Here is a 72089-nt window from a genome sequence, read left to right on the forward strand (position 1 = left end):
TCCAACTCAAGATGAGGAAGACTCCCCGCCAGGGGCGGACTCACCCTTTGAGGATCGGGACCCGAGACCCCAATGTTTTTTAAAAATTTCTTAGAAGCGATATATTAAATTTTCATGAACACTATAAGAATTAATAGATGGACCCATACTATCTATTAATATCGACTTTGGTGTGATGGTAAATCCCTTGTTTTATAACTAAATGGTCTCAAGTTCGAGTCTTGTTTGTTCCCACGTTTTTTTAAGTTAAATGTTCCCTAGTTTATTATAGCCCTACCAATCCACTTTCACACCATTTACAACGCATTTTCACTTGCCAGCCCATAATGTTTTATATAATAAATTATTTCCAAAACCCTCAAATTTAAGTTAAATGTTCCCTACTTTATTATAGCCCTACCAATCCACTTTCACACCATTTACAGCCCATTTTCACTTGCCAGCCCATAATGTTTTAGATAAGAAATTATTTCCAAAACCCTCAAATTTAATCTATGTATCAAAACATAACAAGTATGCTAGAATCATTCATATAATTATCAACTAACAAGTGTGCTAGAATCTCTCATATAATCATCAACCATCTGATTACGCAAATCCGATTTTACATGCTTCATTGATAAGAACAGCTCTCAACACTTCCCATTGCAACTGGTAGAACAAATGTAACTTTATGACCTTTTTATTAAAATATACCCAACTATTTTTGTGTACACTTTATAAAAAAACCAAGTGACTTTGACGTCATGAATTTAAGGTTTTGGTGATGATGATTAGGAAAATCTAGACTTTAGTTTAAAACTAGGTCTTACAAAGATGGATACAACAGTCTATTGTGATAATAGCAAATGAATAGATTTAACAATGGAAGAAATGTGAGAAAATGGACCATATAAGTTGTTGCTATACATGTTGCAGACACTATTCTATTAACTGTGTTGGGCTGCACGATCATGGTACTCTAGAATAAGGAACCTTGATCCGAATTTTGGTATTTGTTATATCAAAAGAAACTTTTCCAATGTTTCGGTCGAAGATGTAATGGTTCGTTTTCAAAACATTAACCTCGTAGGGAAACAACTTTAAAGAATCTGTGTGTTTCTTTTTCCCGTTTCGCATGCATTGTATTTTGCGTTTTCTGATGAGTAATGATCGTATTTTCTTTATTATGGTATTGTTTATTATTAAGTGTCTTGGCTTGACCCGACCGCAAAGACGATTATCCCGAAAAATATGAACACTGATAAAATAGGACCCATTAGGAAAAATTCATGGGCATGCCACTGTTCCCCGCCTTCAGCGCGCGTAAGATCACCAAAACCTCATTCAAGGTCAGAGTAATAATCGCATCAGTCAAAAGGCAAGAGCCCACGGAAGCGAAAAGTCTGGAACTTAAGGCTGTCATGGCAAAGATAGTAGATGAAGATGTCATGCTCTAATAAAAAACAAGTATTTATAATGCTTAAATACTTATAACTAGTACGGGTAAGTAAGGTCTTCTACTCTGGGAATCAACAGAAAGTGCAAGTCAAACTCATTGTTTATTAATTAATTAAATAAAGTGGACAAACGATGTCAAGCGGTTTTAAAGATTTGATTGTGAAAACAAGATTACTTCAGTTGTTAAATAATATGAGAAAAGAGTTACGCACATCCGGTTCGTCTTATGCAATCAACTGAACAACTATATCTCTTATCAATTGGATAATGATTATATAGACATAATTTGTTAATTAAGACTAATAAGTAATTACTAGACATGTTAATTTGATTATGTCGATTCTCAAAACATAATCCAATTAATTGGCACAATTGAACATGGTTTACTTAATTACCAGTTTGTTAATATAAGATTTCAAGCAAATCAATTGTCAAGGTAACTGTTCAATGAAGATAAGAACTTAATCCTAAATGTTGATGAACACAACCACTTGATTGATGATAAACCCTAATCCCAGATAAACAACTGTTTAATTAATCAAAACACACATAAAGATAGATTAATAAAAAAACTAATCACACTTCAATCTAATTCTAGATGGACAACATAGATACGCTCAATTTCATAAAAAGAAAACCTACACCTAAAGTGGTCACGAGTGGTTTAGCCTTGCCTCTGTATGATGATCAGCTCCATTATGTGTAGAACGAATGAAAGCATGGAAGGATTAACGATCAGGGAGCTCTAGGATGATGCAAAATCGCCCTCTAGGTCGCCAATAGCCTTTGGAATGGAAGATTTGTCGAATGTCAGCTGAAAATTGATTATAATATCAAATACGACTTTTTTTCCCATTTTTAGGTCCTTCGCGTGTCGCGAAGTATTTTTGCCAAGTCATTAGCGTGTCGCAAAGGACAAAATAGTCGTGTGCGCTTCAGGATTCCTTAACGTGTCGCGAGAGACTGACGGTTTGAATATTTATTTTCTTTCCACTCATTTAAGCTTCGAAACTTGTGCGTATCAGCCCAGATCATACCGAGACACCATTATAAGCTTTTAACTAGTCTCAATAAGCATCTTTAATGTTCAACAGCCTTAAATACAAAAGCATGATTAAAGTACCAAGTTTACAGTAAAAACTTAATACAACCAAACATTTAACACACTAAAATACATGAATTTATGCTCGACCATCACCTGCTAAATAATCAGTGACACGTGTCAAAATATGGCCCAATTACACGGGCCATGTGTCGCCATGTGACAGCTCTCGAGATTACAAGGGTGGCGTGCTACGCGACTGACTAATATTTAACTTTCTTTAATAAAGGGTCCGCTTTACTTTATTTAAGATACTTTAACTTAGTTATAATTAAAGATACTTTAACTTAATCAAAGGATATGTATTTCTATTTAATAATGATCAAATTCCTTATTCTTAGAAAAGTGGCCCCACTTTACTTTATAAATGAATAATAATAACTAAAAAAATAAATTTTAAAATAATGACAACTTTTTACTGTGTAAAATTAACTTATAGAGTAATAGGTATCTCTAAATATGTGTAGAAAACTATAAATAAAAGAAGTATCAGAATTGAAAGAATAAGATTCTTTATTTTATGACAGGAACAGCAATAGGGCTGTTCACGAATCGAGTCGAATCGAACGTAGACTTATTCATACTTCGTTTCGTTTGAAAGTGAGCCGAATCGAGCGGATTAAATTTAAAAAATGAGCGATATTTTGATGTTTGAACTTGGTTTGGTTTGAAACCGAGCAGCTTGGTTCGGCTTGGTTTTGCTTGCTTTCATACAAGTTTTCAATTTTAGATTTATAAAACTTCAAAATATCATTAATTCAATACTTTCAACTCTAAAATGTCTAAACTGTCAACTTTATAATGTCTAAAGCTCAAAGTTAACAACAAAGCATATACAAACCGAGCGGCTAGGGTTTAAATTTAAACTTTGAAGTCAACACAAAATAGGGAAATTTAAAAACTTAAAAAAAATAATTTACATTTATATATATACATAAAATTTATATATAAAACTAATAAATAAAAAATAATTCGAGCAAAATGAACCGAACCAAACCGAGTGAGGCTTTGCTTGTGCTTGACTTGGTTTTAAACCGAACCGAGCCGAACGGCTCACTTCCAAACCGAGCCAAAATCGAACAAGCAATTTTCGAACGAGCGACGAATGAGGGGCGACCAGTTTGGACAACCCTAAGTCCAGCCAATTTTATTTGTAAAGGTCAACTTGTTTAGGACATATTACTAATGGGCTGGACATGTTAAGAATGGGCTGGATTTGGGTTTAACAACTAATTAACAAATCTAATCCATATACATATCTAAATGTAAGTTGATCTGGCCCAATACTTAATGGATCGTGATCTGCCACCAAAAAAGGTTGATTAGTTAGGCCTCTTATTACACCCATGGGTATTTTTCTACTACGTTGGGTCAAGTAAATGCATGAAAATGAAGCATATCCAATCAAAACCTGACCCATTGACAAGCATAAACCCTAATTCATACTAAGATTATCAACAACCCAATCCAACCCAATTATTTAATAAAAAACTAATTTCTCTCTCTTCCATATACACAACCATACCAAACCCAATTTTTCACTTTTATTCACAACCCAACTAAACCCAATTATTTTAATACATAATACATATATATTATTTATGTTTTAATTTATTATATAAAATCTATTAAAATTAAAAAAATCTATCAAAACTAATACTCCATGTATTAGTCGCATGACTAATACTCCATATATTAGTCATAGGTTCATGAATATATGTTAGAATGAGCAGATAATATCATATTATTTTTATCTTACACATACATAAAACACATAAATTGAAAAATCAAATATCTTACACATATATAATTTGATAATTAAACATCTTACACGCTAATTAAAAATAAACTAAAAATAAAACATACAATAGATGATATTGCAAATACATAATTTACATATAATAATATTAAAAAAATACATGTTTTTAAAAATGCTCCATTTTTAATAATTTTTATATCGAAATGCTCATAAAAATAAACTAAACAAAACTGTATTTTTAAAATTTTAAAATAAGTTAAATAATACAAATTATTAAAAGAAAATCAAATTGTATATAAAAGAAATTGTGTAAAAGAAAAGAAGAAAAAAAAAGGAATATTTAAATGGATGGGAGTCATGACCTAGGTTGTGAGCATGGCCGGGTTGTGAAATTAATTTGATTTAATCTATTTTTTTAATTGTCAAATAGTGTAACAACCTCTTGTGAGGTTGTTGATAAAGGTAAATAGAAAACGCACCTAGAAGTAGATCGTTTTGGATTTCAGTTTGCATTGTTTGTACATGAAATTTATATTACAAAACAGAAACCAACACTTACACATAGACTAAATATCATTCCTAAGGTATTGGGCGTCGATCCCGGGTAGGCATGAGGATTCACCGGGTTGATCGGCAACACCGCCACCAGACCCTCGGGTAGGCCCTTCGGCTTGCAAGACCAGGTATGCAAACTCAATCGTGCATGCATAACGATCATATGACTTGTTATTTCAAAATAATAATAATCATAATTACTGTTATATAAATAAAGACAACCCCCCCCCCCCCCCTTAAGTTTTTTATACCAAAAAAAGCTACTTCATGCTCCATAATTTTATACCCTTCCGAACCCAAAAACCTACTCTAGGCCTAGCCTGTAAATAAACCAAACGAACACGAACAAGGGCATTTTCTTGTGTTCGTTCAATTAACTTTAAATGAACATGAATATGAACACGAACACTTAATCTAACACATGTTTTGTGTTTGTGTTCATTTATTTAAAAAATGAACATGTTCATTTGTTTAAGTTCTAAACGAACAGTTCATGAACGTAAATGAACATAACTGAACCAAGTTAAATAAACAAAAATGAAAATATATATATAAACAAATGTAAATGAATACAAACAAACATAAATGAACACACTTAAATTAACAAATACGAAACCTTTTAACTAATGACTTTTCAAGATAATATTTAATTGTCGTCTATTAATATGTAAATGAACATAAACGAATGCAAATAAACGGACATAAATAAGCATTCATTAACATAAATGAATTGTATTCATGTTCGTTCGATTAATTATGAACAATTTTTTTTTCAATGTTCATTCGTTTATTAAATAAACAAACATAAACGAACTTCCCGTCGAATGGTTTACAAAAAGTTCATCGAACATTCGATTTGTTTACGGACGTAACATACTCCTACACAATGGATATTCCTATGTTTAATATCACATCCCAACCGACGGAAAAATAAGTCGGGACGTAACATACGCGATTTGTTTACAGACGTAACATACTCCTAAAGTTTCATATTATTAAAGTAATTTTTTTCACACAAAAAACAAAAGGTATTAAAATAATCACAAGCAAATAGAAACGTTTACTTTGTTTAAACTAGGTCCATACTCCCTAAGTGTTGTAACTCTTGAAAATCATACTGTGTTACCTGAAACTTGTAAAAAACATGGGTCAACTACAAAGTTGATGAGTTCATATAGGTTTGGACTCAACTTATAATAAAGGTACAAATGTTGTGACAATTCATAAGTATAGCAATATATCTAATTGTTACAATGTAAATCACTTCAATAGGAACAATAAAAAAATGGGGTGTACAACCAAATCCTTGTGGACAATCTAAACTGCATTTCTAGCACCTTTGTCCCCCTAACTGGGTTGACGAAAGCCAATGGGTCAAACCTATAGCGCTATACTATAAGACTGTCCTTTGTGGACTCGCTAGAGGCGCCGTGAGGGGCTGGCGCTAGCCACGTCGGTGGCACGATGGGGCTTCTGCGAGCCGGGGCGAGCCTAGTCGCGGCCGATGAAGGGAGAAGAAGGAAAGTGATTGGTGGTTTCTTTCTTTTTTCTTTTTTTTAATACCTACAAATTAGAGAAAGTGGGTGTTTGGTAAAAGTAAATGTGTTTGTTTATATTTATATTATTAAAAATCTAGTATTATATTAAGTTTTATAGATTATACTAATATATTAAAACTAATGTTATTATAAAAATTATCTTTTAATATATATCCGTGTTTTAAATTAAAAAAAAACATAAAATTTGTTGAAGTCACCGTTCGCCTGAACCACAACAGACTGAGGCGGCTTCAGCGATTATCCAGTCAGCACCGCATGTCATAATATTATTGAATGAATTCAAAGCCCGGCTTCAACGATAACATATAGTCTAACCGTGGTGGCATGATCAATGTTAATGACTGTACCAATGAAAATGTGTAGGTCAACCTAGAGCACTAGGGACCTATGTGTATATGTTAAAAATGTAGTTCACCAAAGCAAGTAATAAACAAGTGTACAAGAAACTCATGTATAACATGTATATGAATTGAATAATAAATGTTTAATTATAACTAGTAATCGTACCCACGCGTTTTTGAGGGCGGAGTTGTTGACATGTTTAGTGTGTGTTATACCAAGTACCCTGGCCATTGCTACTACTAATCAATGATAACTCCATTTGACTATACATAAATAATCAAAAATGTATGAAAAAAATTTGAAACTAATTATAACCATGAATTCAAAACAAACTAATGGAGAAGTGAGATTTGTTAACCTTAGCAACCATACTGCATCCATTATGTCATTATGGGAAAGTGGCCGTTGACTCAAGTTTTAATCATTCGTGACAATACTTTCACTGCTACCTGAACAGATGGTGAAGAGAAACCTACTGCAGAAAATATGATTCCTCAAGTTAAGATTTTGAACTCGGATTATCATTGTATGTAGCAATATGAACTAACACATAGTAAATTAAAAAGTTACCATAGGTGGATATAGGTTAGTTCGGTGAAACGGTTTGTCATGCATGGTATCAAATTGCAACACAAAGACTGGACCAATAAAGTGCCTTTTTTTCATCACCTACAATGATTAATAAAACAACTTATTGCCATTATGTTTATTTATATAATAAGTTCATTATTAGAAAATACACCAACTTTGCACCTCAAAATCATGCTCAACTTCAAAAATAGGAACATATGGTTGAATAATGTGTCAAAACACGAAGGTCATCCAAACCTAAAAGGTATACCAACCAACTTCAGTCAGAAATCATTAATATCATGTAAAAGTAAAACTAACAAAAAAAAAAGTTTAATAATAAGACCTTGAGTTGCATCAACATGAGAATGAGTTATCACAACTGCATCTATAGTTCTTATCCTAAAAAAAATTAAATTCAAGAGGCCAAAAAGAATTCAGTAGTGTTGTAACAAATATATAATTCACATTTAAATGGTTCAAATAGTATGAACCAAACGTCAATTAATATGGGCTTACAATTTCAAATTCAAGACTTTCAATTTGAATACAATTGAGTAAACATACAATTAATCCAAAACTGAAACACGCATTTAAGACAAACAAATTAAACCTAAGAGCCCTAAATCCAAGGTTGCAAAAGTCACTAGGCAGACGCTAGACGGCCGACTGGGGAGTTGGGTGTACTCGGAGTACTCGGGGAGTACTCGGACATGGTAAATATGTAGAAAAATAATATTTGGATATTATATATATACCAAATATCATAAGTTTACTAATATTTATAACAAAATAGGTGAATATCAATATAAATAAAAGAAATACATTTTTAAATATAAAATATTCTAAAAATTACTAATCATTAATTAAGAAAGTGATATTTGTTCTTTAATATTATTGAAATAGCAATAATGTTTTATTTTTTTGAATCAAAATCGGCCAAAGTTCACTGTTAAGATGTGATTCTGGCTGAGGTTGACCACATTTGACCGATTCTTAGTAAATAGGCGGATTTACATAAACTCGCCTCGGCGACATACCTTGTAGCGAGTACACGGAGAGTACTCGTCCTTGTAATCCTACTTTTACAACATTGCCAAAATCACACAAATTTAATTATGGGATGTACCTTGTCAATGGCGCCAAAATCATGAATTTCGTAGCCCTAAAGATAAAGTATTATCACAAACCCTTAATCGCATGGAGTGATATCTGATTCCGGTGAATAAGAACAAAGGAACAATATAGAATTAAGCGGAGAAGAGATTAAATATCTGGTTCCTGCGATCAAACAACACATAACAAAAACCCCTTGCATAAGTCGTGTAGTGGGTGGTTCGCCGACAATAACTGTTGCCGCTGAATTTGTAACCAACTAAGCTCGAATCTCTGCCGCCACCATCAAATTTGCAGCATTCAATCCACCCTTTGTCGCCAACGCCGTCAAAACTCAAACGAAGACTTTTCCGCAAAACAGAAAGCACGGAGGTAGCTGGTGGCTAGGCGGACGAGAGATTGGGGATGAGAGAGTTTTGTAATCCCTAAATAAAAGTCATTAGACTTGTTTCAGTAGAAAATGTGAGATGATCACTTAATGCATTTTAATATATAATATAATATAATATATCGTTAACATGTTTCACTTCAAAAATATGAAAAAGAAAAAGTGGGGCTTTTTTTTAAACTCACCTTCATTGGTGAGTGAAAGAATTAATTCTTGGTTAAGTGTGAAAGTTCTAACGTGTAGTCCCTAAATAAAAGTCATTAGACTTGTTTAGTATGATTTTGATGAATAAATAAATGTAAATAATATTATAAAAAACTTTCCGTTTTTTTATAAGTTTACTAACTAAACAATATACTATTAACTTTTTTTAATTATCATGAAATTATTGTCAAGACTCTAGCATCATTAACACAAGTATAACAATAAATTCATTAGATAATTCTTTTTTCAATTTTATACATTAATCTTGACATTTATGCCTAATGAAAAATTAGTCAAATTTAAAAGATGGAAAATTTTAATTTTCTATTTAGTTTATTAGTTTATATTTTAATTTCATCAGAATAATTTAGACGAATCGGTAATTCTTGACATTTATGCCTAATTAAAAATTGGTCAATCATAAAAGATGTAAACTTTATTGAGATTGGAGAATATTAAAACTATTTATGCCTAATGAAAAATTAATCAAATTTAAAAGATGGAAAGTTTTCATTTTCTATTTAGTTTATTAGTTTATATTTTAATTTCACCAGAATAATTTAAACGAATCGGTAATTCTTGACATTTATGCCTAATTAAAAATTGGTCAATCATAAAAGATGTAAACTTTATTGAGATTGGAGAATATTAAAACTAAAAAATAGTGGTCAGATTCGGTTCTTAAAAATAGAAATAAATTAATGTATAAATGATTAGAATGTATCATTAAATTAAAGATGATGAATATTTTTAAAATAAATAAGCATTTATAGTAAATATCTAAGATTTTCTAAATATACATTTGAAATAAGTAATACACCACATATTAAATTGGTCAAATAAATTTATGTGTTTTTAATCCAAAACTTTAACTTTCAAGTATTATCAAAAGTAAATTATTTAAAATTTTCGGTATATATTAAATATGTCGTTTATGCTAATTAAAATTTGGTAAAATATAAAAGATGGAAAGTTTGTTAAGATTGGATACTACTAAAAACTAAAAAAGATTGTTGCAATAATGGACAATTTTGAATTTTGAAAACAAAAATAAATAATTGTAAATATTATTATAAAAAACGTTCGATTTTTTGAAAGTTCAATAAATAATTGTTAAAACTTTCAAGATAAGATTCAAAAACTTTAACACGGAGAAAATAATATTGTTATTCATATAATAATGAAATAATTTACATGAATTGTCTAAGCTACATAAAATAAAAAATGATAGAAAATTAATAACTAAAATACATTAGTAATGACCAAAACAAACATAATCAAACTACTCTCCATCAAATACTTTTTCTATGCAATTAGCCAATCTACCAATTTAGGCCGCCATAAACTGAATTTTTTAAAATAAATTAATGTTAGATATACTGAACTATTAAAAAACAAATTAGTAAGAATTATTGATGGATGAAACAAAGCTTGTGTGGGCAGTCGATATATTTGTAAGTAGACATATTTGCACCGAGTGAGGCCTTCCGAACAATCAAATATTTATTCTCGGCAAGCCAAACACCATACTTAGGAATGTAAGGTTTTCTTACATAGGCTTGCATTCTGTTTCCCTGTAAATTATTATAAAGATTAGTAAAAAGTTGTATGAATAATATAGTAAATTAATGAATGTGTTAACAATACCATTTCGTCTTGAACAATCATTTCGATGGACCAATCTTGCCCGGGCTTTGAGTTGTCCTTCTGCCGCCAAAGTCTCAAAATACGCACCTTTAGGATACACTCACTGTTTTGAACATCAAGTTGGTTCAACATGGTGATATTGGTTGGCTCCATAATGCTAGTGGTGAAAAATTAAAAAAAAAACAAACATATCATTTACGAACAATAAAAAATTTTGCCAATAAAATTAATAAGAAAATGGAAGATATAAAAACAACAAAAAGTAAAAACCTTCGCACAAAGGTAATCGTTTTTAATAAAGAGGTTTTGATGGTGTAAGGATTAGGCTACCAAATGTACGTATTTATACCAAATGAATTAGGGTAGACAAAATTATAGAAGGAATGTAGTAAGGTAATTGATTGCAAACATAAATTTAGTAAATTTGAATATTTTGAAAATAAATTATGGTAAGAATGATTACAAAGGATTCCGTAATGAATGTATTTTCAAATTTTGAAATTTCTATTATTCAACAATTCCACTAAAGTCTTAATTTATCTTTTCGTATAATTAGATTAGTATAAATATAAATATTAGATTAGTATAAATGTCATATTATTTAATTTAAATGTTAACTATAATCTCATGTAAAAATATAAGTTACTAATTATATTATTTATAATAATATAATTAATCATCAATTATAACACCAAATATTATTTAATGTAATTCATATAAGGTTTGAAAATAAAAGTTACTAATTTTGTTATATATATGTAAGTAAATTGTGAATTATATTATTGTAATTATAAGTAATCGTAACTATAAGTCATGGGTCAATGGGTCAAGAATGAATCTGTAACTCAAGTGTTATTCTTAAACAATAATAAGAGAATGAACTTTGGTTATAATTGTTAAAACTTAATGACATAAATTAAGTAAATGGGTCAATGGGTGAACATCCATAATCATAGTAACATTAAATCATTGTTAATTAATTCAAATTTACATTCAAATTGACACCATAAGTTATACAATCATTAATTCAAATTTACAAATTAATTACATTCAAAGAATATACAAAAATTTATTTAAATTTACAATTTCCGTAATTAAACCATTCCTTAATCAAATCGGTCATCATTTCCTAAATTTAACATAAATGATACAAACATTTACAACTTTATGAATTTGATAAATTTAAATTAAAATAAATATAATATTTTAAAAAAATTCAAAATTTAATATCGGTAATCTCTATATACTATATATATTTACTCTATACGTAATCTCTATATTAAATCTGTAATCCTTTCTATTGATGAAATATCAAATAATAATCTAGATTATATATTATATACTATCTAAAAAAATAATAAAGGTGGTGAATAAAATCAACCAAAAACAATAAAATATTCAAAATGATATTTTGAATATTTGGTTTTGGAAACTATAACTACGATTTTGAATATTCAAAATGAAATGTACCTATAAATATCACTTAATAGATATATCTAGAAATGTTCCTATATAAATGACAATTTTAAATATTCAAAATGAAAATGAAAGATAAGACTTTAATAGCATTGATGAATCTAATTTTAATATATTTTTGGTTAATTTAATTAAGATGAAAATTAGAGAAGGCCTAGATATAAATGGAAAGTATGAAAATCTACCAATAGGAAGAGGGGATTTTGACATAAAGCTTATTGCTTTAATAGTATAGTTAGATGATGTCGCCCAATGTGTGACCTACAAAGTAAAACAGTTAATAAACCACTCGCTTTTGTAACAAAAATTGAACTTAACAGATGAAAAGTGGAAAAGGATAAAAGATTATGACCCATGATGTTAGTGTTTACATGACCTAATCGATCATCCCTTAAATGCCATTGATACCCTTGGCCTTTTTACATTCGTCATGTTACGGACTGAAACCATTGTAATGTATGAGACTTGCCCCACATCAGTTGTATGAGCAATTGATTTGGGGTTTATAAACCAAATTATTTCTTCACCCATTAGACTAGTCTTTTGGGTTGAGTTCTTCTCTTGCTCTACACTTTTTCAGTTTATCATTTGATATCATCCGAAAGTACCTAACAATGGAAACTTGCCTACGATAGATCACCTGTGTTAGACCTTTTGCCAAAGTTGACCAAAAAGTCAATGGGAGTCAACGATGGGATTTTGGTACACGCAAGATGAGGTCTACTGATTGTTATATTGGGTTGGGCCATTTGGGCTTGGTATAATGTTCTATGTTACATAATGGGCTGCTCCCTAGTAAAAATAAAAGGTACATTTGGGCGGCTCCAATATTGAGCTATGGCTAGGATAAGTTATTGTTAGACTGATCATAAGAGGAAGATGTTTTGGTATAAGATTAATTCTAGGTGGGACCGGGTCATGACAGTGTATGACTAATCATCATCACCGCACTCGGTAAATCTCACTAATAGTAAAATTATGGTAAGGTTTGAGGTGGGTAAGACAAGCGACCTTACATCTACCCTGTAGTAATAGAGAATTTGCTTCTTGTGAGACCCCCGACTCATAAATTATATCGGGCCAATGTCATATGCACTATTCATGTTTCATGGTAGTCGCCCGTTGGGTAATTGATAAGCCCATGATGGTAAAATGTGTTGTATTTAATAACAGTTGGGCCAGATTATATTATAGTACATTTCTAAACTTTTGTAGACATTAAAGCTTAAAATGAAGTAAACGAGGAGCACCATTAAGGCCCTTAGAGAAGGAGTACCGCATGTAGTCATGAGCGGTCGTCTCCCTGTACCTCGCTGGGTTCTCATCAGAAACCAACTCCTTGATCGGTCTGTACACCTTTGTTGACACCGCTAGGGAGGTGTTGAAAAAACATGCCACAGATACCCTCGGACCTTTCTCATTTGCCATCACTCTATGCTCCACACTTTCAACTTGTCATTCGTTATCATATGAAACCTAACAAAGTTAGACTTTAGTTTTGAAATTCAAAAATCAAAATCAAAATCAAATGATTATGAAATGTTTATATTGTACTTTTTTTTGAATAAATTAATCAATTCAGGATTTTACACAAGGTCTCTATGAGAATTGTCAAATATTTTTTGGCCGAAGGCAAAATTTTTTTCAGGTTTTATATGAGTTGAGTAATTGGGTTTAAACATTAAGAATATTTTTTTTGTCAAAAACAATATGTATATTTAATATTAAAAAAATGGGGCCTATCAGCGTATCGGGCAGGAGTCCATCGACCACCCTGCCCTACCTCATAGCTGGCTTGATTTTACATCTTACAGAAACTTGCCTGTAAGAGATCACCGATATTGACCACCAGCGCGCCAGGAACTGGTGGAACATCAATCCATTGATTTTGATGAAGTATTTTCGACCCTCCAATTTGGTCTTGTAGAAGGACCGTGAGAAAACCGGCGTCGGTGTGTTTGGTTGTACCCATGGTTAAATCCGGTTGGGGACAAGCAGGGTAACAATGGCCTAGAAACGCCAGCCCCTTGTCACAACCCATATCTCCTAAGTGATCCCGCTTCAGACCTAAGGCCTCCGAGATCAATCCAAATAACAATCCACCTAGTTTCAACACATAATTCGAATACTCGATTTGAATGTCTCTGCAAACCTCTGGCAATTCTTCTGGAGGCGGAGGTGAGGGCACCATGAACGAAAGAAATGTGTCTCTCCAGTTGGCAGCAGGGGACGTATACAGGTCGAAATTACTATTATACATCACTGTTTTGGTATTATCTCTCATGTAAAACCGTTTCTTTATCTCCACATCTTGTTCGTGAAATCTACGAACACCTTGAAGCGTGTCTGTCATCAAAGTCAATGGGATTCCATGATTCTCTATTTGAAAAAAACCCGAGGTTTTCTGAGGCCGCACGGATGTTATCCACCGTTGATGCTCTATCGATGGATGCAAGGTCTATGACTGGAAGGTCGAAAGGAGTGGAAGATTTGGGAATGGTATCGGGTTGATTGATGAAGATGCGAGGGACTTGTTGGATACCAGCATGGATGAGGCCTTGGACGCCCGATTTTGTTTCGTCGAAAGCTTTGAGTTCGACTGCTCGATCATGGGGTGTGGTTTGTCACCATGTTTGTGAACTGTGATGATGTTACTATGCAAAGGTTCTTTCTATAAATTGAAATACGCAGTCAACTATGGATAGAATTTTATCGCCACAGATTTATTATTTTTGCAACTTTTGACTTCAGTCATTAAGGACCAAAAATATCAAACCATGCCCCAAAAATATCAAGCTGTGTTTTCTAGATATTATTTCAAAATATCTATGATTAGTCATAACACAAAGTTTGTCTTCAAAAAAATTATCCAAAATTTTTCTTCAGAGTAGTGGCAAAACCTGGACGAAAACATCTTGATAGGGGCTCAATACTTATAGATGAAATCGGCTAAATTTACACTACGTGTAAACATTTACACAACAAAAAGAGGGGGGGGGATGCTTTCAAAGATAATGACAGTCTCTTTATTTGTTTTGTACTTGCTCATTGATTATTCGTTTAGACTATTTACATTCGATTATCAAGTAATATCATCACACAAACATGTTTATAGCAGCAATATACTATATTCCTCTTGACAATCATATAGTCAAATCCCAATGTGTATTTGTTTTGTTTTTGTACGATATTAAATATTTTAAACCTTCTTGTTAATTTTAGTGTTATTGTGTAACCTTGACGCTCTAACAAACATTGTTAGTTATTAACGAGTTAGGAGATGCGGGAGTACGTATACTCGTTTAATTAATGTTTTATGTTTTGTAAGCTGGGCTTGTTTAATAATCTTGATTATCTGAGTTTCTAATTAATAAACTCTTGGGCCTTTATTTAATAAACCCATGTTTTGATCAAACGTGTTAATGGGCGTTGGACTCAGAATTTAATTCATTATATCAATGAATGAACCCAGTTCATGACCCAGGTCTGAAACGGAATTTGAAACCACCGGTGCAAACCAAAATGGTATTAGGTCATCATGAGCTCACCAATTACGATTTAAGTGCGTTTTCTATTTATAAATTAGGGTTTATGCTTGTCAATGGGTCGGGATTTGATCTGAAATGCATTAGATAATTAGTTCATTAGTTGTATCAAAACAAACCTGGCCATTAATAATATGTCCTGAGCAAGTTGATGGTGAAATGACTAGTGGGAAACAAACAAGGTCCACATGGATTATCAATTATTAAACTGTGATTGATAGCCAATCTACTTGAGCAAGTAATTAAGTTGTAACGTTTGGAACCACCCAATAAAGTGACTTTTCTTGAGACGGGACGCCGACCGTCCATGCTGATTTTGACGCTTTAGTTGACTCCAGGAGTACTATTAAGGAGGAAACTCATCACTGTGGAAAAACCCATATGAGTTAGGGTTCAAACCTTTGACCCTAGGATCTCAAGTCTTAACCATCACTCCCAAGCCATTATGCCAGCTGAAGGCCAATTGCTGTATTATGAATTTATTATTGTTAATAAAATAATTCCTAAGTTTGTTACTTCTATTTTCTTATGAATCCTGATAATACTAATACTGGTTGTTTATTGGGTTTTAATAAGTTTTATAAAATGAGAAGCTTACAAAAGTGACATGGTCTTTTTAAGCGTGAAGCACAAAAGCGCAAGCCTTTCGTATGCGTGGCGCAATGTGCTTACATATATATTTTCTATACATTCTATAGGTTTATAGCACATCTCCTATTCAAAATTCAGTTTAAAATAAGCTTTATATAAAACTGGCCATAACCAGAATTGAAGGTGCATTTCTCAAGCTTAATTTCTATGAAAAAATGCTCCCATGTGCAACAATATGTCCTTTTTCAATAATGCAACTTCCACTTGTTTTTTGTTTTGTTTTGTTTTTTCTACACATCCTTCAAATCCGGTGGCTCCAGGGGCTGGCCGCTCATTCATTAGGATCCTTAGATATTTAATATAATGTTACAATTTCTTTTATTAATACCTGTAACTAAATTTTTAAAAATCATTTGTAAATCAGGTAAATCAGCTTCATTTGAAATTTATAAAAGTAATACTTATTTTAGTGTGTTGCATCCTATGTTTAGCTATATGGTATCTAAAAACTAATACACTTATTTTAGTGTATTCTAGTTATGAAATTTTATTATATTTTAAATGATTTGAAATCTAAAATATGATAGTATTTTTATCATGCTTTAAAAATTTATAATAATGTAATGTTTGAATACAACTTATTATATTTATTATTAAATTAAAAAAGAGTTATTATAAAATATTAGTGTAAAAATAGAAATCAATTAAAATATATAAGGGCAAGTTCATGGATGGTACCATATCTTTGGCTGAAGGAACTATAAACAGCAGCCTCCGAAGCCCTATCTTTCCTTCCATACACTTATAATTCCATTAACATATATCTTTATTATACAGAGTTTTCTTCAACACCAATCACCACAGATTAAACTAATAATGGCTGAAATCATTGCTTCTGAAATCTTGAAATCTGTTTTTGAGAAGTTGGCCTCTGAAGCCATAAAGACATATGTTCGGTCCCAGGGAATTCATTCAGAGCTCAATAATTTAGAGAGAACATTGACCAAAATCCAGTCTCTGCTTAATGATGCTTCTCAGAAGCATATAACCAATGAAGCTGTACAACAGTGGCTCAATGATCTCCAACATTTGGCTTACGAAGTAGATGACGTGCTTGATGGTCCGGAAACCGAAGCTATGCATCGTGAATTTGCCCAGCAATCCCGAGCCATCACCAGCAAGGTAAGAAGGCTTGTCCCAACTTGTTGCACAAATTTATCACTAAGTCAGAGGATTCATCATAAGTTAGATAGTATTACCACCAAATTTGAAGATCTAGAAAAGGTTAGTCTAGGCTTGACTATAATAAATGAAAAGTCTAAAAGAAGTTATCAGACCTCTTTGGTAGATACATCTGGTATTGTTGGGCGGCAAAAGGAAAAGAAGGAATTGCTCATGAAGCTATTAGGTGATGAGCCATGCAATCAGAACTTTAGCGTTGTGCCCATAGTTGGTATGGGCGGTTTAGGCAAAACCACTCTAGCTAGACTTTTGTATGACGATGAGGAAGTTAGGAGGCACTTTGAACTCAAGGCATGGGTTTGTGTGTCTGATCAGTTTGATATCTTTAATATAAGCAAACTCATCTTACAGTCTGTGAAAGGTGAAAACAAGGAATTCACTGATTTAAATCTACTTCAAGTAGATCTTAAAAATCAACTCAAGGAGAAGCGATTTTTAATAGTGTTAGATGATGTTTGGACTGAATGTTATGAGGACTGGGAGACACTAGTGAGCCCATTTCATGAGTGTACTCCCGGAAGTAAAATCATAATGACAACTCGAAAGGAGCAACTGCTCAAAAAGATGGGTTACAATAATCTAGACCATCTGCAGACTCTATCACATGATGATGCAATGTCTTTATTTGCTCAACATGCATTGGGTGCATATAACTTTGATTCACACCCAATCCTCAGACCACATGGTGAAGACATCGTGAAAAAATGTGATGGGTTGCCTTTGGCTTTAAGAGTACTTGGAAGGTTATTGAGGATAAAGACTGAAGAAGAAGACGCATGGAAGGAACTGCTAAATAGTGAGATTTGGAGGTTAGGAAAAAAAGATGAGATAATACCAGCTCTTAGACTAAGCTACCATGACCTTTCTGCATGTTTGAAACAGTTGTTTGCATACTCCTCCATTTTCCCCAAGGACTATATGTTTGACAAAGACGATTTGATTTTACTTTGGATGGCAGAAGGTTTTCTGAACCAGTCATCATCAAACAAGTCGATGGAACGTTTAGGTCTTGAATATTTTGAAGATTTATTGTCAAGGTCATTGTTTCAACATGCACCCAATGACAAATCGTTGTTCATGACGCATGACTTGCTGAATGACTTGGCCATATCTATTTCCGGGGAATTCTTTTTAAGGTTAGAGGATAAGATGATGAAGAATGTTAGGAACGCAGATTTTGAAAGGTTCCGCCATATGTCATTTGTTCGTGAGGAGTATGTCGATTACTCAAAGTTCAAGGCATTGGAAAGAGCTAAAAGTTTGAGAACATTTTTATCAGTGTCAGTTGAACCGGAAGATGGTTGGGAAGATTTCTACTTATCTAGTAAGATTCTGGTTGATTTGCTTCCCAAATTAGTATTGTTAAGGGTTCTATCTTTGAGTGATTATAAAATAAGCGAGGTACCAGAGACCATAGGAAGTTTGAAACACTTGCGGTATCTTAACTTATCTCGAACCTTAATAATGCATTTACCACAAAATGTATGCAATCTCTACAATTTACAAACGTTAATCCTTTTTGGATGTGACAAATTAAGTAAATTGCCCAACTTCTTAATGCTTAAAAACTTGCAGCATTTAGACATTAGGGATACTCCGCTTTTGAATAAGATGCCCTTAGGTATTGAGTTGAAAACCATGCAAACTCTCTCAAAGATCATTGTCGGAGGAGATGATGGTCTTGCATTAACCGAGCTTAAAGACCTTGCAAATATTCATGGAAAAACTCGAATCCAGGGGCTGGACAAAGTGGAAGTGGCAATGCATGCACGGGAGGCAAACTTCTTGCAAAAGAGGTTTAGTGAGTTATATCTAGAATGGAGTGATGTGTTTGATGAATCTCGAAAGGAATCTCTAGAAACAGAGGTCCTAAGTGTGTTGAAGCCTCATAATTACAGTTTGATAAAGCTTGGAATAGCGTCATTTGGTGGTCTAGAGTTTCCTAATTGGGTTGGGGATCCGTCGTTTCTTCATTTGATTAGTGTGTCTATACGTGGCTGTAAAAAGTGTGCGTCTTTACCACCACTTGGGCAGTTACCATCACTTAAGAAGTTGTTTATTGAAGACATGGATGAGGTGAAAGTCATGGGTTCAGAGTTGATTGGGACTAGTCTTGCATTCACTTCACTTGAAATTCTTGAATTACGAAATATGAAGAGGTTGGAAGTATGGTTAACTGATGTTGGGGTTGTGTCATTTCCATGTCTTAAAACACTTGTTATAAGAAACTGTCCTAATTTGGTTCAAGTGACGCTTGAAGCATTACCTTCACTAACCGTTCTAGAAATATTTAAATGTGATAGTGGTGTGTTGAGAAGGCTGGTTCAAGTAGCTCCAGGAGTTACCTGGATGGAAATAGAAAGTATTTCAGGGCTTAATAATATGGTATGGAGAGGTGTTATTGAGTGTCTTGGTTCAGTTGAAGTTTTAACCATAAAAAATTGTAACGAAATAAGATACTTGTGGGAATCAATGTTAAGTAAGGCTCTTATAAAGTTATGGAGCTTGGAAGTACTGGAATGTCAAAGTTTGGTTAGATTAGGAGAGAAAGACAAGGAGGGAGATAATGGTGGGGGAAACCTCCTAAAAGCTCTTAGGAGGTTAAAGATAGAAAAACGTGAGAGTGTCGAGCATTGTCGGTGTTCAAATAACATTGAGATCTTGCACATCTCAGATTGTACTTCCATTACTTCTGTTTCATTCCCGACAACAGGACGTCAGAAACTCAAGTTTCTTTGCATTAACGGTTGTGACAAGCTGTTAGAAAAGGAGCAAATACTCGGAGGAGATAACGCTAGGGTGATTGTCAACAACACAAGCACGCCGATGCTTGAAAGTCTGCAATTATTCAACTGGCCAAATCTGACAACGACGATCGTTAATTTGAGTCAGTTGATTCACCTCACCTACCTGGGAATAGAAGGTTGTCCAAATATGGAGTCATTTCCCGACCACGTGTTGCCAAATCTCACCTCGCTAACAAATCTGGTAATACACAATTGCCCAAGTACAGATGCTTCCTTCCCTCGCGGGTTTTGGCCTCCCAAATTGCAAACCCTTTACATAGGTCAGTTGAAGAAGCCCGTCTTAGAGTGGGGGCCACAAAGTTTCCCAACCTCACTCGTCAGCCTGTTGTTAGACGATGAACGGTCAGAAGAAAATTATGTGAGCAGTAGTAATCAGCTGTCTGATCTTCTTCCTTCATCTCTAATTATGCTTGGGTTACTTGGGTTTAAGAAACTGAAATCACTATCAGCGGGACTCCAACACCTCACCTCCCTCCAACATCTCATTTTATGGCGTTGCCCAAAGATGAAATATCTACCAGAAATTCTGCTGCCTTCACTTTTGATGTTAAACATCAATGAATGCCCAAATCTAGAAGGAAGGTGCAGTAGAAAAGGCTCATATTGGTCCGGTATCTCTCATATTCCCTGCATCAATATAAACACAGGAAGTTTGTAAGTTTTTAAACAACATGAGTGTACATATCTAATTAATAAATTATCTCAATATCTGCTTTTTTTTAAATACATAAAGGGCTATAATGGAATACAAAATAAATCACAATAGTTGACTGTTGAACAAGTCAAGTTTCCTTCAATTCAATTAATGTTTCAGAAATCTGATCACCTTTAACTTTTTTTTATGTATCACTTAAGCTGGTTAACTTTTATGCAATTAGTCCGTTTGTTTAGTAGAGTGCAAAAGAATAGTATGAGTGATTATGCCCATATAAAAACTACACAAATTGAGTTAATTTTTGTTTGAATCACACAGCTGGATTCTGAATATCAGTTTGTTAATCCAAATAGACCAGAAAATATCAAATAAACGAATCAGCATGGTCCTGGAGACGTCATTAGTGACATATAAGTTGTGGGCATGTATAATCAATCATCAAAAATGTATATCTCAGACAATAAAGGACACTTCTCTTGTAGTGATACCATTATCTTGTAGTTTCAAATCCTCTTAAACCAACTTAATTTGAGATTATAAAATGGCCCATATATGTCAAGAAATATATAGTATTGCTACCGAGCAGATTTGCTTTTTATATACTGCAACTATTTTTTGTATTCTTATCTGTTGGTACTGCATCTAATTAGGTCCCGTTCAGTAGATTATGGATCGATACATATCACTAGTTATCCATATCAGATGGGAGTTGAGACGTACAACCCGTTTGTGTTGTCTCCATTCCAGTCAATACACATATATATTACATTTGAGAAACAAATTTGTGGGGATGAAATGGAGAATGAAGTATAACATAGGTTGAATGGTGAGGTTCAAGGGTGGAGGAAAAGCTAAGGTAACGCTAATGTGGCGAATGGTCCAGAATAATGATAGTGGAGTATAACGCAAAACGTGTTTATAGCAATACTAATTCCTGTTGACACTCGTATAGTCATAAGTCATATCCCAATGCGTATCATGTTTTGTTTTGTTGTTAGATAATAAACTTCAACTAATGGAAGTTAATAGACGCTAATTCATGATTGAATAACCAAGAAGGGGAAAAAATGATAAAAGATCATATGTGTAATGCGATCCTTAGTCTACGAGTGAGTTTTACCCTCTTTTCTTTGTGTTGCATATGGTATTACAAATTACCATTTACCACAAGCCATATTTTACATTATAAGTTTTCATACTTTACAACAAAGTACTAGTATAGTAGTACACTAGTACATCTCATATTGTGTAATGATGCCACACAATGTGTGACAGAGAAAGTGAAACGGTTAATAAACTATTCACTTTTGTTACAAAAGTCGAATTTAAACATATGTAAAGTGAAAAACGGAGCAGAAAACAACCATGTAGCATACTCTCGATTAAGGTGCATTTTCTATATGAGAACTAGGGTTTACATGACCTAATACAAATATCCATGGATGTAATAAGAGGCCGACCCGACCATGTTACCCGAGACCCTACTCTCTAAACAATAAACTGGCCATGTATGAATAAGGGTTTAAAGGGTCCAACCTAATTGGGTATAGTTTAAGAGCAATAATATACCATATGACTAAAAAAGGGTCGTCTCTTGGTTAAGCCAAACAAGGCGAAGGTTTTGGGCCTTTAGTTCCATAGGGCCTCAATCTAAAATATAGGTTTGTATTATGGGTTTTCGAAAGTCGTTTTTTTAGAATTAACAGCTCATTTAGCCACAAGTTTAGGAGGAACGTCACGTACGTACCCATTATCATTGCATATCATCCATATTTTATAATTCATGGATACTCTTTATAGCTATACACAAAGAAAAGGCCTCAACATTTTAGTTAATTTTAAGCATCCGAACACGTTGAGCCGGCCCTGACTAAAAACATCTCCGTTTCAGCATCTACTAATTGTATCTATATTATATTATAATACATATAAACAACCTTTTACCTCTCACTTTCTCTCTCATGAGACGCTTGTATATTTAATGTTGTATTGAATGCTACCTTTAATTTCATTCATTACTTTCTCATTATCACATTCGTTGCTTGAGTCATTGAATCTTTAATTTGAATGCAACAGATGAATACATTACCCTTTCCATCTACCCGCTATTGAATCCCAGATCCGTTTCAATTGAACCCTACTTTAAGACCTCATCTTCAATTCCCAAATCACATCTACCGATTCTAGGGTTTGCCTCTATTAGTTCAGTTTCTTATATAAAATGTTTTCCTTCGATGTATAAACGCATCGACCGAATTTCTATTGTATCCCGCCGCAACACGCGGGCTCTCCGACTAGTATCTTATATTTGACTTTAATACATGAATACTAGAACAACTATACTTTTATTTAATTACATGGTCTAGTCTAACTTCAAAAGTTTGTCAACCATATGTGAATTGATACAAGTAATATTCACATTCACAAATTACATGTAGAGAAAAATTCATTGGTTCCTTTATGTCTGTTTCTAATCAATTATACCCTTTATTATTTTTTTTCTCAATAGTTCGGTAATTTCGAATGAATCATATATGAGATATAAATCTCTCCTAAATTTTAAAGGAACCGTGAACCTATGTAGAAATTAGTAAATGGGTCAAGGGTTGGAATAAGGGTCGGACACTTTAAACTGGTTACCCTTTAAAGTGAAATTTTGAAGACCCTTAACCCAACCCATATTATATCAACGATTATAATTAAGGGTTTTACGAGTCGACTAACCGTCTTTCAAGGGTCAAACCCTACTCTTGCTCACCCCTACGCTTAATTGATCAACCTATTTTGGGCAGATCAACATGGACCTAAGATCCAACTATTTACATCAGTTAGGTTGTGATCCTATGGCCTAGAGGTAGTAAGGCTTGGGTTGTTTAGTGGAGACCGAAATTTGATTTCCATTTGTGTCACTTTGGGTGAATGTTTGCAATGAAGGATTTGAGCTAGGCCTTGCGAGGTTGTCAGTTCAGATCCAGAGCCCGCCCAGGTTTTCGTCCCACCGTGTGTTACGACAGTGAATTCTGCTCTTGTGGCGACACAACGACCATCAAGTGGCAGCATGGGTATGGTTTCCCAGATGAACGCCCAAGCCAAACTCTGAAGCCATAGTGGGCCCGATTAATACAACATAGTCTACCCACAGAGTAACGCAACGAGACTATCCAAATTAAAGTATACGATGCAGTAAAAAAACCCAAAAGAAATTGTCGTTTAAACGGAAAAAAAACATTAGTTAGATTGTGGGTTAGATCACGATCAGTATTGGGCCTGATCAGATTAAATTTATGGATTAGATAAGTTTACTAAGACGATCGCCAATAGAATATGTTTTTGTGAGTGTTTTTGGATGCCCATATGGCACTTGGGCTCACAAAAACACCACATTTCTCCTCATTTATCTTTCCTCTGTCATCCATCTCTCTCACAAACACAATATTCTTCATCAATTCTTCATCAAGAATCTTCATCCACCTTCTCTCCTTCACATCACACTATCTCTTTTTCACGTCACCATTTTTTTCTCAAAAACACCTCAAAAATCTTCTATTATGGATGCTCTAATTGTTCACAAACCATATCCATTGATGGCACGTGAACAACCAGCAAGTAAAATAAATAAAAAAAATTTAAACACACATTAACTTATAGTCACATATACACATCATACATGTCTTTTTTATATTCTAACTTTTCAATGTTTATTCAAATATTATATAGGTATATTTTAAAGAGAAATTTAGCATTTGACTCCATGGAAAATATCGTCACGAGATGGATTAAACACTGAAAAAGAATTTGCGCATGCTGTACCGTTTGTTAAATTTGGGCGGGTCAATCTATGCCCTTCCATTAGATTTTTTCGTTTACCTTTGTTAAGTGGGAGGGTGTTTTGAACTTTTTACAATACAAAATTAGGTGATATATCTGAGCCATTATGTTTATTATCTTTTTCATGAGCTTGGAAAACCGGCTTGCTAGGAAAAATGGCAGTCCGATCACCACCGGGTATTCTTCCACATTCTTCCTCCACACTCTTTCACCACCCTTCCTTCCACCTTTCCTTCCACCTTCCCATTACTTAATCTAATAACCATCACTCTAATATATATATATATATATATATATATATATCACCATCTTCCTTCCTTCCACCTTCACACTTCACCAGCGGCCACCACCTCACCACCGTCACACTTCCCGACTCATGTTGGCTCCCCGTCGCACGTCACCCGGCTCCCCCATCGCACCCGTCACACCCGTAAACTACAAATACAACTACAACTACAATGGTTTTGATCTTGAATGTCAACTACAATCGGGATCTCCTTGGAGTCCTGATTGATTCAATCTTCGAGTCCGGATCTCGATTCATAGAACTACAGTTCAGTTTTTTGGTTACTTTCGCAGGCGAAGCCCGAATCGCCTACCGTTGGAGATGGACTCTTGGCCCGCGGCTCCTACCATAGTGTTCGGGTTCGGCTCGTTATATGTAAAATCCTGAAGTTTATAATTCGGGTGTTTTGTTATATGTATGTATGTGTGTATTGTGTTCGTGTGTTATATATATATATATATATATATATATATAACAAATGTTTGTCTTCATTGTGTTCGGGTTCGAGTATGGGTTTGTTTGGTTGTTTTCGGGTTGGGTTCGGGTGAAAATTTTGTAAAAAAATGAAATACATCGGTTCGTTTGGTTGTTTTCGGGTTGAGTTCGGGTGAAAAGTTTGTAAAAAAAATGAAATATATCTGTTCGTTTGGTTGTTTTCGGGTTGGGTTCGGGTGAAAAGTTTGTAAAAAAAAAAGAAACATATCGGTTCGTTTGGTTGTTTTCGGGTGAAAAGTTTATAAAAAAATGAAATGTATCGGTTCGTTTGGTTGTTTTCGGGTGAAAAGTTTGTAAAAAATAAAAGATATATATCGGTTCGTTAGGTTGTTTTCGGGTTGGGTTCGGGTGAAAAGTTTGTAAAAAATGAAATATATCGGTTCGTTTGGTTGTTTTCGGGTTGGGTTTGGATGAAAAGTTTGTAAAAAAATGAAATATATCGGTTCGTTTGGTTGTTTTCGGGTTGGGTTCGGGTGAAAAGTTTGTAAAAAAAAAGAAATATATCAGTTCGTTTGGTTGTTTTCAGGTTCGGTTCGGGTGAAAAGTTTGTAAAAAAGGAAATATATCGGTTTGCTTGGTAATTATCGGGTTCGGTTCGGGTGAAGAGTTTGTAAAAAAAAGAAATATATCAGTTCGTTTGGTTGTTTTCGGGTTCGGTTCGGGTGAAGAGTTTGTAAAAAACAGAAATATATCGGTTTGTTTGGTTGTTTTTGAATTCGGTTCGGGTGAAAAGTTTGTAAAAAAACGGGTATTTTAAATTTAGGAGGGAATTAAGTTTCATGTGTACCCTAGTAAATTATATGAAACGCAGATCTTTTAATTGCGCAGCTGAAAAGGGCATTTTAGTCATTACACAGGTCAGCTGGATGGTCAACTGACGGAAGGGCACAGGCTGAGCCCGCCTAAATTTAACAACGGTACAACATGCGCAAATTCTTTTTCAGTGATTAATCCATCTCGCGGCGATATTTTCCAGAGAGTCAAATGCTAATTTTCTCTGTTTTAAATAGAGGTTAGGTTATGATAAAAAGTATTGTTTTGTAAGAAAGATAAAAAATAATTTTGTCTATTGATTTTAGGCTTGAATTGTTGAGATTAGTTTCGGAGAAATCAAGTAGGAAATAAGGGCAAGGGCATAAAGGGAATAACACATTTGTTGACTTTCTCTCATGACATACATGACACGTGTCAATTCATCCCATCATTTTAAAACGTCCATAAATTGTTTATAAGACATTTTAGATATATATTTATATATATATAAAAACATTTTTTATATTTAATATGAGTATATATTGCTACACAAAAATAAAAAAAATTAATGGGTTTTTTTATACATTGTGTTATAGTTATGATCATTATGTTTTAATAAATTGTGTCTTACACCAGTGTGTTTAACCAAATTTTATTTTATCAAAGTCATTTTTTTTCATGAAATAAAAACACATCTCCCCTGATACCTGACTGAATTCTACATTTAAGAGTTAAGACACAATCATGTTTAGAAAAAAAATACCATTGTGTTTTTAAGAGCATTCTCAACCTATTCCCCATCCCCATCTCTATAATTACACTAAAAAACACTACGTTTCTCTCTTCTGCTCAATTAAATAATACATTTTATATATTTATCATTACAGTTTTCTCTCTCTTTTACTCACAAATAATAACATATATTAACAAATAAATAGGGGCAAACGTTGTTTCTCCAAATTTACAAAAAATAACTACATTTTCTCTTTTAACCCTGTTAATTTACACTCACAACCACTCAAAACTCCACCTTGTAATTTATAAATTTCCCTCACATGCTTTCGGGGGGATAAAATGAGAATGCTCTAAAACACAATCACAACAATCACTTCTACTCTTTTATATCATAAAACAATAAAAATAATAATTTGAATCTACATTCCTTGTCAAATCCAAGTATAATCATGCCAAGATCCCAACTTCCTACATATTTGTGTTTTTCATTTTGTTTCTCATTGTGTTTTACCCCACAACCACCACCGTCACATCACGTTATTCACCAATCGGAAACTATAAACGGAACTCCGGATAACCTAAATTGATGTATATTCTTTTCAATTGTTGAATCAATCGTGTCTGGAAGGAGGACGCGAAGGTGGCATCGTCAATGGAGTTATATTGGAAGGTAGCAGCGGCGACGAAGACAGATTGGAAGGTGGCGGCGGTGACGGAAACGGATCGCATGGTAGAGGCAGCAACAAAAACGAATCAGAATGGAGCTTGGTGGTGGATGACCTAGAAGCTCTACAGAGAAGATCGACAACAAGAGCAATCAAAAGACGTCTTCTCCGGCGACGACACCACTACCGTAGTCGTAATCTCCGACAAACATTGAAGCAAGATGGCGGTGGTGGTTGTGATGTCGTGTTGTGAGATTTTAGATGGAGGGCTTTTGTCTATTTAGTAAATAGAGGACATATGAGGTTGAAGATGGGTTTGTATGAACATGACTAAAATACTTATCCTTCCTAAAAAAGCAATACTTTTTATTTGAACATAATTCTTATAAATATTGCATTATAAAAAACATAAAATAAAATATGACGTTCAAAATAAATATATGTCTGGACATTTTAACATCTAGGTATATTTTACATTTTTAATGGTCAATAAACTTTAGCTTAAATAGCATTAAAGTGGAAGTAAATATTTGGATTGACATTACATGTAAAGGTGCACAAAAAGTTATATATCTGAAAACCAGGGTTGTCTTTAAATTTCCAAGTGTTCAAAACAAGTAAACAAAATGATCCCTATACAAAGTATGAAAATCAGGTCTTATATCAATATTTTCCACTATCAATAATAATTCCATTATTTTATTTATATAATACATAAAAGGCATTTAGAATTTATGTTTTAATTTAAACTAGTGTGTTCCCTTTGCGCATTGTACGCGGAACTTGGTAACGGGATTGAGTTTTTAAATGCAAATATACAAACATATCATAACGACTATCACTTCGATAAAAAAAATATTTATATAAGTATAAAAAAATTAGTTTATATTAGTTGGCTTATTACAGTATCAATGTGGTAATACACTCACTATATAGCTTGCAATAAAAAAAATATATTCTATTGCGAACACAATTTCGTTTTCAACGAAACCTATATACTTTATTGTGAAAACATCTTAGCTTTAACGGCGTGACATATATGTAAAATAAACATGTTGTAATGACATACTAAAAAATCTAAAAAAAACGTATATGATGGTCATTAAAAAGACCACTAACTTAAATATACACATATAATCACAAATTAGGGAACATGTTAAATCTATGAATAAATCCATGAATACTTTATGAGGCAAAATTAACAAAGTTTAGCAACATATAATGTTTGAAATCAAATTAAAACAGTTTAGAACCTTAAGGGGACTAATTTAATATAAAGGAATATTGGATTTTAATAATCCATATTAAACGGTATTGGCCGATTATAATCCATACTCGTTTTATCGCCACTGGCGGTCCCAAATTCAAAAAAGTTGGTCCTCAATAGACCCCCGTTAAAAATGACTTAACGGCTTTATTGAATTTCAAACCAATTTTTTAGGGATTTTGATCGTTAGGAGGATACAAGTCGATTGGTGTAAAATTTAGTTTGAAATAGTGCTTCAAAATGACGAACCAATGCTTCAATTCGGGTGTTTGAACTCACAGTTAACCAAAATCAAGTCGTTTGAATTATTGTTTCGAGCTAAGTTTTACATCAGTCGACTCGTATCATCCTAACGATCAAAAGCCCTAAAACATTGGTTATAAATTCTGAAAAACCTATAACGCCATTAAGTCGTTTTTAACGAGGCGGCAACTTTTTTGAATTTGGTACCGCCAGTGGCGATAAAATAAATATGGATTATTATTGGCCAATATGATTTAATAGGGATTATTAAAATCCAATATTCATAATATAAATTAAAAGTTGAGGGAATAAAAATGCAAAATTTTATAGTTTACCTTTAAACAGTTTAGGTTTCTTTTAATATATACTATATATTATTATTATTTTAAAGTCAACAATATTATTAAATTGATAAGGGGAAGTAGAAAAAAAATGTATACGTCAATTTGCTTTGACTAAACCTTTGTAATTAAATTTTATTTTTTAAAAATTTAATATAGAATTTTAAATGGTCACCACCCACTCTCTTATCATCTTCCTCATTTATTTTTAGTGTTCTCCGTTTTATCTTACTGAAAACCTTAAACACCACCGTTTGTAGCTAGCATTTTGCTTAGAATTTTTTTCTCGTAGCATCTCATTCTAAGTGCCCTCGGCCGAGCCTTTATGGGGTCAAGGTCGGGTCTGCTGAAACCGTACCCAATTTATACCCATAAATACCCAAAACTGATCATACCCCGATTAAACCCTATACCAATTTTTTTAATACCCGAAAAAATACATAAGTTTTTATAATATTTTTATGTTTACTATATAATGTTTATATTTAAGTTCTTTTAAAATACATATTATAAATTAAATAATTTGTACTTAAGTGAATTTATGGTTTTTGTAACATTTTTTAATTATTTTGATAAATTACAAAACAAGTTTAATTTGTAGACGAATTTAAATATGCATAAAAAATATTACAAGTTTAAAACCATGTATTAATACCCGGTCATACTCGGTTCCAATACCCAAACCTGATCATACCTTACCCGGGTACATAGGGTAGAGTTTTTCTCCTCAATACCGTACTCGAACTCTATCTGATTTTTCTCAATACCAAACCGGGTTACATATTCGAAACTGGATTTAAAAAAAAACTGATTTATTTATGTAAGTATAACTTTAGGTTTAGGACTTTAGGAGTGTATATTTATTTAAAATATCTACACACGTTACTAATAGGTTAACAGGTCTTTAACATGTTAAGACACAAATTTCAACATGTCTTAAATAGATTAACCAGTTTTAGACACGAAACCTGTTAAGCCCAAACCCAAATCTGAATCTGGTTAAACCCGTGATATCGTGTCGTGTTAACAAATCTGTGTCATAAATTAACACCCCTAATTTGGGCCGAAGATTATACACCCCTAAATTCGAATCCAAACACAACCAAATTTTTTTATTATAATGGGCCTTGTTGGTCTTTCCTAAAACATGATACGTGGGGCTTACGCTACTAGTAGCGTTAGGGTATTATTAAATGGATTCGTCAAAATTACGTGTCCGTCACTTCCAACGGACGCCTCCATGACTCACCACTCTCCCATCTCCTCACCGGAAACCACCGACGACGACGACGACCACAACCCACTTCTGACCTTCACCGAGAACTCATCCGCCACCTACCGCACCTCCCAAAACCCCTGCCTCGACTTCTTCTTCCATGTCGTCCCCGACACCTCACCCGGCACCATAACCCACCACCTCACTCTGGCCTGGGCCCACAACCCACTCACCACGCTCAAGCTCATCTGCAACCTCAGAGGCGTACGAGGAACCGGCAAGTCCGATAGACAGAGCTTTTACACGTCAGCCATCTGGGTCCATGAGCATCATCCGAAGACGCTGGCGTGTAATATTCCGGTGTTGGTTGAGTTTGGGTACTTTAAGGACTTGGTGGAGATTCTGTATAGGTTGATCGAAGGTGCTGAAGTGCGATCGGTTGCGAAAGAGGAGTGGGTTGAGAAGAAATGGAGGAAAGGGAAAGGTATGGGTTAAAAGTGATCGGGTTTGAAAGTGTAGGGGTTGTTGATTTAAATAGGATTACTTGTTGGTTAAGTTTCTTAGATTTTATACAAGGGTTAATGACCAAAATGTCCGTTTGACCGGTTAGTGGCAATGAGAGTAACTTGATGTCCATTTGATCAATTAATTCCCAAAATTAGGGTACCGATCACTTTTAAATCATTACTCTACGGTATTTTTAACCAAGTATTTTCTCCCACGTGTCAAGAAAACCCGTTGGTTTGCTAGTTTCTTTTATTATTATTATTATTTTAGGCGTGCTCCTACGGGAATATTTTGGATTCTAATGAAAGTTATTTTTGGCGTCGGGCGAGATTTTTTTTGGTGTCCAATGAGATTTGTTTTAGTTTCCGACAAGATTGTTTTGGCTTTTGACGATTTATTTTTACTTCCGATGAGATTATTTTGGCTTCCACAAGATTATTTTGCCTTTTTTACTTCTGACGGTATTTTTTTTTTGGCTTCCGAGGAGTTTTTTTGGCTTTCAGCAAGATTTTTTGGGTAAGGGGCATAATCTAGTTGGTTAAAAATCCAGTCGAGTAATGATTAATAAGTGATCGGGTCCACGGGTTTTAGGATAGACATTTTGGGAATTGGCTGGTCAAATATAGACATTTTGTCGACATTCACAGTCAAATGGACATTTTGGTCATTTTCCTTTTATATAAAGACATTTATTATTACAAATTAGTAATAATCAATGTTTTAAGTTAATTTTCTTTTCTTGTTTGTTAAGTTTTAGTGTCAATTATCGTTCAGGTATAGAGCGGAAGAGGTATTTCCTTTTGAAGAAGAAGATCAACAATGCCGACAAGGAGACGAAAGCTGCATTAAGAGCAGCAGTACCTCGAGAGAAACGGATTGAAGCAAACAGGGCCCAAATGATGGCAGAGAAAGCGAGAGCCAAAGCTTCAAGGAAACAAAAGGAATCCGCCATGGCTGATAAGGCACGTGACCGATACAATTCAGATCCAGATTACAGGTTTCTCCACGATCAGGTATCGTTGTTCTTTGCAGAACGTTTAAAATCTGATATCGAGTCGTTAAATTCCGGTGATTATACGAAGATTAGTTTAGCTGCAAAGTGGTGTCCTAGTGTTGACTCGTCATACGATAAGGCCATGCTGATTTGTGAGTCGATTGCTAGATTAGTTTACCCGAGGAATTTGGATCCTGAACTTGATGAACTTGATGATGCTAATTATGCATTTAGAGTAAAAAACCTGTTAAGGAAACAAGTTCTTGTTCCTCTTCACAATGCCTTGAAATTACCAGAAGTTTGCATGAGTGCAAAGCAATGGAGCTCGATTTCGTATGATAGAGTTGCATCTGTAGCCATGAAAAACTACACGGATATATTCTTGCATCGGGACAATGAACGATTTCGTGGCTATCTAGAAAACGTGAAGACCGGTGATGCAAAGATCGCTGCAGGTATAGTGTATTGTGTATTATTTGATCAACTATATATATAGATTATAATGTGGATAGTTACAAAGGAAACCTAATCAAATCATATCTTCTAACTATGGTTTGTGTACTAAGCGACGGACATGGACAATTAAACGAACGAGGTTTTCTTGTTCATGTTCGTTTATGTCCATTCATTAACAGTATAAAACCACGGTTCACGAACATAAACGAATGAACATAATTGAACATAGATAAACGATCATAAATGTGCTGAAACTAGTTAAAAGTAATGTGAGGCACAATGTATTAAGTCTAAAAGGTTACCAACCAATACTAAGCTGTAACGGGCCAAAAAAATTAAAATAAATATATATTAACGAACTTAAACAAACGTAAATTAACGGACGTAAACAAATTTAAATGAACGGACGAGACATATTTTCATGTTTGTTTGTTCAACTAGATGAACTTAAATTTGTGTTCATGTCCATCCGTTTAATAAATAAACAACCTCCTGCTGAACGGTTCATGAACTGTTCGTTGAATGTTCAATTCGTTTACAGGCCTAACAATAAATTCTAATAATATATTCTCAATTACAGGAGCATTACTGCCTCACGAAATCATCGGTGGTTTGAAACGGGGGAGCGGGGCATCCATTGTAGCTGAGCTTCAATGGAAAAGAATGGTGGATGATTTACTAAAGAAGGGTAAACTAACAAACTGCATTGCAGTGTGTGACGCATCCGGTAGCATGTCGGGTACACCAATGGAGGTGTCGGTTGCACTCGGTTTATTGGTATCAGAACTCAGTGCCGAGCCATGGAAAGGCCACGTCATCACATTCAGCGAGTCACCCGAAATCCACTTAATCAAAGGGCGTGACCTCCAATCAAAAACAGAGTTCATTCGCAACATGGATTGGGGGATGAACACAAATTTCCAAAAGGTGTTCGATAAAATGCTTGAAGTTGCTGTGAACTCGAAGTTGAGAGAAGATGACATGGTGAAACGGGTGTTCGTGTTTAGCGATATGGAGTTTGATGAAGCTTCTTCGGACCCGTGGGAGACTGATTATGAGGCGATAGTGAGGAAATTTAAGGCGAGCGGGTACGAGAGGGTGCCGGAGATTGTGTTTCGGAATCTGAGAGATTCGGGTTCGACTCCGGTGACTGGTGATCAGAAAGGGGTGGCTTTGCTTAGTGGGTTTTCAAAGAATTTGTTGACTTTGTTTCTTGAAGAAGGTGGGGTGGTCAAACAGGAGGATATGGAGAGTAATAATAATAATAATAAGAGTGGTGGTGGTAATGGTGATTCAAATCCTGAAGATACTATGGAGGCTGCTATATCCGGAGAGCTGTATCAGAAACTAGTTGTGGTTGATTGATGAATCTTTAGTTCTAAGATTGCCGTTTAAAACATAGGTTTATTGTGACATGAGTTGCATCTAGTGCAAGTATTTTGGTCTGGATATGTTTTTATTTTATTGTTTAAAGGTATAAAGTTTTCCTACCGAAATTTATATCTTAAATGTGAGAAAAGGTGAAACTATAAAAATTAGTCTAAGGTATGTTTTTATATATTGAATTTACGTGAATTTACCTTTGTTCTTCATATTCCCCGGAGAATAAAAAAAGTTTGATCTTTACATAGGTCCACCCTTTATCATCAACACATCCTTAATATTCATTTTCCAAAGATATTATTTCTTTGCTAATTGTATAGACAATTAGTTTTTTTTCCCAACGTACAACGAGTAAAACCCAAAAGTCGGATTATGATTCGATTCTTGTGACATTAACAAACAATTTAATGCTTTCAACAGTTGGAATTTGTTGAAACACTTCAATTGATAGATGGTTGATAACTTAAATTCGTTTATATAAATAAACAAACTAATCTTAAACCCTTCTCTTCACACCCACATAATCTATCTGATCTTCGTTTAACTCACAACATGTCTGTCTCTTTCAAAATGAAGCCACTTGCAAGCAATCACATAATACTGGAGGTAACAACAAACCCTCTAGCTTTCTACGAATTGAGTACAAAAATTCATTACAAGGATAATACATGTGTTCAAGATCACTCTATTACACCTAATATGATAGGCAAGTACCAAAGCCATAAAAAATCTGTTCAAAATTTTAATATTGGAAAGACTAGCGTCCGTATTGCAAACAATTACGGTGATGTTTTCAAATTTTGTATAAAAAGCTCGGCGGCTAATATCGATGATCTGAAACTGGTTTTATCAGACAATCATCGTAGCTTGGAGCTGCTGATTTGGGTTAGTTCCGAACCGGAGGGAAGCTCGGGCTCTTCTTCCGAAACTAGTGACGATGATTTTGCTATTGATATGCTTTGTAATTGCTCTTGTGTTTTGTATTTTGAACTTTGCTTCTACACTTCTACTAGTGTAACAAGTAATGATTAGATTTTGTTTAATACTCTTTTGTTGCAACAAAATACAAGAAATATATAGTTGCATCAACCGTAACATATAAAAACTCGCACATTGCGGCAGTGACGGCCCAAGGTTTTTAGAGGCCTCAATTTAACACTCAAGTTGGGGGCTTTTTTTTGAACTTTTTTAATATAAAACTTCCTCCTTTTTCCGGGCTTGGGACCGGCAATAATAAACCAAAACGTTTATAGTTGGCGGAGTTAAATTTCTTTTCTTTAAATTAAATTGTGTCAGTGGAAAATAATGATTGCATGAAATTTATTTTTTTAGCTTTCTTCGATGCAAGTTGTTTAATGAAATAATCATAATCAATTTTTGCCAAAAAGTATTTCTTAATCGACAAAAGAGCTAAACCACAGTAATCATTAAAAAACAAACAAAATAGACAACAAATGCAGCTCAAAAAACAGCAGACAATTGGCCAAGTAAATAAAAAAAAAAGCAATATGCTTTTGCTATGAACATACTTTGACTCCAAATAATACCAAACCACAGAGACCTCATGTATGACTCATAAATAAATAAATTTTACAACTATTTATTTGCATGTGTGAGTCATATTGAAAAATACTTCAGTAGCCAACAAAACTTAAACAACCAATTACGTCTATGAGTTATGTAAAATAAACATATACCATAAGTGTATACTATTTGACTATTGTATCTTTAAATAATAACAAATGAATATAATCACAATCATAGTTCATCAAATCAATAATCCAGAAACTAATCGAAGATTCTAATCATTTTAATTTGATACTAACATTGTCCAAACTGCCATCGAAGAAGACATCGGCTTTAGACTGTAGACAGACTATAGAGAGAAAGAGATCATCGGAGAGCAAGAGACAACCACAGCCATATATATAGCTTCGCGGACATGGCCGTTGTTAGGCTCTTTAAACATCAAGGTGAGAAATTAGGGTTCATGGAGTCAAATAGAAAAATCCGTGTCGTTGTATATACTGGAATGAAGCTCTCTCTTTCTAGCACCTTCTCTCTCTATCTATGGTCTGAAGAAACAAACAAATGTGGTGGACACGTGACCACACACAACAATATCATGCTTCTCAATGTTGTACCAACTCTTTAGATACTTGTACGTTTTTGCTACAGTGAAACCTATGACCGAATGCATTTTAATTATATATAATCATAACAATAGTCGATACATATCATATGTTTAATGATTTTTTACTCATTTTTGTTAGAAAATTTAGTGAATGCAAGTTTTATTAAATTTTGAACACAACCAATCATATGAATTATCTGTTACGTAGTTGGTTTACAATCTCATCTATAAGAATTTTACAACGAGCAACGAAGCGTCAAAATAAAAATTAAGATGAATAAGATATTTATTTCAAAATAACATGTTTAAGAAAATGTCATAAATGATTGTTTCTCACTTTCTCATAAGTCATAAAGGTTAAAAATGCATGTTTAAAAAGAAATGTCATAAATTGACTGGAAGGTTGTTTCTCAAAAATGGATGAGCAACCGGGATCAAGGTTAAGGTTATAAACCGATTTAGAAGGAAGAATGTGTGAACCTATCAACCCTATTCGATCTGGATTATAAACCAGTTAAGGGGAAAAAATACTGCTTTGAGGCTTAGAAGTTTGTTCTTTATTCCGAAATTCGATTGATTGAACGAGAACGTTTTATAATCGGTTTAGGGAAAAAGAAAGCTAGTTTCGAAATGGGAATGTTTCTTTAACTGCTGCTATACAAACGGGTCGGGCCAATTTGAAAACCAGTTTTGGGTTGTTATTGTTATAACTCATAGGGCTGCTGGCTAAAAACCCTCCGTTTATAATTTTACATTGCAGATATTAAAAGAAATTCAAAATGAACGAGTTTTTTTCTTTTTTTCATTTCTGTTCTTATACATTAGATAAACAAAGTACCTTAATCTAGAGAACCATCACATATCTAAATATTTACATCATTCTGGTCCACATTAGACAAGCAACCCCCTACACAAAAAAACCTAATGCAACTCTAAAAACACCAAAATAATTTACAAAAATATTTACCAAGGCAACAAAAAAATCAGCCACTGAAACACATCAAACCACCACCCCCAACCACATCCTCCACATCACCAACACCATCGGCCACCATATCGCCACTACCGTCACAATTACAACAAACAAAATTCACAGTCTCCAAACTAGTGTCCGGAATACCAACACACCGAGTGTGTTGCCATACACCACACATGTCACACGCCAACATCCTCTCGCCATCATCATCTTTGGCTCCGCAACAACAATCCAAAGTCCATGTTTCCTCCCCTCGTTCCATCCTAAACCGACTCAACCCCCCACCTTTCCCCAAACACTTCCCGACAACATTGACCACCGTCTCATTCTTTGACCCGATCAGAAGCTTGATTTGGGTGGACTCGTCTACACCTCTGTATCCAACAAGTTCTTCCGCTTGAAACCGTCTAAAAATCAAATAAACTTCTTGAAACGCTTTCGATGCTTCAGCTTTAAGGTCACCAACAGTGGCGTTAACGGGAAGAATTATGTGTTCGGGAGGCGGGTTTATATTAGGTTCTTCGATGAGTTCGGGTTTACACGAGAGTATTAGGGAATCAGGGTTTGATTTTGTGAACGAGTTTTCAGGGTGGTAATTTTTTACAAAATGTTTGCAATCGAGGATTTTGATGGCTGAATCTACGGCTGCGTCCCTCTTTGTGAAAGGTATATGGTTTACCATAAACTGTGGATGGAGTAACGCTTCGTATAAGTATTTTAGATCTCGGATTAAATTATTTTCAGATAGGCTGCTTGCAATTGAGCAGTTGTTGGTGTGGCCACCCGGTTCAATCCTGCAATAGTGAGAAAATTGTTCTGTTTTAGAAAGACCACATATGACAAACAGCGAGTGACATTTACCAAAACATGAGGGTTGTAAACGAGCCAAGCAGAGCCCACCTCCAGTTCTTTTATTTAAACAAGCTGAAATGTTAAGCTCAAGATCGACTCATGGGTTTTGTTTTTTTGTTTTTAATTTCAATGTATTTATGTGTTACACATACTGATCTATTGTAGAAACTAAAAATTAAATTTGTAGCATACACATAATGCAAAATATATGAACTACTTAATTTATAACTTAATATAATATATTAAAATTTGAGTTATAATTGTTTAAAACTAAAACAAACCAGCAAACAAGCGTGCCATGAGCCTAATCAACCTTGGCTCAGGCTCAACTCGTTTAACAAGTCGATTTCGAGCAAGACATGAGTTTTTTGAACAACATTAGTACACTACCCATAAACACTTGAGTTAATGAACTAAACGGAATCATGAAAATTGAATTATTTATTAAAATCAATTAAAAAAAATAACTGAAGCATTACCTGTATTCAAGAGCACCAGAATCCGGATTAGACCTGGCATTAACCACCATACCAACAGCTGCTTGTTTCCCTTTAAGCTCCTTAAGACAATAATCCAAAAGCTCAGGCTGACCCACCCTGCAAACTGCCCCACGCAAAGACCGCCAGCTCACCCACGAAGACCCACTAACCGCCTTCAAAACTTTAAGCATCGCTTCCTCAACACGAACAACATCACTCATATTCCAAGCACACAACACCCTTGAATCACCTGACTTAACCTTTCTAACAGTCCCATAATCCCCCAATGTCCCGCTTTTATCACCATCATGCAATAAATTAGTTATAAATTGAAACAAATCCCTAACAGTTACAAGCTCTTGATCCGACATAGACCGGTAAAAGTCAAGCAAATCATGAAGATGCGTTCTGGGTTTACGCCCTTGCGAAGACAAAAAGGATAAAGGCGTGTTTGCTAGATTTTCAATTGCATTATTATAGGCTTCATGAGTAATACCATAACTTCCACCACCAAATTCATATCCCCAATCAGCATACCACGGATGACCCTTAACAACCGAGTGAAGTAACCGAAACTCCAAACCGTGTTTCTTTGATACATCCATAACGCTGACTTGTCTGCTCACAAATATTAAAACAGAAATTCATTAGCCATTAGAACAAGGCACAGATGGTGAGTAACAGGTCAAACAAATCAGAGTCTTTGAACGCAGTTTCTTGCAACGAGTTGTAAAGAATTGTTTGCGTTATGGTTGACTTCCAACCCATTTGACTTATTTTTTTTAGCTATCTTTGATTATAGGGATAATGTATGATGAAGGCACACGAATGTTTCACTAAAATCAATTTTAAGCATAACATTTTGAACGAAGAAAAAACAAACCATATTTTATATTCTTTTACTTTTAAAAAAAACAACATTACACCTTCAGCCTGAACAATAATTTGTATTCTAATAAAGATCGAGTCGTGATGCAAGTAGTTTTACTTATAAGAGTGGTCTTAATAAAATAAATAGGCTTGTAAATAAACGGAAACAATTGAACACAAACTATTAAACAAACAAGATTCCGTTGCTAATGCACATAACTAAGAAAATGAACATGCTCGTAAAGGAGAAAACCTTACCTGACTCCAAGAACCTTGCAAAGGCGGTCCCAGAAGTCCATGATATGGCGACCCGAAAGGACCTGGGACCCGCCTTCTCTGCCATTGACTCTGAGAATGTGACCATAACCGTTTGTATGAACAACAGCATGTAAAAGATGACTATTATCATCCAGCTGGTTATACATCCAGTCCTCAACATCTTCAGTAGTCAACACATGGTTACATGACTTGCACCTGCAAAAGTTTAAAATCAACAATTAATGAATTAAAGATTCAAAGTAAATGCTCGGCATCAAATACATTAATCTATTTATAAAATAGATATGGATGTGAACTTATATGCAACTTAACACTAGTATTCTTTCCAAAACATATAAATTTGTATTTTTAGGTAAATTTGAGGGCAGACCTTGAGTCAGACAAATGGACAAAAGCACCACAACCAGCGCATGGCTTGTTGTAGCCACCAATGGAAGCACCATCAGCCTTTATTATGAAATGGTACCTCTTTCCACATACTGGGTTCCCGCTCCAGCCTTCATATATGAAGTATAATTAAATATTATCTTAAAAATCTTAAAAATTATTTTTTTCATCCAAAATACTCTCTTAAGGCCTAAACTAAAAATCCAAACATAACATAAACAAGACCCAAAAAAACAGATGTAGGATACCCACACACAAATTATATCACATCTGAGCCATAACGAGTTGACAAATAAACTGAAATCATTTAGAAAAACATAACCATTTCAAGAAATTGAAAAATGCATACAACAGCAGCATACAAATATAAACTACATAGTGAATAATGAGCTAAACTAAACCAGCAAGATAATATCCACAAATCTCAAAAACTTTAAATCAAAAGACTAAACTTGGTATTCAAATAACAAGTCTTTAACTCATGACAATGAACCAAAAAACAAAAAATAAATCTTATAAGTTAACTTGAAATTCATAAAAGTATTAACAATAGATAATAATAAAAAAAATTAGATATTTTTAAGTGAATCAAAAAATATCAATGTAAATCTGTTTAATAGTGACTGATATGACACGTAGCACATAAACAGGACCACGAATGTCGCTGATGCAACCTGCCATGATACAACTGGCCCCACTCCTCTTTGTTATTATTAATTATTTTATTTCTAAATTATTATTATTTATTAATTATTAATTAAATTAGATAAGATTACCTCTTAATCTGAATGATCTACCATTATATAAGTACTTCCTAGATCTACAAATCACAATTATTAATTTATCATTATTATTATTATTATATTATTATTAATTATCCACCAAACTTCCCGCCAAGCCAGCTGGCAAAGGTATGGATAATTCTAGAAACACAACCCGACGCATTAACCGACTCACTGAGTCAACTCACCAACAACTCGACACTGCTCGCAATAAACCGACCTAGATCTGACCACATCTTCCTCAACGACATCCAAACACACACTCACGTCACCACTATCTTCATCACCACCAACCCTAAACAGCATCTGCCACGTCAACAGGTACGGTATAAGCGACGACGGCGGCGGCATCAGCGCGTGCCGGAGCAAAAACTCCCTCACGGTGGCCCTGAAAGGCCCGGCCGCCGTGCGTTCGCCGGACGGGAACGTCAAAAAGTCGTTTAAATCGGCGGTTACGCGCGTTTTCATCCGTTTTAACGGACGGCCGTTGACAACCATGGTTGTATGGTGATGAATTGAACGGGTATTGGTCGATTGGAATCGGATATTGGAGATTTGAGGGTGATTGGAAAATTAGGGTTAGGGTTTGGAGATTTGGGGGTTTTGATTTGATTGGATTTAATTTAAGGGGTGTGTTTGGGTGAGAGTCGGTTTCGGGTGGAGAGAGAGAGTCAAAGGGTATGAAAAAGATATTATTTATGGGATGGTTTGAATCTATCCGGTTATTTATATTTATAGTGTTTATAATAATATATATTTATGGTAATTTGTAATTTAATTGGATTGGTAATTGGAAATTAGATTTTGAGTTTATGGCTTAATGGTTAAGTTTAATTGGATTGTTTATTTTGAATTGAATTATTTTCGGGATTAAGTTATTGGATGGTTTTTAAATTAAGTTTCCAGCTAAAAGGTCGGATGTGAATCAAATCTTTTTATTTATTTATTGATTTATTTCTATTTATATTTTAGAAATTGTTTTGGTATTTAATTTTTTTTTTATTTAGAAGAGTTAAATATGATCAACAGCTTTTGCAGAGTTGGGGGCGGTAAACACTGCGTCGGGGCGGTGTATGGTTACCGGTGGAATGCTTGGATGGTGGGGGCAGCAAGAGTGTTGTCCGGCGTGGAGGAGAGGTGAAGGCCATACCGCCCCTAGACGGTAACCACAACGACCGGTCTAATGGATTGTTGTAAATTTTAAGATTGTTGAAAGGGAAATTCACCAAAATATTATTTGATCAAAATACTTATGGTTAGATTTTAATGTTGTGAATGTTGATCAAATAAACCATTCAGATCTTGACATGTGGCACAAATAGATGTCGAACGCATAATAAGCCAATGCGTATAAAAGGGAGAAACGAACCACTAAAAATGCTTCACATATGCAACATAATGGAAATTTAAAACTAGTGGGAAAATTACGTCAACAACTCAATTCCTACCCCCGTAAACTAAATGCACGATACGTCAACTGTGTCTCATGAGTGATCACAATATGTCGAGGCTCATTCCCTCCACTAAAAGTGCACAATACGTTGAAGTGGTAACGTGATCATTCAATATAAAACATCTGGGTAATCACTATATGCGTGTTCTTAATAGTCCTTTTGTGTCGTCGACTTTTTATGTACTCGATGCCTATTGGTGCAAGGTGTCAACATCTTAATGCTTTATTTGATTAATGTTTATAAGTTATAACCAAAATGTCAATGATCATTTTATTAATTACTTAAGAATAGATTACATTTTTCATCCCTGTAAATTGTTCAAAATTATTATTTCAATCAAAAAGTTAAAATCACAATTTTTCATTTTGGTTGCAAATAGTTACAAGCCACTAACAATGTTAAAATTATCATGTTAAATGAAATGATATTTTGGTCAATTGGGCACAAGTTTATATATTAGCATGTACAACATGCACTTGATGCCTAACAAAACCTGTTGTGTGGCTGTCGTTGGACAAATTACAAACGTAACCGGCATCGAATGCGTATCTGGCATAAGACGTGTTACCAGCGTAACTGACAGAGCGCGTATACGACGTCAAAAGTGCTAGTAGTATAACCAGCGAACCAGTGATGAACTCAAAACAAGCACTTATCAGCGTAACCGTCGCCGAATAGGAAATGTTTAAAAAACCCTTTAATAAACGTAAGAGTAAAATAAGTATTGTATAACTTATTTTTAATAAAATGAATAAATATGTAATATATATGTTAATGTTTTATGAAAGGAAAATACATAATTGATTTTTTTGGCTTGAATTATATAATTGATGGTTTAGGAAAAGGAAATATGTAAATATCCCTAAAAAGGAAATAAACAAACTCTCCCTCCCCTTCATTTTCCTCTCTGTCATTGTTTTAAAAACTTGTTCAAAGTGACCTGTATTACTGCTTGAAGTAGTTACCGAAGACATCACCGGTACAATAGAGATTGGTCTTGTAAGGGTACCGGTTTAGTTTTTGAACAGTCAATAAATTTTGAGTACCCACGCATATCGATGAATAGGTTTATATCCATGTTCAATTTTGAGATTTAAACTCCTAATTATAACTAAGTGTCCCAAACTCCAAAATGGCTTTTCAATTTTCATTGTTCAATTGAAGCTCCATCATTCAAACATGTAGATCATAATGTTGATACTGATAACATGTTTGGTCAGGAAGAGCATGAACCAACTTCTCGAACACAAGTTTGCTTGTTATATATGTTACTTATCTGACGTAATTTTAGTATATTGTGATTATTAGTAACTAAAACTTCTTATTTTATATTGTAGGAAGTAAAAATAGTTATGGTCTTGTTGTTGGGATGACGATGATAATGAGTGTTGTATCTTAAGAGATCGTGAACTTGATGTATTCAAGACTCCAATGTCATAAATATACTGCGAACTTTGTTGAAAATTGATTTTTGATTAGAAAAATATGTAGTTTTGGATTTATTTTTGATCTAAAATTGTATTTTTATGGATTTATAGGGTTGACTAGTCAACTCGGTTGAACCACCCGACACAAACGACTGGACCATTTATTAACCCGAGCCGATACGATATAAAAACCGTTTTAAAACATTGTTGTTGCTGAAACACATCTCCTAACTAGTCTTACCATGCAAATGTCCATCTACACCACTCCTTTCCTATTCCCTACACCATAACCTCCGCACCCACACCAAAGGCATCGTTCAGCTCCGCCAGATCTGGGTTCCAATCGACTGATGACAATGAGGATCTTTCGCCATGAATCATCAGCCCATCATTCACCGCTATCAGAAACTCATAATTGTAGTGAAAACATGTTGCCATGAAGCATCGTCGTCACTTCATCTCCCACACTTCAGGGGCTTTTCTTCCTTTTGTCAGTAGAACTATCGTCGCCCCTTCAAAACCCAATTTGATTGTGATTAAGGACATGATTTCATCTCCTTATATCTCTCTCAATTTATCCATTTGATTTGGTGTAAGGCCCCGACACCGGTGCCTCACATTTGGGTGTTGGATTTACTCATCAACATAGTTCTAATCATCAAAGTTAATAAAAACATTCGCGGAATATAAAACTTTCACAAACATTACATATTAAATCTTAACTTGTCTTAAAACATTCCTGTTTTTCAAAACAAGAACATTTAAATATAAAACTTTATCAGTCTTCAGATGCCAGACCCTTATTCTTCTGCCATGTGTCCCCGCTCAAGCCAGCTGTCTCACTCTACTTACATGCGTGCATACTAAAAGTCAGCTACGCTGAGTGAGTTCTAGTTAATCAGGCAACATACAATTCGTTCTCATACATCTTTACACGTATCCGAAGACACGTATTAATTATGTAACTCTGTATAATTATCCATAAGAGGAACGTCACATAATATCAAATAAGGGAATCAGTACTACTACCCGTACTGTATATGTTTTCCATAGAAGGAAAAATCTGTATATATTATCCATAGAAGGAACACTCTATATATTATCCATAGACGGAACACTATACTATCCATAGAAGGAACACTATACTTTCCATAGAAGGAACACTATACTTTCCATAGAAGGAACACTATACTATCCATAGAAGGAACTCTATATATTATCCATATAAGGTACACTATCTATAAGTTATTATTTAATATCCATGTAAGGAGCTAATCACTTCCCTTGGCGATACGTGCAATATCCGAAGATCGTTCACGTACTGACAAGCATTTCATTCTCATTCAAGTCATATATAGATAACATATAAATCATACATGGCATACACTTACCATTAAAGGTAAGTGTATTAACTATCACATCGAGTATGCACACAGCCTCGAAAAACATAACAAAGAATGGGGCTAGAAACTCACCTGATTGTGGTTACGTTCACTGTTAATGGTTGTCCTTCTCTTTAGCTGTGCGCGACTAACTGTATAACAATTATACGTATCAATTAACTATCACTACTCATATCGTCCTTCTACTTTAGTTATTACCCACAACAAACGGGGGTCCGGGGGCAGCGCCCCAGGCATCGGGGTTCTAGGAGCGGCAGCCCCTAGCAGGGTCCAAGGGGCAGAGCCCCTGGCTGGGGTCGAGCTGCCGGGTCAGCTTGGAAAAATTTTATTTACATTAACTGTCTTAACAGACATTTTTTCTTTCAACAAAAAAAAATAAAAAAATTAACTGTCTTAACACATTTTCCATTAGGATTTTAATTTATTTTCAAATTCCTTAACTCATTCTTCATAACGAATTAAGTCTGGTTCGCTATCGGATTCGTTACCGAACTTAAGGTTCGGCGAACTTAAGGTTCAGCGAACTTATCAAGAGGCGAAGTTAATCATTCAGCGAACTTAATCAGTAAGCGAACATATAGGGCGAACTTGATTGGCAAAATTGCTGCGCGCGAACTTAGCTGCAACGAACTTGCTTGCAGTCGAAGTTTTCGCAGCGAGCTGCTGCTGCTGCTAGGGTCAGTTTACCGATCCAAAACATGCGTTTTGCCACCCTTAGTCCGCTCGTTTATGGCTCGGCTTTAGTCCCAGCCATTCCCTAGTCCGATTGCGGCCCAAACTTGACCCGTTTGTAACATAAAGCATGAAACTTTAAGGCTAAACGTTTAATACTAGGTCTAGGGTCATTTTAAATGAGCCGCACCTATTTGCAGGTCCATTAAGTTCGTTTTTAGCATCAAGTTCACAACTTTACGTTTCATTTATACCCGATCTATTCTCGTTCTAAGTTTCACGACTAAACGTTTATAAAAACGCAAACCTTAAGGTAAAAGACATACCTTTACGTGTTCGTTTGGTCTCGATTAGCTAGGTTATGAACTTGAATCTTGTATCTACCTTATGTATTGAAGATTTATCTCTATCGGGCTCGGTTTTGGTCACGGATCTCGCTCCTACCTCTCACGGCCGTATATAAGTAGTGGTGTGTGTGTGTTTTTGAGTGTGTAGAAGATAAGATGGAGAAATGAGGATTTAGGGTTTTAGGGTGGTTTAAGGGGTATTTATATCCCTTAAGGCCCGTTACCCTTAATCCATCTTACTTAATCCAAGTCCATGATCTTTTATTAATCACTAGCTAATATTATTTTACGCTCGTCAACTTAACGAAATGTTTCTTTATTTAATATTATAATATTTGGGATGTTACATTTGGATGCAGTCATTGTAAATATCGTGTTTCAGTGTTGAAAACAGAAATCTTTGTTTGTTAAATGAAATTCTTAATTTCTAAACCAAATTATAAATATTCTATTTTGAGATACATGTGGTGTATTAACTAGTTAAATAAATGTTGGTTAGTGTTTACATTGAAATAGAAGACAAACAGATAACAAGTTACATTGCCAACCTTTTTGAATAGCAAACTGAGTCTTTTGAAAATTACATTTAGAGATATTGTGGTTATAATATTACTATTCATGACTCGTTAGACTCGACTAAGTAGCTCCATAGACAAAGGTGCGAAGAAACGTAAATTATCAAATGCCCATGGTATAAACACATATTGGTTGTTAATGCACGATTTCTTATGCCTGGTCATTTTATATAAAACAGTTTTAACATAGATTAACCCACTATGAAAATACTACTCTCCAAACCCACATACAAATATTATAGTCATTTAACTCTCACCTAAGAGAAAAATTTAATCTCTATCCATGTCAACTTGTCAAGGACCAATTGTTTTACCTTTATGCAAAAGTTTGAACTTGTGGTATAGTTTCCTAAAATTAAAGGTAAAAAATGAAATATAGACAAAACTCATGGACCAATCCACGTAGTATCGTCTTCTTATAAACAATATAACCCTGAGTTGGAATCATAATACAGACAAACAAAAAAAAACGAATTGATATGTCCCTTTCTCGGACAAAGTTTTGGGCTTTGTTGAAAAGGACCTTATATGAAATTTCAATTTCATTTATGTCACTAGTTCAATAATTTAAACCATACACAAAATTAGTGAAGGGGCTACAAAATGAGATGTTTTACATCATGTGACGCCCAGTCAGTAAAATATGAGTTTTTCTTTTATGCATGTAATGGTGTTGTAGCCCTTATATATGTGTACATGTGTGTGTATAAGACACATATGAATATAATAATAATAAAGAAAAAGGAAGAACATGCGACGTCTACTTCTCCCCCACCCCACCCCCAACAAAACGCCCATTTGTAGCCTAGGGCAGTGACGAAACTTGGGCTTAGTCACGGGGTGACCGAAGTCACGGACTCAAAAATTTTTCGGGTCGACGATTCGGTTCGTACCGGTGATTCGGGTCGGGTCGGGTCGGGTCAAACAATATAACATCTATGTATCTATTTTTTCTTCATTTATTCAATCAATTGTTCTTACAAAAAAAAACAAAACAATTTTTAACCAACAAAGAATTAAAATATTCATGATAATGCGTGAGGAACAGTGAGTAGGGATAAGCAAATTTAGTATTGCAATTGGTACAGAAATCGGTACAGATTTGGTATCGTTTGTACTGAATAGATACCAAAGTTTTGAGTTTCGGCACCGGTATATCTCAAATTTTACATTCAATACCGGTATCGAACCGAATATTTTGGTATCGGTACCGGTATGGTACCGATTTCATCCCTGTGGGTGAATACCCAGAAGAAGAATTACAAAGACCTAAAATATTTATAAAAACATATCTTTTACTATTTGACTATTATTTTGTAACTTTTGTTTATAAATACTGCGAAATTTTAGAAAAAAAGAGCCAAATGATGGGGTATTATATTCATAAAAAAAATATCAGTCACCACTGGCAGCATTTTGGAAAACTATATCAGGGGTGACCGCGCTTAATACTTATAAAAATTTTCAAGAAAAATTGTGAAATTTACCCTACCAACGGAGAAAACGACAGTGGTTGGGCCACCCCCGGTCCCCATTGAACTTCGCCCCTGGCTAGGGGGCGGTGTTGTAGCCCCTTTATCGCCCAAAACCATCACATTTGTCGCCCACTACATTCGATCGTAATAAAGTGAAATAAATAAAAAATAAATAAAAATCCGTAATTTATACCAGTTCATGTGCACGATTTATATAATTTAATGGTTATATTGAAATGCCTTTTTAATGAGCATTTCAATGGCATAAATCAATAGCAAGACGCCCTACGCACAACAAAAGAAAGCAATACAATAACAGTAATTTTTGCTTATAAGAAGCCTATGTTTGTAGGCGTGCAGACATAAGCTCTTAAAGACTGTTTGTTTTTTTTTTAAATCTGAAAACTGCTTTTATGGTCTTACAAAATAAGCTTTTTTCACCATCTTCACACGTCTTAACATCATACCATGTACCACACCCAATGTCCAACACCACCACCACCCACCGTCCGCCACCACCACCACCATCCATCGTTTGCCGCCGCCACCACCACCATCCACCGTTTGCCGCCACCACCACCGTCCACCACCACCCACCGTCTGCCGCCACCACCACCACTGTCAACCACTCACCACCACCACCACCGTTAACCACCCACCACCATCCATCACCACCACCACCCTCGTCGGCAACAACCACCGTCCACTACCACCACCACCCACCGTCCGTCGCCACCACCACCACCCGCCACCACCACCACCACCACCCACCGTCTGCCGCCGCCACCACCACCACCCGCCACAACCATCCACCACCACCATAGTCCATCACCCACCACCACCGTCCATCACCACCACCACCACCCATTGTCGGCCACCATCATCGTCCATCACCCACCACCACAACCGTCCATCACCACCACTCATCGTTCACCGCCTGCCACAATCGTCTACCATCACACACTTCTAATTATTTTAGCAGTATACAAACGTTAAATGAATTTTATCTACTGTAATATATATGATAAGTAACTAATTTTCAGCTTAAGTAGATGATTTACAATTTATATAACAAACAGTATTATATTTTCAGATTACAGACCTTCAGACCACATCTTCAGTTGCATGCATTAAATAATATGAAATCAGATTATAGGCAATTTTTGTCTTAAAAAACAAACAACACCTAAAAGATATCTTGTGAATATCAAATACATATGGTTCTAATAAAGCGAAGATATTTTACATCTACTTGACAACCATACAAAGGAAAATATTAGTGAATACAGATACACAATATTACTCATCGGCGTTTTTTTTAAGTTGAAGAGTTAAAATTGATTGTAACGGATCAGGTGTAAGACATGTTTTGTAAATATCTTTCTATACCTAATTATACAACCATGTATCCCACTCCTTGAACTAGGAGCCTTGAACTAATGTAAACGAGCAACCAAAAATGATATTAGTCAAGTCATATGAAGAAACACTAATCGACCCCGGGCAGATTACGGATAATATGGGGGTTAAATAGATGTTTCCCACGAGGGGTTAGACCCGGCAAAGATGGTTCTTCTGATAACCTGCAAAACAGACACCGTGAGCTCGTCACTGAGAAGGGGGGGGGGTACCTCCTTGTGACCACCCTCCGGCGTGAGAATCAGACTAGATTGCTCTTGAATATAAGTGTATATTAAGAGATTGCTAGAGCAGATATCAGGTATAAGATGTAAGATACAAGATAAGATGAGATGATCATACCATTTGGGGTATTTATAGCCGAAGGTAGGTTTCCAAGAGGGTATAGCCGGTTGAATAGTATTCCTGTTCTACCAACTGTGGCCTACGCACGTGCCATGCTGGTAGTTGGTGGGTAGGCAGCGGCTGACAGTGACCAGGCCTGCTGTGTACTATTCCTTTTCCACCAACTGCAGGCTATGCACGTGGTATGACAGGAGTTGGTGAGTAGGTAGCGGCTAATAGTGACATACAGTACAAAAGCATGCTGCTCGCCATACTGTTTTCAATGGGCTGTCGTATCTCTGGTCAGATCTTTTGCCCATACCTCGTCAGGTACAGTACAAAAGATCTTCCAGTATCGTATGGACTGGCTCATTTGGGCGGGAGTATTCCCCCTCCCGCCTTTGTGCGGGATTGTTCCCGGCTTTGCTCATTCCTTCAGGTGACTACTGAATTATTGAGAGCTAAGTGCCTTGTGCGTGTAGCCTTGCTGCGCGGGTGGCCTTCCCTGATGGCTTGTATCAGCAGCTGCGGGAACAGGCGGAGTACTTCACCATTGGGAGGCATTTCCTGCGGGAACAGCTTGCGTACTGCGCGTAAGGACGTCACGTCTCTGAGCATGGTGGGTCCTGCGGATCCAGTTGGTTTCTGCGCAGACGTCTCTCTTCAAGGTGAGTTCTGTGGGTCCAACTGGGCTCTGCTGGGACCTACCTCTTCAAGTCCCCCCAGTCCAATGTTCTTGTCATGAGTGTTTAATAAGTGAGGTGAACTTTTGGACTTAAGCAAAGGGTTTTTGAAAAGGGTTTAGTTTTAAGGTTTTCCATGGGGATTCTTCCCGCGGAAGTCCTTATGTCACTTGCAGAAATTCCCGACTTTCCTGCTTGATCTTTGGGTATGATGCGGGTAGGTCTGTAACCTCCTCGCAAGTCAGGAGCGTTGAGTCCCACTTGTGTGGATTCTCCATGAGGTTTTGGTAGTTTTGAACATAGTGATCAATTATGTTAAAACCACCAATTCCATCTTGGAGCTTCAAACAATGTAGCTCGATGGCACATACTGCATACTGCGTACTGCGTAAACACGAATAAAATTGCAGCTTCAATGCCGGAGACTACATACTGCGTAAACAACGAGATCCCGAACCAGGTGCATATCGGCTCGATGGCACTCCCATCACAACAACATGGAAGGGAGCTCAATTACACAGTTTGCATGTAGATCAATTCCAAATTTGTAAAGAAAAGGCCCAGAGCCACTTCTAATGGAAATGATTCTCCTTAGAACATCGACGCTGATGATTTTACATTTATACTTATGAACTTTCCACACGGATATGCCGGTCTTCACCGCATACATAAGTGTGAAAGAAGTCGTGCGTGGGGAAGGCGGCAAAACCCGCATAAACCCAAAAAAACGGCAAACCTTCACGCAGGTCAGTCATAGGTAAAGTTCAGTCATCCCACTAAATGAAAGTGCCGGTCCTAACCGCACGAATCATGATAGAGGAAACTGAACACTAACCTATTAACAACCGCGCGTCGAACGGTTATTTTACTCAACACTGATATGCCGGTTTTCACCGCATAATTACGTGGAAAGTCGTTGCGTGGGGAAGGCGGCAAAACCCGCATAAACCCAAAAACGGCAAACCTTCACGCAGGTCAGTCATAGGTAAACTTTGGTCATCCAACTAAATGAAAGTGCCGGTCCTAACCGCACAAATCATGAGAGGAAACCAAACCTATTGACAACCGCGCGTCGAAAGGTTAACTTATTCTAAACACTTAGAAAATTTCTAAAAAGATGAGGAAAACCTCCACGCAGGTCAGATATAGGTAAAGTTTAGCCATCCTACTAAGTGCAAGTGACGGTCCTACCCGCACAATCACGAAGGAGGAAGCAAAACTTCAACCTATTATCTACCACGTTCAAAGGTTAACTTATTCTAAACACTTGGAAAATTGCTAATTTAAACTAAAGTATGCATGAGCAAGTCATATAACGTTTATAAAGCAAGTCATCCAGTGAAAGTAGCGGTCTTACCCGCACAAAGATTTATATTTCATAATATTCATTACAAGGGCCGGGTAACTACCCGCCTACAAGAATATAAATCTATACAAGCTAAACCTATCCTAACAGTGGGAAGGGATCTTCAGGATCAAGCTTCAGGACCACTTCCACTTGGACCAGCACCATCAGTAGAGCGTGGCGGTTCAAGGAAAGCTTTAAGGATAGCTAGCCCATCATCAGCTGCAGCAACTTCGTTCACCTTCTCCACCACCGGATGCGGGAAGGCGGCATACTGATTCACCGCTTGGTCATAAACAGCTTCAGTATCCACATCATACAAAGGGAAGTTGGAAGGCGGGATGCCTTTCTCAACGAACCCTAGACCAAGCAGGAAGCCGGCCTTTTCCCCATCCTCATGAGAAGCGTTGAGGGCTGCGCTCATGGCATCGTCGTATGATGTGTCCGTGAAGACTCGATGCACAACCTACAAAAAAAATATACAAGTATCAAAACCTTTTCTATTTACAAAGAAAAGCGTGAAGACATTATGAAGCTAAGCTTACCTGAGACAACGCTTCTCGAAGAAGCCATTCCTTGGTAACCAGAGCTTCCTGGAGGGCAGCTTGAGCTTGGTTACGGGCGCGTTCGGCTTCACTTTTGTTAAGGTTGGCAAGCAACACTTCTTTAGCCGCAGCCTCTTCAACGCCCTTTAGCTTCCGCTCAGTATGGTCAAGCACCCCCCTCTGATCCAAGATCTCTTGGAGCTTCTTGGCGTCTTCCATCGCCAAGGCATCATGAGCCTGTTGGAGCGCCTCTAGTTTGGCTTTAAGTTCCTCATTCTCGAGGCGTAAAGGCTCAGCAACAGCTTCAGCCTTGGTGGCCCTCTCGGTTGCGTTCCGTGCAGTTTCCTTAGCCAGCCGAAGCTGTTCGTTAACAGCTTGGGCAGCCTTGGAACGGGCCTCGAGCCGGGCCTGAACTTCAACCTCGAGGGCCTTGAAGGCCTTCTCCTTTTCCGCAGCCACTGCGGTAAGCCTCCTATTCTCCTCCCGGACAGCCCGCGCCTGAGCTACTTCTTGGATGCGAGCTGCTTTTAAATTGTCGTTTTCACGACAAAGCAGCTCGACGCGCGGCTGCATCCGGGCCAGGAGAACCCGAAGCTCATTGGTTAGCCTACCCTCCTGGTAGCTAGCCATGGCTTCCCCCAACGCACCACTGGGAGCTGCGTGACGAGCCCACTCCACGCACTCCACAGGCGTGCGAAGGGTTGTTCCTCGGCGGATGTTCCATCGTGGAACATACACATCATTGGAATCCGACACTGCAAAAAACAAAAAGCAGTTAGGAAAAGATGATAAAAAAAAGAAGGCCAAAAGAACCCTACGCACCTGTAGGGTCGACAACAGGCCGATAGCCGCCAAACCCATCACCTGAACCCAAGGGAAATCCATCCAAGAGGTCAGGCAGATGGGAAGGAGGCAGAGGTTGGCGAGAAGCCCCAAGCATACCTGGAGGATCGGCCGTAGCTGCCGAAGTCGGAGGAGGCATGGAGGCCGCCGCGGTAGAAACCAACGGAGGTGAACTCACCGGAGGTGAACTCACAACCGTGGTCGCCGCTGCGGAAGTACCCGCAGGAATAGTCACCGCCGGCTCAGTAACAGATTCAGTAAATATGGCACTGACAGCCGGCGGAGATGTCATCGCAGTTGGAACAGTTGGCTCAACTGGGTGAGCAACTGAACCAACTGAAGCAGGCGCAGCCGCCTGGGTCATCGCCTCAGGTAGGTTGACCAAACCTACCGTCATGGGTCCGGAGGTGCTCCTCCCCGCTCCACCCTGGAATGCGATAGCCTCCACGCATGCACAAAGAAGATATAAGTATAATGGCGGAAAGATATGAAGTTAAAAAGAAGTTTGTACTTACGGGTTTTCTTGAGCCTAAAAGTGCGAACAGGCGGGGACGAACCCGATGGAGCCGGCCTCTTCACGCCGCTCACCGTCGTTGTCCTGGGCTGCTCGGAGGGGACGGTCGTCTCAGCCTCCGGAGCAGTGCTCTTATCACCACCAGGGTTCCCCGCCACCTCCTCGCTGTCAGTCTCTGAATCAGACCGAGGCACCGGATCGGCAGTGGAGGCAACCTTCGCCTTCCCCTTCCCGCCGGCAGCCTTCTTCCGCACCAACGGAGGACTATCTGCGGATTCCTCATCAGAACACAAGATTAGAGGAATTCCAGCAGAGGTTTCAGCATTGAGGGGTTGAGGGTTGAATAACTCCTTACCTGGCCGCCTGGCGCTCTGGATCTCGTGGCCTGGCGGGTAGACCTCCACGAACCGATCCGCCGTCTGCTCAAGGATGGGCAACTCGTTCTCATCTAGAGCACGAGTACCCATCCGAGCGGGACTATCAGCCTCCCGCGGATGCAGGAGCGACTGCAAGTCATTCCCCTCTGAAACAAAAGAAAAACAGTTAGAAGACAAACCTATATAAACAAAGAAGACAGAGCATACCGTAAGGGACAGAGTTCAAACCGTATTCGAGGACGATGGGAACCTGTGACGCCTCCTTCCACACCCGGCTCATCCCAAGCATCACCATCCCAGACTCCGCAAAGCGGTATACCGGAGTCTGGACACGGGAGATCTTGGCGAACCACTCCGCCTCCTGGTAGTTGAGGGCGTGAAGGGCGGGGAGTGCTCTCCCATTCTTAAAGGTCATCGCAAAGGGGATGACGCGAGCGGAGATATAAAAAAACTCACGCTTCCACGACCGAAGACTGCGCTCGGTAGCGCAGATCTTCAACCCCTTGATCCGATTGACCAAGGTGTACCACCCCTGGACGCACCTCCAAGAATAGAAGGTCATCAACCGGTCAGCATGGGGCTCCACGCCCAGAATTAGGCACACCCACTCAAAGTGGCGGATCTTGGCGATCGCCATCGGGTGTACCTCCGTCAGATGCACGCTGTGCCTCTCCAAGACACGGTATACAAACTTCGTCAATGGGAACCTGAGATTCCCATAAACGAAGAATGCAGCGTACACCCCTATCTTGCCCTGGGGGCATCGTAAACCGTCTGGTGTGGCTCCGAAAACTCAGGCTCGAACGGCTCGAGCATGAACTTCCGGACGATGTACTGAAAAAGCTCGGCAGGAAGAGCGCACTGGCACTCGCCAGCAGTGCTCTTGTCGTCCTTATCAGAAGTGGACGACGGATTCTCGACGAACACGTCAGACTCCTCGGCAAAAGAAGACATGTTTGGATGTACAGAAAAACGATTTCAGAAGAATGCTCGACGGAATAGTGAGTATTCGCCGGAAATCGTTTAGAAGATGAAGAGAAGTGAAAGTGTGGATTGCAAAGGACCCTCTCCCCCTTTATATACTCATCGCAATTAATGCGATGAATTTAATGCGGAAGAGAGAGAAATCGCAGGTGCAATGAAACTATGACACGTGGCAAAGTGCAAGCTGGCAACAGCTGTTGAAAGGACGCGTGCCATTAATTTCGCGGCCACGCGCCCGAAAAATCGCGCCCACGCGTCTGAAAAGGCGTCTGGAATGACCATGTACTGTCACGTCACCATAACTTCCTGCACGTCCTGACACAGTCAGAAGAAACCGTCTGACGACATTTCAACAGTTTGGACTGTTCTTATCCTTTCACCAACTCTTCGAATTTCAAAATTTCAAAAAGATTCAAAAGTAAGCGGGAAAATACCCCTTACCTTGGCAACCAAGTAACTGTAAGACAGGTGCGAGTACAGTGTTAAGGCAAAACCCTTCACATACTTAGCACCTGCAGGGAATTGAAGCCAAGAATACCTCGGCGACCAAGTAACTATAAGACGGGTGCGGGTACAGTGTAAAGGCAAAACCCTTCACATACTTAGCACCCGCAGGGAATTGACGCCAGGAATACCTTGGAAGTAAAGTAACCGTAAGACGAGTGCGGGTACAGTGTCAAGGCAAAACCCTTCACATACCTAGCGCTCCGCAGGGAATTGAAACCAAGAAGGATCTTCTGGGCAATACTTGCGGAAACGGGAATAACATCCCCGCATAGCGGGAACGTCGAGAACTACATTGTTTGAAGCTCCAAGATGGAATTGGTGGGTTTAACATAATTGATCACTATGTTCAAAACTACCAAAACCTCATGGAGAATCCACACAAGTGGGACTCAACGCTCCTGACTTGCGAGGAGGTTACAGACCTACCCGCATCATACCCAAAGATCAAGCAGGAAAGTCGGGAATTTCTGCAAGTGACATAAGAACTTTCGCGGGAAGAATCCCCATGGAAAACCTTAAAACTAAACCCTTTTCAAAAACCCTTTGCTTAAGTCCAAAAGTTCACCTCACTTATTAAACACTCATGAGAAGAACATTGGACTGGGGGGACTTGAAGAGGTAGGTCCCGGCAGAGCCCAGTTGGACCCACAGAACTCACCTTGAAGAGAGACGTCTGCGCAGAAACCAACTGGATCCGCAGGACCCACCATGATCAGAGACGTGACGTCCTTACGCGAAGTACGCAAGCTGTTCCCGCAGGAAATGCCTCCTAATGGTGTACTCCGCCTGTTCCCGCAGCTGCGGATACAAGCCATCAGGGAAGGCCACCCGCGCAGCAAGGCTACACGCACAAGGCACTTAGCTCTCAATAATTCAGTAGTCACCTGAAGGAATGAGCAAATCCGGGAACAATCCCGCACAAAGGCGGGAGGGGGAATACTCCCGCCCAAATGAGCCAGTCCGTACGATACTGGAAGATCTTTTGTACTGTACCTGATGAGGTATGGGCAAAAGATCTGACCAGAGATACGACAGCCCATTGACAACAGTATGGCGAGCAGCATGCTCTTGTACTGTATGTCACTATTAGCCGCTACCTACTCACCAACTCCTGTCATACCACGTGCATAGCCTGCAGTTGGTGGAAAAGGAATAGTACACAGCAGGCCTGGTCACTGTCAGCCGCTGCCTACCCACCAACTACCAGCATGGCACGTGCGTAGGCCACAGTTGGTAGAACAGGAATACTATTCAACCGGCTATACCCTCTTGGAAACCTACCTTCGGCTATAAATACCCCAAATGGTATGATCATCTCATCTCATCTTGTATCTTACATCTTATACCTGATATCTGCTCTAGCAATCTCTTAATATACACTTATATTCAAGAGCAATCTAGTCTGATTCTCACGCCGGAGGGTGGTCACAAGGAGGTACCCCCCCCCTTCTCAGTGACGAGCTCACGGTGTCTGTTTTGCAGGTTATCAGAATAACCATCTTTGCCGAGTCTAACCCCTCGTGGGAAACATCTATTTAACCCCCAGATTATCCGTAATCTGCCCGGGGGTCGATTAGTGTTTCTTCATCATATAAATTACCCCTTCCTAAATTTACATGCAAGTTTTCCTTCATCCGATGTAAGTCCATAAATTTCATATATACCATATATCAATAGGAATATAAATGTTTCATATTTTTGAGTCCATATGATATTACTATGTATTTGAAGGACTTAAGAGTAGTATACCAATACTTAAGAAATCATCTAAAAGAAAATATTTTTCTGGTGTTGAGTATGATGATGATTTTTCTATGGGGTCCAACTATGATGATTTTTGGGAACAATCAACCATGGTCAATATGTTGTCTTAATCGGACCTACTTGACGTCGAGGTTGGCGACCGTTCAAGGAAATACACCACAAAGAACGGCCCACAATTAGGCTCAAGGGGGATACATCAATCAAGGGTAGCAGATATATTTGGGTTGAAATCTGAAACATGAAAACATCCCAAAAAAGTTTAATCTCGGTCGGCTGATTTATTACATAGGGTAGTTATATAAGCCGGCTGTTAATAAATGACTTAGGACGGTGAAAAGCAGTTAGGCCCTCGTGTTTAAAATATCCAAGGAGGTGTAGCCATGTCCCATTCTCGGTGTGATATTCTTCCTCTCCCTCCTTAGTGTGTTATTCTTGCTCCTTCTCACAAACAAATTTGTACGAAAAGAAAATAACATAACAATGAGTATATATTATTGTGAATGACAAATTTGTACAAAAAGAACATAACAACGACTAAATATTTATTAAGCGTATTAGCTTCACATAATGTAATACTTCTTGCATCAAGTTTAAAAGTTAGTCTAGCTTCTTGTTGACATCTTATACTATAATCCCCCTTAAATGAACCGTATGCCTTAATTGTCTATCACGCTGCCTATCAATATAATCCACACTCGAAACCCGCCAAGCCAAGTCCTTCTCTAGATTGTTACACTTTAGTAAAAATGGCCTAAACTTTTGCTAAAGTAGATAAAGGACATAACAATGAGAACCGGCTATGAATAGTAGTGAAGTCGACTATTATCGTTTATTTAATTTAGAAAATGTTTAGGCCAATTTCATTAAAGCCTAACGATCTAGAGAAGGACTTGGATTGGCGGGTTTCGAGTGTGGATTGTATTGATAGGCAACGTGAAAGACAAGGCATTCGGTTCACTCAAGGGCGATTACAGTAAAAGATGACATCAAGGAGCTAGACACACTTTTAAACTTGTTGCAAGAAGTATTGCATGAGGTTAAGCTAATACGCTTAATAAATATTTGCTCACTATCACGTTGTTCTTTTTGTACCAATTTGTCATTAAGAAGAAGTAAAGTTCTCTAGAGAAGCAAAGAAGAAGGCTTGAGAAAGAGGAAGGGTATCACGCTAAGAAGGGGATATGCTACATCTTGGATATTTAAAACATGAGGGCCTTACTGTTTTTTACGTCCCGAGCCCGACTAAGGGGGGTTAGTTGTGATGATCACTAGTATCAACCAAACACAGCAGAAAACATTAAAATTATTGCAATACCAAGTGTCTTTATCCCAAATACAACATACGAAAAAGGAAATACAAAGTTTACAACAAAATAAATTGTTCATGAATCTAGTCTATTTATTCTTCTAGCTTCATTTTTAGTTGTAACTTCGTGATCATGCCTAAGTATATCACCCCTAAGTTATACCTGAAAACACATACTCAAAATACGTCAACAATATGTTGGTGGGATCATAAGTTTAAGACACATGACAAAATAAATATGGTGCATATTAAACAAGTTCACAATCAAACATGTGTCAACGACAATCTATTTAGGCCCAAAACAAAATCTACTTGGGCAGACATAAGTGTCCCCTAACAATCAAACATGTGTCCACGACCCGGTGAACATCTAAAATAAATACCCCTTACCCATACCCCTTATTGTTATAGGTTAAACTACACTTATTTATGCCCAACATAAGTTACAAACAGTGCAAATACATGTCATATGATATACATTTTCTCATTCATCCGGTGGTCGTCCCATGATGTAGGCCCACTATGTGCGGGGGTCTTCCATGTATAGTACTACCCATATATCCCGTGGCTCCTTTCAAAAGTTCATGATCGTGCTACAAAATCGAAGATTGTTTAAGGCAGCTAAAACGGTCTTGGTTAATAATACACCAAAATAATTTATAAAAAATTTAGGAGTATATATTCCAAGTAGGGATGAGCATGGGATGGTACCGGTACCGACCGGTACCGAAATATTCGGTTCGGTACCGGTACCGGGACGGTATCGGTACCGAGGGTAAAAAATCGGGAAATACCGGTACCGTACCGTACCATACCGGTACCGGTACCTTACCGATCCCGAAACTTAAAACCATGGTACCGATTCGGTACCAACGGTACCGAATCGGTACCGATTTCGGGATCGGTACCGGTACCGATTTTGCTCATCCCTAATTCAAAGTCCCCAAAATGTTTTAAGTAAATAATTGAAAAAGGAATCCGAGCGACGCCCGAGTTTTCTATTAAGGTGTATTGAGCAGAGGGTCTCCCCCTTTGTTGTTGGTACAACATCTGTCAAATGGCAGGTGGCCTGAAATTTTCTCGGGGAACGCCAAGCCAAACTTGGATGCCAAGCGTGGACCCGGTTAAGACAACATAGTCTTGGCCTGAGTGGGGTGTCGGTTCCTCCAATTTGGAGGTTGTGACAATCCTAGATCATCAAAAAGAAAGTCACCGTTCAAAAAAATAATAATGGAAAAATGAGATCACATAAACTTGTAAGCTTGATAAATTAAGGTCCTACATTACGCTCCTAATGAATGCCCTCGTGTCCTCAGTTAGGTTGTGTTGAATGTGATCCTTTGATGGAAACCCATTAGTGCAATCAATTAATTGTTATTCAGTCAATTAAAAGAATTGAATGGTAATGCCATGAATTGAGCAGTTAAAAATAGTGCAATCAATCAATCAATCAATCGCTGGAAACACATTAATTGAATAGTCGAATGGAAGGGTCGGAACTCAGGAGCAACCGTTACCACCCATCTGCTATAAGTATGATCTAGCTAGCGATGTTTGGTGTGTAATTCAATTTGTTTTGGTTGTGCCATTTGTTATATGGTTCTTGTTTGAGTAGGTGTGTGGTTTTGAAGGTGCATCAAATGGGAAAACAAGAAGGTTGTAGTTAATACCAAAAAAATTCTTTTGCATCCGTTAGCACAGGGGATGAAAAACCAATTGATTTCTTACGAACTGTATTCAGTTTTTCTTTAATATCACTTCTGATGTTTTGTTTCATGAGTCATTTTATGATAGTGCAGAGGGTATCATAGCAGGCCTGCAGGAGGACAGCCGGAGTTGTTGAAACAGCTTTATATCTGAAGAAACACTAATCGACCCCGGGCAGATTACGGATAATCTGGGGGTTAAATAGATGTTTCCCACGAGGGGTTAGATCCGGCAAAGATGGTTCTTCTGATAACCTGCAAAACAGACACCGTGAGCTCGTCACTGAGAAGGGGGGGGGGGTACCTCCTTGTGACCACCCTCCGGCGTGAGAATCAGACTAGATTGCTCTTGAATATAAGTGTATATTAAGAGATTGCTAGAGCAGATATCAGGTATAAGATGTAAGATACAAGATAAGATGAGATGATCATACCATTTGGGGTATTTATAGCCGAAGGTAGGTTTCCAAGAGGGTATAGCCGGTTGAATAGTATTCCTGTTCTACCAACTGTGGCCTACGCACGTGCCATGCTGGTAGTTGGTGGGTAGGCAGCGGCTGACAGTGACCAGGCCTGCTGTGTACTATTCCTTTTCCACCAACTGCAGGCTATGCATGTGGTATGACAGGAGTTGGTCTGCAGTTGGTGAGTAGGTAGCGGCTAATAGTGACATACAGTACAAGAGTATGCTGCTCGCCATACTGTTGTCAATGGGCTGTCGTATCTCTGGTCAGATCTTTTGCCCATACCTCGTCAGGTACAGTACAAAAGATCTTCCAGTATCGTACGGACTGGCTCATTTGGGCGGGAGTATTCCCCCTCCCGCCTTTGTGCGGGATTGTTCCCGGCTTTGCTCATTCCTTCAGGTGACTACTGAATTATTGAGAGCTAAGTGCCTTGTGCGTGTAGCCTTGCTGCGCGGGTGGCCATCCCTGATGGCTTGTATCCGCAGCTGCGGGAACAGGCGGAGTACACCATTGGGAGGCATTTCCTGCGGGAACAGCTTGCGTACTGCGCGTAAGGACGTCACGTCTCTGAGCATGGTGGGTCCTGCGGATCCAGTTGGTTTCTGCGCAGACGTCTCTCTTCAAGGTGAGTCCTGCGGGTCCAACTGGGCTCTGCTGGGACCTACCTCTTCAAGTCCCCCCAGTCCAATGTTCTTCTCACGAGTGTTTAATAAGTGAGGTGAACTTTTGGACTTAAGCAAAGGGTTTTTGAAAAGGGTTTAGTTTTAAGGTTTTCCATGGGGATTCTTCCCGCGGAAGTCCTTATGTCACTTGCAGAAATTCCCGACTTTCCTGCTTGATCTTTGGGTATGATGCGGGTAGGTCTGTAACCTCCTCGCAAGTCAGGAGCGTTGAGTCCCACTTGTGTGGATTCTCCATGAGGTTTTGGTAGTTTTGAACATAGTGATCAATTATGTTAAAACCACCAATTCCATCTTGGAGCTTCAAACAATGTAGCTCTCAACGTTCCCGCTATGCGGGGATGTTATTCCCGTTTCCGCAAGCATTGCCCAGAAGATCCTTCTTGGTTTCAATTCCCTGCGGAGCGCTAGGTATGTGAAGGGTTTTGCCTTGACACTGTACCCGCACTCGTCTTACGGTTACTTTACTTCCAAGGTATTCCTGGCGTCAATTCCCTGCGGGTGCTAAGTATGTGAAGGGTTTTGCCTTAACACTGTACCCGCACCCGTCTTATAGTTACTTGGTTGCCGAGGTATTCTTGGCTTCAATTCCCTGCAGGTGCTAAGTATGTGAAGGGTTTTGCCTTAACACTGTACTCGCACCTGTCTTACAGTTACTTGGTTGCCAAGGTAAGGGGTATTTTCCCGCTTACTTTTGAATCTTTTTGAATTTTTGAAATTCGAAGAGTTGGTGAAAGGATAAGAACAGTCCAAACTGTTGAAACGTCGTCCGACGGTTTCTTCTGACTGTGTCAGGACGTGCAGGAAGTTATGGTGACGTGACAGTACATGGTCATTCCAGACGCTTTTTCAGGCGCGTGGGCGCGTTTTTTTCGGGCGCGTGGCCGCGAAATTAATCGCACGCGTCCTTTCAACAGCTGTTGCCAGCTTGCTTTTTGCCACGTGTCATAGTTTCATTGCACCTGCGATTTCTCTCTCTTCCGCATTAAATTCATCGCATTGATTGCGATTAGTATATAAAGGGGGAGAGGGTCCTTTGTAATCCACACTTTCACTTTTCTCTTCATCTTCAAAACGATTTCCGGCGAATACTCACCTTTTCAGTCGAGCATTCTCTCGAAATCGTTCTCTTCTTTCATACCTGCAAGATGTCTTCTGCTCACGATCTTGAGGCTACAGCCCAGGAGGCTGGGGTGTATGCCGAGAACCCGTCATCCACGTCCGACAAGGATGACAAGAGTACTGCTGGCGAGTGCCAGTGTGCTCTGCCTGTCGATCTATATCAGTACATCGTCAGGAAGTTCATGCTCGAGTCTTTCGAGCCTGAGTTTCCTGAACCTCATCAGACGGTGTATGACGCCCCAGAGGCAAGATCGGGGTATATTCCGCATTCTTTGTCTATGGGAATCTTAGGTTCCCCTTGACGAAGTTTGTGTACCGTGTTCTGGAGAGGCACGGTGTACACCTGACCGAGGTACACCCGATGGCGATCGCAAAGATTCGCCACTTCGAGTGGGTGTGCCGGATTCTGGGTGTTGAGCCCTTCGTCGACCGCCTGATGACCTTCTACTCTTGGAGGTGCATCCAGGGGTGGTATACTCTGATAACCCGGATCAAGGGTTTGAAGATTTGCGCAACCGAGTGCAGTCTTCGTTCATGGAAGCGGGAGTTCTTTTATATCTCCGCTCGCGCCATCCCCCTTGCCATGAAGTTTAAGAATGGGCAAGCACTCCCCAGCCTTCACGCCTCCAACTACCAGGAGGCGGAATGGTTCTCAAAGATTTCCCGAGTCCAATTTCCTGTTTACCGCTTTGCGGAGTCCGGGATGGTGATGCTCGGGATGAGCCGGGTGTGGAAGGATGCGGAGGCGCAAAAGATCCCGATCGTCCTTGAATACGGTTTGAACTCTGTCCCTTACGGTATGCTCTGTCTTCTTTGTTTATATAGGTTTGTCTTTTAACTGTTTTTCTTTTATTTCAGAGGGGAACGACTTGCAGTCGCTCCTGCATCCGCGGGAGGCTGATAGTCCCGCTCGGATGGGTACTCGTGCTCTAGATGAGAACGAGTTGCCCATCCTTGAACAGACGGCGGATCGGTTCGTGGAGGTCTACCCGCCAGGCCACGAGATCCTGAGCGCCAGGCGGCCAGGTAAGGCGTTATTCAACCCTCGACCCCTCAATGCTGAAACCTCTGCTGGAATTCCTCTAATCTTGTGTTCTGATGAGGAATCCGCAGATGGTCCTCCGTTGGTGCGGAAGAAGGCTGCCGGCGGGAAGGGGAAGGCGAAGGTGGCCTCCACTGCCGATCCGGTGCCTCGGTCTGATTCAGAGACCGAGAGCGAGGAGGTGGCGGGGAACCCTGGTGGTGATAAGACCACTGCTCCGGAGGCTGCGACCACTGTCACCTCCGGAGAGCCCAGGATGACGACGGTGAGCGGCGTAAAGAGGCCGGCTCCATCGGGTTCGTCCCCGCCTGTCCGCACTTTTAGGCTCAAGAAAACCCGTAAGTACAAACTTCCTTTATTTTTGACTTCATAGCTTTCCATCATTAATACTTATCTTCCTTGTGCAGGCGTGGATGCTACCGCATTCCAGGGTGGAGCGGGGAGGAGTACCTCCGGACCCATGACGGTAGGCTTGGTCAGCCTACCTGAGGCAACGACCCAGGCGGCTGCGCCTGCTTCAGTTGGTTCAGTTGCTCACCCAGTTGAGCCAACTGTTCCAACTGTGATGACATCACCGCCGGCTGTCAGTGCCATATTTACTGAATCTTTCACTGAGCCGGCGGTTACTTTTTCTGCGGACTCCGCAGCGGCGACCACGGTTGTGAGTTCACCTACGGTGAGTTCACCTCCGTTGGTTTCTACTACCGCGGCGGCCTTCACCATGCCTCCTCCGTCATCGGCAACGACGGCCGATCCTTCAGGTATGCTTGGGGCTTCTTGCCAACCTCTGCCTCCTCCGTCATCGGCAACGACGGCCTGTTGTCGACCCTACAGGTGCGTAGGGTTCTTTTGGCCTTTTTTTTATCATCTTTTCCTAACTGCTTTTTGTTTTTTGCAGTTTCGGATTCCAATGAAGTGTATGTTCCACGCTGGAACATCCGCCGAGGAACAACCCTTCGCACGCCTGTGGAATGCGTGGAGTGGGCTCGTCACGCAGCTCCCAGTGGTGCGTTGGGGGAAGCAATGGCTAGCTACCAGGAGGGTAGGCTAACCAATGAGCTGCGGATTCTCCTGGCCCGGATGCAGCCGCGCGTAGAGCTGCTTTGTCGTGAAAACGACAAGTTAAAAGCAGCTCGCATCCAAGAAGTAGCTCAGGCGCGGGCTGTCCGGGAGGAGAACAAGAGGCTTACCGTAGTGGCTGCGGAAAAGGAGAAGGCCCTCGAGGTTGAAGTTCAGGCCCGTCTCGAGGCCCGTTCCAAGGCTGCCCAAGCTGTTAACGAACAGCTTCGGCTGGCTAAGGAAACTGCACGGAACGCAACCGAGAGGGCCACCAAGGCTGAAGCTGTTGCTGAGCCTCTACGCCTCGAGAATGAGGAACTTAAAGCCAAACTAGAGGCGCTCCAATAGGCTCATGATGCCTTGGCGATGGAAGACGCCAAGAAGCTCCAAGAGATCTTGGACAAGAGGGGGGTGCTTGACCATACTGAGCGGAAGCTAAAGGGCGTTGAAGAGGCTGCGGCTAAAGAAGTGTTGCTTGCCAACCTCAACAAAAGTGAAGCCGAACGCGCCCGTAACCAAGCTCAAGCTGCCCTCCAGGAGGCTCTGGTTGCCAAGGAATGGCTTCTTCGAGAAGCGTTGTCTCAGGTAAGCTTAGCTTCATAATGTCTTCACGCTTTTCTTTGTAAATAGAAAAGGTTTTGATACTTGTATATTTTTTTTGTAGGTTGTGCATCGAGTCTTCACGGACACATCATACGACGATGCCATGAGCGCAGCCCTCAACGCTTCTCATGAGGATGGGGAAAAGGCCGGCTTCCTGCTTGGTCTAGGGTTCGTTGAGAAAGGAATCCCGCCTTCCAACTTCCCTTTGTATGATGTGGATACTGAAGCTGTTTATGACCAAGCAGTGAATCAGTATGCCGCCTTCCCGCATCCGGTGGTGGAGAAGGTGAACGAAGTTGCTGCTGCTGCTGATGATGGGCTAGCTATCCTTAAAGCTTTCCTTGAACCGCCACGCTCTACTGATGGTGCTGGTCCAAGTGGAAGTGGTCCTGAAGCTTGATCCTGAAGATCCCTTCCCACTGTTAGGATAGGTTTAGCTTGTATAGATTTATATTCTTGTAGGCGGCTAGTTACCCGGCCATTCTTGTAATGAATATTATGAAATATAAATCTTTATGCGGGTAAGACCGCTACTTTCACTGGATGACTTGCTTTATAAACGTTATATGACTTGCTCATGCATACTTTAGTTTAAATTAGCAATTTTCCAAGTGTTTAGAATAAGTTAACCTTTGAACGTGGTAGATAATAGGTTGAAGTTTTGCTTCCTCCTTCGTGATTGTGCGGGTAGGACCGTCACTTGCACTTAGTAGGATGGCTAAACTTTACCTATATCTGACCTGCGTGGAGGTTTTCCTCATCTTTTTAGAAATTTTCTAAGTGTTTAGAATAAGTTAACCTTTGAACGTGGTAGATAATAGGTTGAAGTTTTGCTTCCTCTTTCGTGATTGTGCGGGTAGGACCGTCTCTTGCACTTAGTAGGATGGCTAAACTTTACCTACATCTAACCTACGTGGAGGTTTTCCTCATCCTTCTGTTAGAAATTTTCTAAAGTATTTTGAATAAGTTAACCGTTCGACGCGCGGTTGTCAATAGGTTCGGTTTCCTCTCATGATTTGTGCGGTTAGGACCGGCACTTTCATTTAGTTGGATGACCAAAGTTTACCTATGACTGACCTGCGTGAAGGTTTGCCGTTTTTTGGGTTTATGCGGGTTTTGCCGCCTTCCCCACGCAACGACTTTCCACGTAATTATGCGGTGAAAACCGGCATATCAGTGTTGAGTAAATTAACCGTTCGACGCGCGTTTGTTAATAGGTTAGTGTTCAGTTTCCTCTATCATGATTCGTGCGGTTAGGACCGGCACTTTCATTTAGTGGGATGACTGAACTTTACCTATGACTGACGTGCGTGAAGGTTTGCCGTTTTTTGGGTTTATGCGGGTTTTGCCGCCTTCCCCACGCAACGACTTTCCACGTAATTATGCGGTGAAAACCGGCATCAGTGTTGAATAAATTAACCGTTCGACGCGCGGTTGTTAATAGGTTAGTGTTCAGTTTCCTCTATCATTATTCGTGCGGATAGACCGGCACTTTCATTTAGTGGGATGACTGAACTTTACCTTTAACTGACCTGCGTGAAGGTTTGCCGTTTTTTGGGTTTATGCGGGTTTTGCCGCCTTCCCCACGCAACGACTTTCACACTTATGTATGCGGTGAAGACCGGCATATCCGTGTGGAAAGTTCATAAGTATAAATGTAAAATCATCAGCGTCGATGTTCTAAGGAGAATCATTTCCATTAGAAGTGGCTCTGGGCCTTTTCTTTACAAATTTGGAATTGATCTACATGCAAACTGTGTAATTGAGCTCCCTTCCATGTTGTTGGGATGGGATTGCCATCGAGCCGATATGCACCTGGTTCGGGATCTCGTTGTTTACGCAGTATGTAGTCTCCAACATTGAAGCTGCAATTTTATTCGTGTTTTCCCCAACTGGGGTTCTACACGCATCAGCCTGCTCAGCGTTCATTGCGCCACGAGGTGCGCGAGCGTCCCATCTCTGACAAATGCTTCGACCATGTCCTTTACGTCTGTGCATTCTTCAGTGTTGTGGCCTTTTGTCCTGTGAAAGTCACAGTATTTGCTCCGATCAGCATTGTGACGATGTCGGATTATTGGAGCCTTTGGACATGGGAGCTCCTCAGTGGCGAATATCTCGGTGACGCTTTTGGTGAGTGGCGTCCATCTGGAGTTCTGGTTCGACTGTACGTTATCCCTTCCGCCTAACCGATGTTGCAAGCCGGATGAGGTGTCAAAGTTTACCCTTGACTGCCAAATGCCTAGCTTCCGCTTTTTGTTTAGTCGGGCGGTAAGGACGTTGTCTTCCCTTATTTTCTGGGTGTAGAGGTTTGTGCTCTGGGGGAGATCTCTACCCAGTTGCTTCTCCGTTTTCGCAAAGCGTTTAGCTGCTGTTATGATGGCATCCCATGTGGATGGCATGCCATCCTTACCCGTTAAGGTGCGGATGAGCTCTGGGTCGTTCGCGCCCTGGATAAAAGCAGCGCGAACAAGATCTTCGCTAATATTACCCAGACTTAGCTTCTTTGAGTTGAAGCGAGTGATGAAGTCTGGCAAAGATTCATCTTCCTCTCGAATGAATTTGAGGATTGTCCATTGCTCTTCGGTATACTTTCTTTGTTGGCTGAAGTGTTGGCTAAACTTCTGTTGGAAGTCTGCCCAGTCGTAGATGTGGTTGACCGGTAGACGATCGAACCACGCTCTAGCTGGCCCAACAAGCGTCATTTGGAACATGTAACACCACGTAGGTTCCGTCCAACTACTGACGGTTGCCCCCGCTATGAACATGTTCAAATGATCGTCTGGATCAGATATACCATCGTAAATGCCGATGTTGGACATCTGTTTGGCACTTTTCGGGACGATTGCTTCCGCAATGTCCCTTGCAAATTTGGACGTTCCCGCCTTTGCATCAGTTGGTGTAAATGTTTTGGAGAAGTCACGTGGGTTTCCACCCGCGTTTTTTGGTTTGAAGGTTTCTCCAAAATGCCTTCTCGGTTGGGGGTCCGTTTCCTTACGCTTCCCTTTCGCCCTATGACGAGGGTTTGCGTCACTATCGGATTCCTCCGAATCATCGTCAAAGTACTCTACGAATTCATCAGCCTGTTGGAGTAAACGTAAGCGTTCATCCAACTCAGCTTGGAATTCTTTTTGACGTGCTTCCGCCCACGCTTTAACTTCATCGAGTGTTTGGCGGGGGAGCCTTGTTCGTTGTCTCTCTAACTGGGTATCGGTGAATCCCAGTGAGCGATTATTTACTGCACTTGCCCCAGCTTGGGTAACTGGGGTAGTGTTCGTAAAATTTACTGCACTTTCCCCGGCTTGGGTAACCGGGGTAGTGTTCGTAAAAACTGTGTAGTCGCCGGTATTCCCCCCAGTAGCTGGGGTTGTGGTTACCGGAGTTTCTTTAACCATCTTTCCAGAAGTTTGAAAAAACAAAAGAAATGAAGTTCTAGCTTTTATGCACGGATGGCGCCAATGAAGAAACACTAATCGACCCCGGGCAGATTACGGATAATCTGGGGGTTAAATAGATGTTTCCCACGAGGGGTTAGATCCGGCAAAGATGGTTCTTCTGATAACCTGCAAAACAGACACCGTGAGCTCGTCACTGAGAAGGGGGGGGGGGGTACCTCCTTGTGACCACCCTCCGGCGTGAGAATCAGACTAGATTGCTCTTGAATATAAGTGTATATTAAGAGATTGCTAGAGCAGATATCAGGTATAAGATGTAAGATACAAGATAAGATGAGATGATCATACCATTTGGGGTATTTATAGCCGAAGGTAGGTTTCCAAGAGGGTATAGCCGGTTGAATAGTATTCCTGTTCTACCAACTGTGGCCTACGCACGTGCCATGCTGGTAGTTGGTGGGTAGGCAGCGGCTGACAGTGACCAGGCCTGCTGTGTACTATTCCTTTTCCACCAACTGCAGGCTATGCACGTGGTATGACAGGAGTTGGTGAGTAGGTAGCGGCTAATAGTGACATACAGTACAAGAGTATGCTGCTCGCCATACTGTTGTCAATGGGCTGTCGTATCTCTGGTCAGATCTTTTGCCCATACCTCGTCAGGTACAGTACAAAAGATCTTCCAGTATCGTACGGACTGGCTCATTTGGGCGGGAGTATTCCCCCTCCCGCCTTTGTGCGGGATTGTTCCCGGCTTTGCTCATTCCTTCAGGTGACTACTGAATTATTGAGAGCTAAGTGCCTTGTGCGTGTAGCCTTGCTGCGCGGGTGGCCATCCCTGATGGCTTGTATCCGCAGCTGCGGGAACAGGCGGAGTACACCATTGGGAGGCATTTCCTGCGGGAACAGCTTGCGTACTGCGCGTAAGGACGTCACGTCTCTGAGCATGGTGGGTCCTGCGGATCCAGTTGGTTTCTGCGCAGACGTCTCTCTTCAAGGTGAGTCCTGCGGGTCCAACTGGGCTCTGCTGGGACCTACCTCTTCAATATCCAATTGATACCGTAAAGACCAGACTGCATGTAGGTTTTATATTCTTTGTATTAATATATTAGTTAATTACAATTGAGATTAGATTATGTAGGTTACAATCTAATTTTATCAACATTATATATTCTACATGGCTGCACGTGGCAAGCGAAAGATTGTCCTCCAGGGGCTATATTATCGCTTTCGGTTCGGATTTTGATCAGCTTTGGTTTGGGTTAACTGGATTTGGTGAAGAAAATTGCAAACTGTAATCAAACTGTTTTCTGCATAATCGCTTTTAAACCGGTTCGGTTTCGGTTCGAGATTCGAGTCGGTTTGGTTAACTATATATTTGCCTACCTCTAACTTCATATGTATCTGCGGATCTGTTTAACATGAGACTCACTTATGATAGTTTAACGTTTATATTTTTGTACAACTCCTAACCCATGAGAGTTACTGACAGTGTATCTGAAGCTTCAACATCATCATCATCATCATCATCATATTACAAAATTCACTCTACACTATTCCTAAAACAAACCATACTCGTCGAATTTACGCTGCAACTGAATAACTTTGCTAGCCACACAACAATTGAGAATTCCGACTTGATTGTATTCTCTACTCAGCTTGTTTGATCATTAAATTATCTTTTTTTCTCACAGCCTGAGTTTTGAGAAGTCAATTTTAGGGACCTTAGGGACCGCTTACGAGTATGCCACGTAGTTGATGGGTTGGCCCGAACAACTTGGCTTTGTAAGATTCAAAAGTCAAAGTTTGACCCGATTAAGTAAACCATGTTGCCTGGATTTGTAGACAGGTGCTAACCTTGTAGTTGGGTTGGGATATCGTTTCATTGCTTCGTTGGTATTTTTCGACCCTTTTAGTAACGTCTTGATTCGTGGCTAATTTCACTTTGGTTGCCAATTGACCACGACCCAATAATGCAGACATTACCGCCAGCGGCAAATGGGTAAGCTTTAAAATTTTTTTAAAGATGAGCAGGTTGAAATTGATCTGGAGTGTATTTAAATGATTTTAAATCTATTAACAAAATAATAGATTAATATCATGATAATATAAAATTTTAATCAAATTTTATACATAAAAACTTTATAAAACTTAAGCGAAACAAAAACGAAAAGTCAACCTCAACCAATATAATTTAGGATAGTTGAGTATAGTCAAACAATCATGAAAAGTCAACATCAAGTCAAACCACTCATTACAGTTCTGGGAAACAACAAACCAGCCACTCGGGTTGGTTGACCTGAGCGGGTGGTTTCACCGGTTTGGCAGTTTAACAGTTCGGTTTGGTGGTTTGAACCATTTTTTCTTTAGTTTTTAAATTTTATCGTTGGTTAATACTAAAATAATTAAAATGACAAGGATGGTTCATGATTATGATACATATACATGGTCGTTTCCATGTTTACATGGCCGAAATATACAAATGCTAAAGGTCAAAGGTCGGTTCAGATTACACAGCCGATTCCAAGTTTCAAATTAGACCGACGTATTAAACTGCCAAACCTCGAAAAACTACACCATGAATAGAACTGTGTGCTCAAACTGACCAGCTTGTTTCGGTTCGGACTCCAAACAACCCTAGGTCTCTTGTAGAGAGCAAAATGAGTAGTTTACCTGGCTAGGACCAAACCTGAAGGCTGTGAACTTGTCTTTCATTTCTTAAACACTAGCTTTTGACCAGTTGAGTACTCTGCCCTCAGGATCATCCTCTTGATCATCCGACCAACCTAATTTCAAATAATTCACCACTACATAACAAAAAAAAGATTTTAAAACATCACGACCTGTTTAATCTGAACATTTTATTTTACTTATTATGTATTGACTATTAAGATATTACTTGGAAAAAATAACATGTCCACTTGAATCATAAGCCAAGTATAACAATATCTTTTGTTCTTCATTGCCACCACATTTCAAATAGCCGAAACCATGCTACACTAAGGATCAGCTAGTCAACATTTGACTTTCCATTTGGAAGTAAAAATGATATTAAAAGACTAAAGTTATATTTTCATATATAAATAGAATGGTGATAGCAAATAAGTGCATTAAGTACATCAAAATGGATA

The 72089-nt window shown here is 38.3% G+C and overlaps 3 protein-coding genes and 1 pseudogene across 3 annotated transcripts; 2 read left to right on the top strand and 2 right to left on the bottom strand.

Annotated features, from left to right (window-relative positions):
* Positions 1-13423: 13423 nt before the first annotated feature.
* Positions 13424-14779, bottom strand: LOC143566743 (1-aminocyclopropane-1-carboxylate oxidase homolog 1 pseudogene; annotated as a pseudogene).
* A 2249-nt stretch (positions 14780-17028) lies between these two features.
* LOC143566744 (putative disease resistance RPP13-like protein 1) lies at positions 17029-28013 on the top strand. The gene is made up of 3 exons (XM_077053359.1): positions 17029-20198; positions 20271-20993; positions 27724-28013. The coding sequence occupies exons 1-3, from the start codon at positions 17171-17173 to the stop codon at positions 28011-28013; spliced, it is 4041 nt and encodes a 1346-aa protein (XP_076909474.1). The 5' UTR covers positions 17029-17170.
* A 2829-nt stretch (positions 28014-30842) lies between these two features.
* LOC143566736 (uncharacterized) lies at positions 30843-34278 on the top strand. The gene is made up of 3 exons (XM_077053354.1): positions 30843-31311; positions 32109-32783; positions 33365-34278. The coding sequence occupies exons 1-3, from the start codon at positions 30852-30854 to the stop codon at positions 34147-34149; spliced, it is 1920 nt and encodes a 639-aa protein (XP_076909469.1). The 5' UTR covers positions 30843-30851; the 3' UTR covers positions 34150-34278.
* Positions 34279-37103: 2825 nt separating this feature from the next.
* On the bottom strand, positions 37104-41644 carry LOC143566737 (PHD finger protein At1g33420-like). Its single transcript, XM_077053355.1, has 5 exons — positions 41115-41644; positions 40128-40254; positions 39737-39952; positions 38609-39226; positions 37104-38071 (listed from the first exon to the last, which is right to left on the bottom strand). The coding sequence occupies exons 1-5, from the start codon at positions 41422-41424 to the stop codon at positions 37285-37287; spliced, it is 2058 nt and encodes a 685-aa protein (XP_076909470.1). The 5' UTR covers positions 41425-41644; the 3' UTR covers positions 37104-37284.
* Positions 41645-72089: the final 30445 nt, after the last annotated feature.

This window comes from Bidens hawaiensis, unplaced genomic scaffold, assembly GCF_021521415.1.
Source record: "Bidens hawaiensis isolate Kalapana, Puna unplaced genomic scaffold, B.hawaiensis_p1.1 tig00023043_1, whole genome shotgun sequence".
NCBI classification, from domain to species: domain Eukaryota; kingdom Viridiplantae; phylum Streptophyta; class Magnoliopsida; order Asterales; family Asteraceae; genus Bidens; species Bidens hawaiensis.

Excerpts from the sequence above, each read along its gene's own strand:
- LOC143566737 (XM_077053355.1), bottom strand. The coding sequence starts at position 41,424 with ATGGTTGTCAACGGCCGTCCGTTAAAACGGATGAAAACGCGCGTAACC. Across the intron at positions 40,255-41,114 it reads CGAGCAGTGTCGAGTTGTTG|GCTGGAGCGGGAACCCAGTA; the intron begins GTGAGTTGACTC and ends TCATATATGAAG. Across the intron at positions 39,227-39,736 it reads TGCAAGGTTCTTGGAGTCAG|ACAAGTCAGCGTTATGGATG; the intron begins GTAAGGTTTTCT and ends ATTTGTGAGCAG.
- LOC143566744 (XM_077053359.1), top strand. The coding sequence starts at position 17,171 with ATGGCTGAAATCATTGCTTCTGAAATCTTGAAATCTGTTTTTGAGAAG. Across the intron at positions 20,199-20,270 it reads TTCAAATAACATTGAGATCT|TTTGCATTAACGGTTGTGAC; the intron begins TGCACATCTCAG and ends AACTCAAGTTTC. Across the intron at positions 20,994-27,723 it reads CATCAATATAAACACAGGAA|GAGGACGCGAAGGTGGCATC; the intron begins GTTTGTAAGTTT and ends CGTGTCTGGAAG.
- LOC143566736 (XM_077053354.1), top strand. The coding sequence starts at position 30,852 with ATGACTCACCACTCTCCCATCTCCTCACCGGAAACCACCGACGACGAC. Across the intron at positions 31,312-32,108 it reads GAAATGGAGGAAAGGGAAAG|GTATAGAGCGGAAGAGGTAT; the intron begins GTATGGGTTAAA and ends ATTATCGTTCAG. Across the intron at positions 32,784-33,364 it reads TGATGCAAAGATCGCTGCAG|GAGCATTACTGCCTCACGAA; the intron begins GTATAGTGTATT and ends TCTCAATTACAG.